Source organism: Anser brachyrhynchus (assembly GCF_964034855.1).
Source record: "Anser brachyrhynchus genome assembly, chromosome: 1".
NCBI lineage: Eukaryota > Metazoa > Chordata > Aves > Anseriformes > Anatidae > Anser > Anser brachyrhynchus.
Window position 1 is genome coordinate 54,849,705 of NC_137694.1, and position 60,948 is coordinate 54,910,652.

The window sequence follows — 60,948 nt, forward strand, 5'->3', positions numbered from 1 at the left end:
GGGGTGTTCCCAGGTAGGAGTCTGGGCTCATGCATATTCCACTATCATCAGAATGGTTCTCCTCCTCCTTCTCAGACTTAGTGATCACTACCACAAAGGTGGGGCCCCCCTCCACTTTTCTTTCTCCTTCCAGAACATCCACTTCACTACCTAGTTCTAAACTAAATGAATGGTCTGGAGTAGAAGTAAGAGACCCTGGGGAGAGGGGAAAAGTCCAGAGGGAAGCCAATGGGGCCATTGGATCTGCTCCAATTGGAGATTCAGGGAGATTGGTGATTAGGTCAGGGATCAGTGGAGGTTCTTTGCAGTGAAATTCCTGGGTGGTAGGGTTAAATAGGAGATCACACGTGTCTTCCAACGTGGCCATCAGCTCGTCTGGTGAGACGGTGGCGTCCAGATGTTCCATACCTAACAGGGCATCAAAATCAAATTCCTTCAGATCCATCTTCTCCACCATCCACTCCATGCCAGAGAAGGCATCCTCTGAAAAGGGAAAAAAAAAAACTTTTCATTAAAATGGCAACCAATATTTAAGTTTCTGTAACTTATCTAGGACACAAAAATAATTTTAACACTTCCCTTATTTCTTTTATTAGTATCAAAGAATTTTATTACCAACACTGGCTGCAGGGTACAACCTAAGCCCTAAGCTGTTCTGACATTCCATCCCTCTTACTCGAATACTCTAAGAATTCAAAGTCATTTGAAGCACACAAGCATGCTTGTTTCTTGTGACCTCTTCCAGGGAAGACTACTGTAACAGTTGGTATGTTATTAAAAAGGCAACAGAAGTGTCATTTTATCATACGCCAGTTCAGTAACTAGCAATTTTATGTTGTGTAAGCAGTGCTGTACGGATGGTTTCCCAACCAAGGTACGTATGTGAAGTTACCTTCTCATTTATGAGAAGACTTGCAACTTTATTTCTGGATAGGAGTGTTCCATAATTTATTATATGCAATCGTAACTGATGCACCCTGCGCAAACAAAGCATTATCTTACCCTGGCTGCTATCTATGGTGTTGCCTAAACTGTCCACAGCGAGCCAATTGGAGGAGACTGCCTTAGCCTTGTCGCTGGAGAACCCATGCGAACTGAGGGGCTCGGCCACCTCCAGGTAGTCATCTAGGAGTCCCAGACTTTCCTCAGCCACCGAACACGGCTGGCTGAAGGGGGACGACACCCCCAACAGCATCTCGTTGTTCAAGAGGCTCATCTTGGTCAGTTTTTAGTGCTTTGATGTCGAAGGATGCGGATAAGCTGAGGGTCTTTTCGTCGACTACAGCAGTGCTGCTGTGTGGTGCTTTGAAAAACCTGCAAGACAGACATTTTTTTTTTTTAAATGCATCAGTACTTGTTCTGACACGGTAGCTTTTACAGAAAAAACGTCACTGCAGGGGGCACGGCGGTACACACTTGTAGAACTGCAGTTTTTGGACATGGCCGGGGCCGGGCCGGCCCCGCCCCCGTGACTCACCCCCCCCCCCCCCCCGCCGCGGGCGGCCGCAGCCATTTCGCGATCGCGCCACTTCCCCCTCCCCGCCCGGCCGCCATTTTGTGCCTGCCACGTTTCCACCGGGGCTGGGGCACCGCGCGGCTCGGGCGGCTGCCAGCGGAGAACTTGGAAGGGGTTAACAACCCTTAAAAAAAAAATAAAATAATCCCACTTACCAACTAGGGGATGGGAAAACTAATCGAGTGCCTCACGCTGCCTTCTAGTTCCCAGATGGCACGGACCACCCCCACCCCCCGACGATCAGGACGGACTTAAAGTTGTAGTATTAAAGGATTATTGTACTGCTGCCGACTTATTAATAGCTCCATTTTATCTCCTCATAAGGCCAAGGATAGGGCTTATACTAAAACCCGATGCCTCATCTTCCTCACCTACAAAAGCATTCCCCCACGCTGAGTAAGAAATCCTTCCTGGGAAGGACTACTCTTACTCCCACGGAGACCCCCCAATAAATGAGGAATTCATAAGGTTTTAAAAAGCTTTCTTTCCTTGAACTACATGATTTTTTTTCCCCATTTTCTTCTTCAATTCTGCTGTTTTTCCCAACATCCCCGAAGGTTAAGCCTACAGAACGATGGAATCCACTTCCTCTCTCAAGCCTTAATCCCTACGTTTTTCCCCCCAAGGCGATATCGTTCATTATCATAGGGATGACAAACGCACCCCAGAACGTCACTTTAAGGAGGAAAAAAAAAGAGGTGGGGATCTAGCACTCAGGGGAGGGAACGGCCGCCCCTCACACCCGATACTCACGCCATGGTTGCAGATGCCAGGGATGTGCCGAGGCCGCCGCCGCTGCTGCTGCGCCTGGTGCACTGGCCGGTGCCGCCGCTGGCCCTGCCGCCCTTAGAGAGCCATGGCGGCCAGGGGAGGGGGGGCTGCTCCGCTCGGCGCCGCGCGGGGAGGCTCTGCGCGCACAGCCACCGCCACTACCTGTCACCTCGGGAGCACCCACACAATGAGGTGGCAGCTCCCGCCCGCCGCATTTATATAGGGCCGCGCTAAGCAGAACGAGTTCCGGACGTGAGGTGTCCTTCCGCCTAGCAGCGCTTGCTTCTCGCCAGCGCCCGCTAGCCCCTAGATTGACTTTTTGGGCTTCTACTCCGGCCGTCCTGCTATGAAATAGTCGCGGGAGCCACCGATGAGGGCTGGCCGCCCATCACGGAGTAGCTAAATGGAGGGGACTATATTGGTGTACATCCGCGCCGCCAAGCGATGCGAGATCACGTGACGGAGAGGCTGAGGGCGCTCCCCCCTCCCCTCGGGGACCGTCGGGGGGGGGCTCCCGCTCCCGGCCGCCAACAAAGACGGGGCGCTCGCCGAGCAGGCATCACGCGGGCACGGGGCGCGCTGATTGGCTGGCGGCGGCTGGTTCACGTGCGCTCTGAGCTGCCATTGGCTGGGGTCCGAAGGAGGCCAGATGGGGAGGCGAGGGGGGGAGGGGGGAGGAGAAGGAGCAGCTGGGCGACAAAATGGCGTCGTGAGGCGCTTGGGGGGGGGGGGGGGGGGGAGCTGATGGTTCCCCTGCCATTGTGCTTCTCGTTGGTTTCCTGCACCTACACTGACCTAGTTTCTCCAAGCACCGTCCCCTTCATTTCTAATGGCCCCTCTCGCCCTCCTCACAGCTCCCCTGAAGCGAAGAGGTGGCATGCTGCCGTGGCCTCCTGCTCTCTCTGATAAAGTGTGAGACAAGGGCAGCGCCGCCTCCCCTCCCGGCCTGCCCCCGCATGCTGCGCTGAGATTAAGATTATGGTTGTTTTGGGGCACAGGTTGTGTGTCTGCACGTGTGGCAGCGTGCGTGTCCCTGACCCGACACTGCTACCCTCACGGCTATGGCGTAGCATCGACCTGGGGTGGTTTGTGAAGAGAGCTGTGCTACCACAGAACCGAGAGCCTGAGCCTAATTAGTGCACTGAACCTACACAAGAACCAACACTGAATGCAGTTATTCCCCAACTGGGAAACAAGAACTTTCTCCCCTCCCATCTCACATTGACACAGTTGCTTCCCTCTTTTCTGTGCAACCATTACTCGGACCCATGTGAGCATTAATGGATCACCTACACAGCCTCACAGCTGTGAAAGGTAGCCTCAACTTGGAATGTTTTTAATGCACAGTTTCACGTTATGTTTTATCTGACCTAAATCAGCTAGGTGAGAAGGCAGCCCTGCACCCCTCTACCTCCAACCCTGCTTATACAATTCTTCCAGCTCAGCTAGCTAACCCAGTACAAAATTCAGGGGGACAATTTTCTGCTGGTTTCAGTCCCCGCATCGTTTCATTCACGATACACAACCAAGAGAAATACAGCTTCAAGTGAGAGTTTCCTTGTGTTCCCTCACTATGTCAGAGCCATCTAGCTTCAAATGGTTGCTTTTCCTTGTTGCCAGCCCCACAGCACGCCATCAGCTCTAAGAGTTAAGGTGGGTCCTTGCTTGCTCAAACATCACAGTCCTGTAGGTCAAACTCCTCCTGGCTACTTCTGCAAACGGCTCCACTGTTTTCCAGTTAGGGCTCGGTAGTATTTGTGTAAAGCCATGGCCTTCACTGAGTTTGTACAGGTGTAACTGTCTGGAACTTATTAAACAGCTTGACTAATAATTTGTGAAGACACATGACCCGGTTTCTACTTTTAGCAGTAAGATGTTACCATCACCACTACAAATCAGGGTATGTCACTTCACCTCTATAAACTGAACGCTGGCAGCTGAATGAAAAGGGCAATTTTTCCTCTATGTTGGGTTGTTGTATTTCTGTTTTGTTTTGTTTCTCTGGAATCAAGCACAGATTTTGAAAAGACTCATTAAAATGGAGGAGGCTGCAGAGGAAAATGCCTTCCGACATCAGAAAACACCACGATAGCAACTGAGTGATTTAAGATGACTGTTCTGACAAATGCACAAACAAGCAGGCAGATCTTGCTTCAAAGCACAATTCAGAGGATGCAGCAGCTTTCAGTGAAGCCCGGTGGGGGGTCGGATGGGTGGTTGGGTGGACAGCATCTCTCTGTCCTGACTAGCTAAAGGAGAGCTCTCACATCCCCCACCTTGCCTGCTTGCCTCTCCTTGTAGTGAAAAGGGTGATTGTACAACTGTAATTGTAGCTAAATAAACAGAAACGCTATACACATACACACCCTATCCTTCATCTTGAAAAGGTAATTACAGATTCCTGTGGAAAGGACTCTGGGTATGTGTGAGCAAGAATCACGCAAGCAAAAATGAAATATGCAATGAGGAACTTAACCCAGATCTGCCTGTTCCCTAGCTGCCTGGTTTCCATTTTGTGAGTAAATGCAGAAATTTGTCTGCGTTTTGAGTTCCAGACAGATTTTTTTTTTTTTTTACAGTCCCTAATCCTAGAAGTGAAATCAAGTAACCAAAGTCCAGCCATTTAGTGAACAGTGTATTTTTCCCCATTTTCTGAAGGACTGCACAATTAACTGTTCTTACATAATTTAATGAGATACATTTCTAATTCCTTTATAAATTGTGTCTCTGTGTTTGCAGATTTTACATCAGAGGTTTCCCCTTTGTAGCTAGAGTTTTTTGACTGAGCAAGAAGATAATTCTTTAAGCCCAATTAACAACTCCTTGGGAATTTTTGTACAAAGAAAATATTTTCTAAGCAGAGGGCTACTAGCTACCCACTAACTCATATGTCCCTTTCCAGTATAGCAGAGTATATTTATAGCTCAGACATTGTGGAGAGAAGTCTGATAGCTCTGAAGAAAATTGAATTTACAGCACAAAAACGGGGCCCCTGAATGAAGATTAATTTGTGTGTATGGTCAATAAACTCCTGATGACATGTTAACAGCTTTAGCACCGCTGATGTTATTTTCCTGCCCTGAGTACCATATCTCAGCAAAAACAGCTCCTGCAATAAGTCAGAACCATCCGTATCCAGAAGCAAGGGGACAGCCGCAGGCAAAAGGAGATGCTCACACAGAGCTCACAGCAGGGTAGAGGCCAAAGTGACCTTGCTGGGGAGTGATGAAATGCCCAGATAAATACAGCATTGCAGAAAGCATCAGGAGGTGGAAAACTGATACTCCTCCACTCATGCTGCTCCTTCTTTGAGATGGAAGGATAATATATGGGCTTTCTTTCTTTCTTTCTTTTTTCTTTCTTTCTTTTTCTTTCTTTCTTTCTTTCTTTCTTTCTTTCTTTCTTTCTTTCTTTCTTTCTTTCTTTCTTTCTTTCTTTCTTTCTTTCTTTTCTTTCTTTCTTTTCTTTCTTTTTTCTTTCTTTCTTTCTTTCTTTCTTTCTTTCTTTCTTTCTTTCTTTCTTTCTTTCTTTCTTTCTTTCTTTCTTTCTTTTTTCCTTTCTTTTCTTTTTCTTTTTTCTTTCTCTTTCCTCCTTCCTCCTTCCTCCCTTATTCCTTCCTTCCTTCATTTCTTTCTCTCTCTCTCTCTCTTTCTCTCTTTCTTTCTCTATCTCTTTCCCTCTTTCTCTCTTTCTTTCTAAGCTAACGTTGCAAAGGAAAAGAGGTTTTCTTCTATCAGAAAATATACAGGAGCTAAACATGCCGAACGCTCAGCTGTTAAGCATGCAGAAGACAGGGCAGACGTAAATGTTTCCATAGTGACATCTCCTCACACAGTCTCGCCCATCTGTATACGATGCTCAGGGACGCACTCCTGGCACAGCATCGCAGGGAAGCAAGGCGGGGGGGCACTGGGGACATGAATTACCAAGCCACAGAGGCAGCCAGCAAAAGTAATGGAGAAGGAGGCGTTTGCTCCTTCCTGGAGTGCTGGGACAGCCGGAAGGGCTTGCAGACACTGCATCAGGTGTACGACCCCATGGGGGCACAGGGCGGGCAACTTTGGGTCTCACACCCCAGGGAATGGGCAGATGAGCTTTTGGCTGGCCCTGGGCCCTGCTGGGGCGGCTGGGGAGGAGGGGGTGTTGCCTGCTTCCCAGGAGGATGAGTGTGAGGGCAAGTCCCGGAGGGGATTCTTGTGATAATTTCTGGCCTTTGAAGCGTCCATCAGATGGGCAGGACAACAGGAAGCAAAACCCAGGCTTACAACTTTACTCTGCACTTCAATGAGCAGAGAATTTCCAGAGACCAGCAGGAATTTTTACAGGAGACAAAGTGCTGAGGGAAACACAAAGGAGGAATGAGGCAAAGCGCCTAGAAATTCTGCGAGATTTCAAGGGAGAATTACCTACGATCTCTACAGCTCAGGCTAATTCACAGCACTTCGTTGCTTCCTTCCTCACATGGCACAAACAGATATCCGAAGGATCGTTTCTGCCAGATTCTCACTGTAAGCTCTTTAGGGATCGCTTTATAGATGTTTCACTTTAAAACTAGATTGAGAAGCAAATATATGTGATTAAAGATCAAGCTGGGAGGTATTAGTGTCCATCTTTTATTACATACAAACAAAAAATAAGTTAGCCATATGCCGTGCCTCGTTTGTTTTGGACTAGCGCACCAAATGGAACCTCTAATAAATCATTCATTGCTTACCCACCTCCTGGCTTTCCTTATGTTTCCATGCTGTTATGTAAATATCACTGACATTTGAAATGAGACTAATAAAAAAAAAAAAAGAAAAAAAAAGGATTAAATCTGCAAGTTACATTTGCAACTTACAGTTCAATTATTTTAGACAGATATGGAAACAATCCTGGTTGTCCACCTACAATTTTCTTACCGAGCAAACGTGGGCATGCCAAGCACATGCTGATAGCTCACAAAATATGGCTCTCCAGAGGCTGAGTTACTCGGAATCAGCCAGGCTGTGGCCAGCTGCCACAAGTAAAAACATTGTGCAAATCCTGCTAAGAGGGAGGTAAGTTTTAGCTTGTAACTTGCCTGAGCATGAATTTCCTGAGCAAAGCTACAACTGGTTGAAAATGATGTTTAGCAAAAAATATGTGTGACGGGGGGAGGGAGCTGACTTTTGTTCAGACCATCGGGGGATTTTTTGGTTTTCTCATCTTCCAGACGTGTTTTATTATGATGAAAGGATTCAGGGGTCAAGAATAATCCCTCGTGTGTATTAGCACATATGGGAGCAGTTTAGCACACAAACAAAAGCCTTCCAGTTGTCCAAACAATAAAAGAACAGAAACATATCTCCTGACAACCCTTGTTCTTCACAGGGCTGTAGTTCATGCAGACCCGGAGCAGATGTGTGCGCGCTCAGTGCCCCTCAAAGTGAAGGTGCCTGCTGCACATCAGTAGCGTCTGCTGAAGCCACATGCGTGCCAGGTGTCCTGTGCAAAAAGATAAAAAGGAGAGTGGCAATGCAAATTATTATTTATTTTTTCTTTCCCTAGCAGTGCAAAGTTAGCAGGAGCTGAGGCCTGAAAAGCAGGTACAGATTATGAGGCTGCAGCATCTCAGACAGCCACAGACGCCTGTGGGTGAGCTAACAGCCCATCACCACCTCAGTGGGTTCGACTTTCCCCGTCTCAGTGTCCCTCAGACTCGTCACAGTGAGGACTCCTTGCTGCATCAGTCCAACAGCAATTACCTGGCTCTCCTGAAGCCGGCACCTAAACTAGCAGCTTTCTGAAGCACATGGAAAAGCTATCTGAGGTTGAGTTATACCGGCCTCTGTACTCAGCAGGGAGGATGCATGATGAAAGGCTGGTAATGCCAGACTATGTTCTGTGTGCTCAGTCTGGGGATTTGTTTTTAACTTTGTGTAACTTCAGAGGGTCTTGAAAGGCCAGGAAGAGAGGCTGTAAATGGGTATACCTTATAAATGAAATAAAACAGGATCCTGGGGATACCTTGTGTGCGTGTGAGGTCTCTTTGTCGCTGAAGCTGTCAGGTAGCTTGAGGAGGAGCACCGACAAACCAGGTAGATCAGGTGAAGCTCTGAAACTCATCTGGGGATAAATCAGTGTTGAGGCTGTAGCTCCCCAGCTCCATAGGGAACACTTGCAGATGTTATTTAGTAATATTTTTCCATTGCTTGTAGGCAGCAGCTGCTTGGTGGCCGGAATTTAGCAGCGAACTTTAATCTGTTTCAATATATATATTTGTTTATAGGGAAGGAGAGAGAAAATATTGGCGGATGTCAGCATGGCCAGGATAGCATTGAGTTGATAACCTTTTCCTGAATGATTTTCATTTTCCCTCCCAAGGTCTCTGTGTTAGGAGACTTGTCAAAGGATGCTGCAAAGAAGATTCTTTGATCCAGCCTCTGCTGGGAGGTATCCATGGCCTGCTCTTTTGGCATTCAGAGAGTGAGACCTTGTCCTGGGATTGTGATGAAGGTAGACATCTCCTCTGGGTCTGAGGAGCAGGCGCTGTTCAGGAAGGTAATGCCTGAACATCTTGGTCAGGCCGTCTCAGCGAGACTGATCTGAGACTGACCAGAAACACCTGTCTGCCCAGAGCAGGGCCGGCTCTGTCTCACCACAAAAGGGCTGAGTCTGTCCCAAGCCACGAGGTTTGAGAGTCCAGTCTGCCCATGACACCACGCGTCTTCTTCTGCAGTGCAGAAATGATGGAGATGGATCTCTCTTCTTACTAATTTTCCCTTCTTGTGCAAGAAAGCAATGACAATTTGTAAAATAAAATTAAAAAAAGGGGTGGGTGGCGAGTTCTTAACCCAAATCACCAGTTCATTCTTCAGAAAAAAAAGGCACTGGACTAGACGCTTGCTACAGTCTCTCACGGCCACAGGCAGTAATTTGGGAATTAAGAGATTTGTGCCTTGGTCACGCGCTTGCCTCAGCAAAAACCGACCTCCGCTTGAATGCCAGGAGGCTGGGCCCCCTGCCAGCATGCTCCCTCACAAGCAACGTGGGAGCCGTGACTCTGTGGGATCCCTGCGTCCTCTGCTATCTTTGCTTTGGCATATCTCAGGCCCTCTGACAGCATATCGCCACTGCTATAAACCACCGGGAGCCTGAACATAACTCAGATGATGTTATCTAGGTAAGCGAAAGTAGTTATTATGTCCAAGGCCGTAACTACCCTCTGTGCTAAATAAATTCAAGAATTTGAAAGCGAAAACGTCTCTCTGCCATACTCCTTCTAAGAATGATTGCTTTTTGCTTTTCAAAGCGGGGAAGGAGCCTGCTAGAGCATTACGAGTTTTGAAGGAATGTCTGTCGCGGGACAGGTAAAGAGCCAACACACTCCATCATTTGCCATCTATGCCCTTCTGTCTGTTGCCTGTTATACCTCTGTCCTTTGCAATGCCAAGCAGAATGAGAAAAGAAAGTCTTATAGGACCAGGATTGTTAGAGTGGGATGTTTAATGGGGCAGTATATCACCGCTGCCTTTGCTTCTGTGGAACAGCAGCGATTCTACAACGAAGGGGTAGGCTTGTGTTGAAGCTGAGGGAACCATTGCCTTAAAAAAAGAAAAGCAAAAACAAACCCCAGAGAACTCGAGCAAGTGACTTTTTCCCATTATTTGTATAGAGAAGGCTTTTCATGGAGAATGTGGATAGATTTTATACATATATATATATATATTCTTCCCCTGAGAAGCTTAGCACTGAGTGTTAATAGACAGATCAAAGAGCTACTTAGCCACTGGAGCCAGGGAAATTGAACCAGGGCAGCAAAATAAAAATCAATCGTGGCTTTTAGTGTGCTAAAAGTGATCTTGTTCAGAACTGACTTCTGCGTGAGTACTTTGTAAAGCTTAAGATGATGAAAAGTTTGAGTTCCATATGCCAAACTCCATCTCCTGCTCTCCTGCTATCTGTAACATGACAAGAATGCTTTCTACATATGGAACGATTTCAGATCTTCCCGTCCTTACCCTTCGGCCTGACTACCCTCTTTAGTCTTACCATTTGCAAGGTTATTCCCCAGGATCACATACTATAAGGATATTATTAGCCTGCTCACCGCCACATTTCTGGCTCAGTGACTTGTGAATAATGCTGTCCTTCTCGGAGTACGCTAATAAAACTTCTACACCATGCAATCCCCAATGGTGTAGAGGGCATAGTTGTTACATGAGAGCTATTTTAAGATGGTTTTGAATCTTTAAAAAATAAAAATATAAAAGGGAAAAAAGAGGAAGGGTGGGGAGGATATTTCTTGAATCCCTCAGATCATAAAACTTGGCCTGACAAGGGTAAAGAAGAAAAAATCCAGATACCTCAAACAGTTTCCCAAGTGTCTAGACTGCAGCAGTCCTCTGAGGGATGGAAGCCAAAGCTAGATTTCACTGGTGGGAGGGAGACTCTCCCTTCTCTTGCTCGCTGCATCTGTGCGTAAGCTCCAGCATTTCTAGATCCAGTCCCAGACTGAGCGAGCCATGCTGGAGCCATTCAGTCATACCTAGTGTGGGTAGTGGGCCAGCATATTTCATCTGACTTGGAAGAGAAACTCCTGGTTTGGAAGAGGTTCCCCTTTTTTTTCCATGAAACTAATTCAAAAAAGCAGCAGCTGTTTGAAACTTTTCTGGAGTTTGGAATAATAAAATAAACCCTAGAAAAACCACAGAAGTGACTGGGGTGGGGAGAGGGGCTATGGGGAGGACAGTATTCATCACGCAGTTCAACACTTCAGCATGATAATCTCAGAGTTGGGGCACAGTCGCCCTCTCTACCCCCAGCTTAAGATTTGTTACAGAACACTCAGGCTGGAATTTATTCATTTTTTTTAAAATGAAGAGATTAAAAAAAAAAAAAGAAATGTAAATTTGGCTACATGCATTTCCAGGACAGGACTGTGGTTATATAAAAAAGCATGCAAAACATTTTGCTTTTTCCGAAATTCACTCTCCTGAACTGTTTGTTCCTTAGGCTAAGAACAAAAGAGAAGCGGAGTCTTTGCAGCCTGGAGAACCATTTATGCTGTTCTTTGCAGCAGCAGCCATTTGCATACATGAAATAATTATCATGACTCCTCTCAATTATTTCTTCTCCACGTTAAACAAACCCCTACCTTTTGATCTTTCCTCGCTCTTCATGCCAGGACAGCTTTTATGCAAAGGTGCAAACTGCTACATACATTAAGCGTGTATTGCAAGCTCCAAGCTTTACAGGGGCATTAGTGTGAGAGGTGTCATACCTGGCACAGCTTCCACAGAGCTGCTTGTTTTAGCTGTTGCCATAAGCGTCCTTACAATGTGAAATGTGCTCGATCTCACCTGTTTCTAGCACAGAACAGATTAAAGGGGAAAAAAAATAGAGAAGAGGCATCAGGAAAAATAATGTTAGAGATGGAGAGACTCCCTTTCTAACATAATATATTCTCCAAGCTAGTTAAATGTTAATTGCCGAGTCCTCATTAAAATGAGTCTCATGGGTTGTCTTTACTTTAGCAAGTCTTCTGAGAATTAAGGAGCTGGGATCCACCACTTCGTGCTTTTCTTTATGTCGAGCGCTTCCCCCCCTCCTCCCAAGCAGGCACATAAAACTGGGTTTTGCTGCGCAGAGAGCTTCAGCACGCCAGACCGTGGCACACCAGCTTCCTCACCGCCTCGAGGCTGATGCCTGGATAAGACAGGAACCCATTTGGCGGGGGAGAGGATCGGCGTGTAGAAACAAAGGTGCCACGGAGCGAGGGCGGGGGGAGTCTGCGCAGGAAAGTCGGTATCAAAAGATGCACGGAAGCTTGTGAAGTCCAGGGAACCGCATCAAGCGCGGGTGCCTGTCCGGGCGTGTGAGCTGTCAGGGAAAGGAGGGGAGGCAGAGCACCGTAATTATGCCTCATCTTGTGACTGGTGCGAACGCTGCCAGCAGCGAGCACGCCGCAGAACCAAGCTGGCTGCTTTCTCAAGGCAAGCTGCAGAGCGCTGAGCGCCCCGAGCCGCAAAGGGAAAGCAGTGAATCAACAAAGGGGCACGCCGGGCCCCTGAGCGCCCGTGTGGTGCAGGATTGTGTCAGCAGCAAGGTGCTGCCCCTCCCGTGCACCCAGGGAAAAGCAGAGAGGCACCCCGTTGTTTATAAACACCAGAGACGAGCAGGTTACCGTGGAAAGTCATTTTATTTCAGAATTTCACGCACTCTTGTCACAGACCATGCACTTGAGACTTTCCCCTTTACAGATCCACAGCCTCCAGGCCTGGGAGAGATGGGGCGTCATCTCTTCACACTGCAGGTACCCACATGCTAAGAGCGAGGGCCGTGAGGGCGGCCTGCCAGGAGGCAGAAAGCAGCCTCTTGGTGCCGTAACTGCTTTTGAACACTTGAAAAGAAATCAATCTGAGTCAAAGGATTAGCGGTGGAGCTCGGCAGTGGCAAAAACCCACTGCTGAGCGAGTTGGTCCTCGCCCTGCGGTTACAGGGAACAAGGTGACGGTCTAGTGGAAATCTCGTGTGAGTTAAGTTACACCAGAACACACCACAGCATTCTAGGAGCCCGGGCAGCGAGCACGCAACGCACGCCCTGGGCCTCTTACAATCAATTTGTCTCCGAGCTGCCCTGCCAGGAAGGTGGCCAGGAGCTGCCCTATTCACATTCGTCTTCAGGTCCTCCTGCTCCGTGCTACAGCTTCGACTAGACAGGAACCTACCTCTAAGACAGCCCTCGTGGCTGCATGTCAGCCTGCGTACTGCATTTAATACTGAAAGGTGCCAGTTCCAAAGGCTCCGCAGCGTCCCTTTGTCCACAAGCCGCGTGCAGCATTAGTGTAAATTTCTTGCATAGCTGCCCTGCTCCTTCCCTGCCTCTGCCGCCCCTTGTGCCTGCCCCTGCTCTGGCAACACTCCTGGTTGCAGTGTCCCTGCGACCCGTGACGTCTTTGGCCTTTGCTGAGACTGCCACAGCAGCGATTGCCCCCTGTGGTGGCTGCCTGTAGGAAGGGAGCGTTCACCTCCCGAGAACAACGGGCTTGTGGCTAGCTCAGAGGGGGGAAAAACCCAAAGGGAAGTAGTGATTCAAGTGAAATGGAGCAAAGTCTACAGAAAAGGCAAAAAGGCAGCTTCAGTCTCCATTTGATACACAAACTGAGCTCAATAGCAGCAAGAAATGGCCATAAAATATTAATTCATTAGGTTGCCAGGAAGAAGGAAAAGCATTCATGTAAAAAATTCTATAAACAGATATGTATGTGGCAACTGTGCTTAAGCCAGCTCAAGACAGTGGCTTCCTTCTGCTTATTTCTCTCCTTTTTTTTTGTATCTACAGTTTTGATCATTCCAAACCATGCTGCTACTCAACCCTGTATGAAGACCACAGCACTGGAGTCAGCACCAAGTGAGGGGTGAGATCACACTGAGGAAGTGAACCTAAGGGGAACTCCTGACAACCCCGAGATTTTAATATTTTCGTTGACCTTCAAGTAATTAGGAGAAAGGGGAATTTCCCCAAGTAGCCCGTGGGCTCCAAGTCTCATCCGTCTGCTTTTAGGGTAGGAAGGCTGACATCAGAAAGGCAGTGGAGGGCAGGGAAAGGAAGAGGGAAAAAAATACGGGAACCAGAGTGAAGAGCAATCAACAACTGACCAACAGTGACTGCTGCAAAACTTACAGAACACAAAATCATACAAACGGAATTCCTGTTAACCTTTTATACACTACAGACTTTATATACACACACACACACACTTTGAAGTATGCATCTGGCAGTCTAGAAAGTACCAGTACGCTAAGGATTAAATAATTTAAAATGTAACGTCGTGTTATCACTGTATCCGAAATACTATCTGACACGTCGGCTAAAATGGACGGATTGTCTGAGAAAGATGCTCCCACCCTCATCTCACCGGCACTGCCTCTGAAAAGAAAACAATGGCTAAAGACTCCCCTCTGTGGCTCCACTCCTGAAACTCACCTTGAAACTTCCCTGGCAAAGGGGACTGAGTCTTGAGAGGAATGGAAGAGAAAAGGATACTTGCTCCCTCCAAACTTGGCCTCTCTTGGCTAGGGAGGCTGGACAGCAAGAGGAAAAAGCTGCTGAAGCTGGGGAAAAGCAGGGATGTTTCTGTAACAATGGCTGAGGTTACCATTTGGGATGCCCACAGCCCCAGCCGGACACCCTCCCTCCCCCTTTTTGAAGGCAGGGGGCCAAGAGGCTGAAAGCAGCATCAAGAGTCCACGTGGCTAGTGCAGGAGATACCAAGAGTACCCCGAAATCCACACCATGGTCCAGCAGCAGGTGAGAGGACAGCCAAGGGAGAACGGCCTGGCAGCAGTGGTGGACAGGAGTGGGCAGAACTGCACGGCCGACAGGCACAGACAGACAGAATGGGAAGGTGTCACCAGCTTTCCAGCAGTAATTGCAAACTGGGAACACTGGAGAGTCAGCACATGGGAACGAGGAAGGGGGAAGGCGGCCTCAGTTCTGGGGTGACAGAGGAGGACTGAAACACAGGGAGAGCAGATTGCCAAGCCAGCTCCTCTCTAAATGCCAACTCTGCACACGTATGCTCACACCAGCACACGGAACAGAACCCTTCTGGTGACACCAGTTTAGTCCTATCTTTACCGACTTACAGAACCTGGCTTACACGTGCTCATTACAAAACCGTGTGAGGCACGTAGTCCTGCTTCCACCTCCTATAAACCAGAACAAGCTCCCAGGGAAAAGATGAGAAGTCCCTGTTCTCACGTGCATCTCCCAGCCCTCCCCCGTAAGGAGCCCCTCTTCCTTTAGGCCAGAGACACCTGAGGAGCTGCCCTTTTTCCATTCCCAGGGCCATTCCCACCAGCAACACCCAGCAGATCTGGCTGAGCAGGAATGGCAAGCCCTGCTCCTTTGGCTTCCTCGCACAGCCAGACCACAAAAGCTTCTCCCTCCCCTGCGACAGCATCAGTGAGAAGTGCCTGCACTGGAGGTTGTCGCAGCAGACCGGACAAGCCTCCTGCACCCAGATCACAAAGGATGAGAAGGTTTTGTAGGGGCAGGAGCCGCAGGCATTCCCCTCTTCCAAGGGCTACAGCACTAAATACTGTCAGTGTAATCATTATTTCAATCAGAAACACAACACGCAGCCCTAACTAGAACATCTCATTCAGTCTGCCCTGCATGACTGGGTCGAAGTGACCAAAAAACAAAAGAAAAAGAGGAGGAAAAGTGAGACAGCGTGGTAAAGCAGAGAAAAAGAAACGTGAGGACAAAATCAGGCTGGAGGAAAGGAAACCTCAGTGCAAGTCTGCTAAAGTTGTCACTGGATTCACCAGCCCACTTCCACCGTCTTCAGACCAGAATGGACTCGCTGCAGTAAGCACACTACAGGAGAAAGAAGTGCATAGTTATTGTGTTTGGTTTTTTGTTTGTTTTTGTAGATGCTTGAGCATCGGCAGAATTTATGCAAAGATCTCAGAGCTGCAGTTTTAGCCTCTTTTCCCTAGCCAATGGGTACCAGTTGGGGCAGAGATGGTGGAAATGGACTGGTAGCACCAAGAAATCCAGCGGGAGCACCAACTCCACAGCAGGAAATAATAATGAACCAAAAGGAGACAGAGAGAGAGAAGTGGAGGAGACATGTTTCGCAGTAATCCAAGTCCACCTTGGCTAAACCCTAGCAATGTTTCCCCAGGTAAGGCCCCGTTACGTCTGCAGCAAGACCTCTGGCTCTGAGAGGGAGCTGTAGAGGGTGTAGCCCAATTCATCCACTTCTTCCGGGGTGAGCTCCGAAAACAAGTTCACCTTGGGGTTCAGGGCGCTGGGGAGGACGCCCGCCTCCAAGTAGCGGATCAGCCCCTTCAGCGCCTGCAAGAAGCGATCGGCCAGCACGTCCTGGGACCAGTCGGACTCCTCCTGGGCCAGGTGCAGGATGACGTTGGTGAGCTGGCTGGCGGTGAGGTGACCCAGGGCTGGGTTCGACTTGCAGACCGCTTTGAAGATCTTCAGGCACAAGCAACGGCAGCCAGAATCGCACTGGTCCAGGGCCCGGAGGCGAGCTGTTTCTGCTGGCCGCAGGCTCAGTCGCCACAGATTGTCATTCTGGGCCAGCCGATGGGGTTTGGCCACGAGGACGATGTCACCCAGCGTCAGGGACGGCAGGAAGTCAATAAAAAGGTGCCGTTCGGGATCGTACTGGACTTCCAGCGTCAAATCTGACGGGGGAGCTGCCGGACGGATCACGTAATCCAAGAGAGTCCCGATTGCTGGCCAGTTGATAGAGCCAGCTACAACTTTCTCGAAAGTCTCTGCTACAGCTTTGGGGGAAAGGTAACCTCCCACCACACAGCGGTCCCAGTAGCTGCTCCCACGGGGAAAGTACTCCGGGTTTTCCCGACGCACCAAGTAGAAGCCAGGAATGTTCATGATAGTGTCCTCCCCGGGGATGCACGACCATAGGTTCTGCTCCAGCATGAGAGGGACAATGAGCTGGATGTGGTCGGCTGTCACTACCTTTCACAAAAGAGAAAAGTTGGTAAGAACAAGCCTTCTCTCGCTGCACTCAGCTTTATTCACCACCTTTTAAACAGCCTTCTGTTCAAAGGAACTTGGAGTATGGATTCAGCTGTCTCACTCTCCTCTCTGCATGGGATTCACAGCCTCCCGTTGCCAAAAGGCATTTTTGGAGGACTGTTTCCCATCAGCAGCGGGATAACGCCAAGGCATAACACAAGCTAATGCTTATATTGCTATTTTGAGATCTAAAGATTATTTAAAAATACTTCAGGACCTGACATGGACTGCACACAGAAGAATCATTTTGCCTCTTATCACTCTAAGTTATGAGATGGAGCTGGCCCAGGACACAGCAGCACCGTGTGATAATTTAAAACTGGAGGCAGAGTATGAGGTTTCCAGACAAGCTTAAGTTGCCACGGTTTAATTATCCCATGCTACAACCAGGTACTGCCCTCACCTGGTCTGCCACGCTGTTCAGAAAAAGGTCATTAAAGATCTCTTTTCACTAACGTGATTAAGACCCCAGATCTCAGTTTCACTTGACGCTCCACGCTCCATTCCAGAGCTCTGACTCAAAGCAAAAAAGCGTGCCTCTGAATCACTCGCTATAGCCATGGGCATCTTTCCATCAGGGAGATATGCAGCAGGGACTGCTGTCCAATCCAGGTCTGTCATGCATTAAAAAAAGAGTAGGGAAGACCTACATGAATACACAGGAGTTCTAAGGGAGTGTCACGTATTTGGAAGGAGACAGAAGGGACAGGCAGAAAACAGGTAGAAAAGTGGTAAGAGAAACACGGGTAAAGGAAGAGAAGAAGGAGAAGAAAAGAAGGGCGAAGATAACCCGGAGAAACGAAACAGCAAAAAGCAAATGCTTGGCAGACAAATCCAGAGGAGCCTGGTCAGGTCTGTTCAAACAGCATTGCAGAAATCAAGGCCTGGCTCCGCGGTGGGAAACGCCACACCGAGAGCCTTATTACAGAGGAATGCCGTGCTGAGGCAGCACCGCCGGCAGGGACGCCCGAAATGCCCCCGCCTCGTCAGCCTCCTGAATAACGCCCCGTCACGAGGCCCCAGGAATTACCTGCAGGTCGTCATACAGGCTGCCACTGAGGTACATGTCACGCAGCGGCATGTCCGGCAGCTTGGCACGGAGGAAGCTGCGCAGCTCGGCACAGATGTCCACGGCTGCTTGCTTGGCCCGGGCCTGCTCGTCTGCTGGGATAGCTACCTTCCTCCGGTAATAGGCGAAGAGCTTTTCTTGCAGAGACAGACGAAGGCGGGATTTTTTCAGCTCCACTTGACTCCTCTTGGCAGATGGCTTGGGCTTTGTGGGTCGGAAAAAGTCTGCAAGACAGAAGGAAAACTTGGATTGTCCGCAGTGTTTCACCGCGATCTGCAAAAAAAAAAAAAAAAAGTCTACAGCGCAGAAGCGCAGCCTCCTAGATCTCAAAAAGCTTTCAGCAGACATTTTGCAAGCTTTACGCAATTATCAGTCAAAGGGGGGACGTTGAAAATCGTTGAAAAAAGCTACTATGAGAATCAAGTGGGATGAAAACAAGTTATTAGATTTGGAATTTAGCCAGAATGAGACTAACGCTCACATTGTGTACAATGAAGTAATGTTAATGGCTATGTGGGCAGTTCCTCACTTCGATTTCATCAAGAATTCATCTGCTTTTAACACGATGCCAGACCAGTAGACCAGTAAAACACCCCTGAACAACCATCCCTACCTCATTAAGTTTTGCACAGTATGATGGATTTTTACAAATTATCAACAAAACCCAGTTCTAAGCAGGGTAAGAGACCTGAGTAGATCACGCCATCTGGAAATAAAATAGTTGTCAGGACCTTAATCACCATGTATCAGGATGGCAAGATGATGGATCTTGGGGCCAACAAGGCTCAGGCAATCATAGCCCTAATGAAAACCTTCCTCAAACCTTAACTGAACAAGCAGCAGAGAGCACATTTATGCGTATAACAGCAATACAGTGCTTTATGCTGCTGTTTGCATTATTAAGCTAACCTGCAGTATCCCCAATGCCCTCTTTTTCAGGCTGCTTTCCTACAGAAACGAGCCAGGGCTCCCCATCTATCCTTCAAGCTTCTCTTAACATGGACCTAGAATTTCAGAAGTTATTCACAAGAATTAAGGAAGAATTACAGATCTATGGGATCCTAAGTCTTCAGAAGGCCTGTGGAACTTGGTGGGTGTGGGAGACACCCCCAGAGCAGCGGCGCTGTTAAGGCAGCCAGCTGTCGCGCATTTGTTCGGCAACAGACACGCGGCCACCACGCAGCACGTGCAGAATGCCTGACTGAGCAGCACACAGATCCGTCTCACCCAGACGCCGCAGCTGCTGCCTCTCGTCCCACTGGGGTCTTTTGGACAGATTTCACGCTTCGTGTGTAAAGGAAACAGCCAAGAAAACTATAAGGAACCAGACTTTATTGCCTGTTCATGAAACAACTTATTTTCCTACCTTGAATTTTAATTTATTTTTAGGCCAAGAACGTGAGGCAGTATTATCAAAGGTTTTATGCCTCAATCCTCATCTTTGGGGAGTCCAATGAAATGATCGAGACCCCCTTTAATACAGCTGTCTAGTCATTTAATGTTTCCTCAGCAGAATATCCATCACCATCCTGAAGCTGCCTTTCTTGCAGAGAATCTGGAAGTCAAGTCAAAGCTTGACTGTCATTTTGCAGCTTCAAACACAGAGTCTAAGAAGGTCCCTGATCTTTGTTTTAATTCTCCAAGTGTAAATCTCCCAAAATGACCATGGCTTAGAATATAAAACCATTAAGAAAAAAAAAAAAACACAAACTCATACAAAAAACACTGATGGATTCTAAATTACTTATTATCACACTCCGAAAGACAACCGCAAGTCCCTCTCTTTAGCTTGATGAACACTTGGTGAGCAGTACTGCTTGATTAGCAGTCCTAAAACGGCAAAGTGTTACAAGAATTATTAGGAAAATGATAGAAATAAAATAGGCAATACTGTAATAAATTACTAGTTATTCACCATTTGAATACTCCCCTCTTTAAAAAGAAGCAAACACACTGGAACGGTCCAAAGAAAAGCAACAAAGAGCTTCAAGGAATGGCTTTTTATGAGGAAAGATTGCACAGATAAGTATTCAGCTTGAAGAAGAAAAGTCTGAGGGACAGTAAAATTTAAATCCATGAAGTCATGGAGAAATGAGGAGTGCCAACAGATGACTGTTATTCACTAGTTCCCAGACTGAATTTTAATAGTTGAAGCTATCGATAGACTGTCTTAAAAGAAAAACATGAAAATACTGAGCTAGACATTAAATTCTCTTCTCCTATGTTCTTTCGAATGAATAATGGGGTTTACGGGATGATTCTGCAAGGCGGGAGTGCCACACTGCTCCATACCTGCGTCAGCGGCCGAAGGATCGGTGGGAAGGGTCTGCAGGGAGCGGCTGAGGTTGGTCTTCATGTCCTGGGTCAGTAAGCGCGAGGAGGACCCCAGCCAGTTGGGCTCTTCCCAGCTCCTCTTCCCTGACTGGCTCAAGCGGGTGGGGCTGCTGGGAGCACTGATCGCCCGGTCGTACATCTAAAGCGACACCACCAGGCACAATTTCAGCTGCTAAGGGCCCGACGCTTGCGTTTCACCCCCATCTAGTGCCAACACCCCGTGCGTTTTGGTTTCCCTCTCCTCCTCCCCAGCACCCCCCTGCACGCTCACCCGTTTGACGGCCAGCGTGGCAATGCCCAGCATCGCCGCTCCACCCACGCCCAGCACGAGCCGGGCGTTGGACAGCACGAAGTCGATGGCCGTGCCGATGCCATTGTCGTCCTTCTTGCCTTTGCGCTGCCCAGCGCCTGCCATCTCACCTGGAAGACGTCAAACAAACAGGTCAGAACAGGGCGACCCAAAAAAACCCCACGTTCGTTAGTCTTAGGGTCTTTGTACGGAGCCAGAGGAAGCGACCCCTAACCCTGCATCCCCTCCAGCCATTATCTGCCCCCCAGAGCCGAGTATTCCCAGACACGCCACAACAGCGGCGCTGACCAGGCTCTGCAAGGGCAGCGTTTCACTGCTTCCAGCTCTGTTTATGACCCGAAGGGAAACAACCCAAATTTGATGTGGCCGCTAATCATTTAAGCGGATTTAATTATGCAATCACCTAATGCTTTTTTAAGAAAGTAACATTTACTTCAGTAACGCTTTGCAACGAAATCCCGTATATTTTGTCAAACTCTACAACCACTTACATCTTTTCCTTTCAATTGGCGCTTCTCAGCCAAAGCACGGCCTTTTTATGTCTGTTTATTTTCTCATTCTCTACCCTATGCTTTAACTTCGCTCACAGACATCGCAACATAGGGACTGTCAAGTGCTTGTCTCTGACAAACCGGGATCCTCCCAAGAGATCGTTTTTGGACAAAGGCTGCTCCCAGATATTTTAAAGCCACCCAAGAATCAGCATTAGGAACCACAGTGCACCACAACGGGAACAACTTCCTCACTTCCACCTGACATTTATCCCTGCCCTCAAGCCTGGCGGGGTTGATTTCCATGCAAGTTATGCATAACACGAACATTAACGTCTCCTTACGTACGCACGTTGGTTTCCTTCAGTTCCTATTTAACCTCTGACCTTGATTTTTAAATCCAGAGAGTTTCCGCGGTCGTCTACACGTGTAAAACACGCTTTCCTAGGTGGATATTCACTGAAATTGAGTGAAGATGCCAGAAAACTCTTCCAGCGTGACTCCAGATATAAACCACCTTCGTATTTGTCTAAAACCAGGCTACAGTATCAAAGAGATTGTTCCTGTCTCAACGGGCAAGGAGTACGATCATTCTTCACCCCAAGGCATAAAACTAGACGCTTGCACAAAGTTAAGTGTACTATCAATATAAAACCCAGGGCTAGAGGTGCGTAAGCGGCCTACCTGTGACCTAAAGCATTTGTACAGGGCACAGGAGTCCGGGTGGGACTGCGGAGGCACCGTCGGGGCTTCTTCAGGACGGCGGCGGGCAGGAAGCATTAACCGGCCGGGCACAATTTGGGAATTAGAGGGCGTGGGGGGGGGTGAGGGGGCAGAAGGAGCCTCCGGAAGGCCTAGAGCAGCCCCCCCAGCCCGCTCCGCAGGAAAGCCTGCCCCTTCTCCAGCTGCCGCTCCCTGTCCTCCGGCCGCTGCAGCCCGCGCTGGCGGCGGAACTCGCTGCGGACGGCGGCCCGGTAGAAGTCGCGGTCGGTGTAGCGCAGCGCCCGGCCCCGGCGCAGCAGAGCCCGGTACAGGCTGAGGACGGCCTCCCGCGACCACGCTGCCATGGGGAGCCGCGGGGGGAACCTGCGGGGGGCCGCGGGGGACGGGGCTCGGGGGCCAGGCTCCTCCCGGCGGGGGGGGCCCTCAGCGCAGGACCGACCCTCGGCAGGGCCCCGCCGCCTCCCTCCCGCCGCCGCCCCGGGGGTCCCCCGGCAACATGGCGGCCCCGCTTCCGGGGGCGGGCGCCATAGAGTGGCGGGGCCGCGCGGGGAAGGAGCGGCCCCGAGGGGGGGCGGCGCGGAGCTGCCGCCCCCTGGCGGCCCGGAGCCGGCGGACGGCGAGCGGGAAGGGCCACGCCGCGCCCAGCCAGCGCCGCCTGCTGGCGGGGAGGAGCACACGCACGCAGCCCACCGCCACCGCCCCCCGTCAGGGGATCCCAGTTTGGGCTGGGAGCGCTTTTTGCAGAATAAACTATCGAACTCGCGCTCTGTGGCTTTATTGTCATGAAACACCCGCGCGTGGCCTGGGAATGTTAATTCCTAAGGGCAGCAGGAGGGGAGCAGCACCTGGCAGGCTCCTGGGGAGGTGGAGGGAGAGTCCCCAAACAAGGACCACTGTCTGGGTGCAAATCCCCCTTTTCCAGAGGCAAATCCCCCTTTTCTAGCTGCAAATCCCCCTTTTCCGGGGCAAATCCCCCTTTTTCAGGCACAAATCCCCCTTTTCTGGGTGCAAATCCCCCTTTTCTGGGTGCAAATCCCCCTTTTCCAGGGGCAAATTCCCCTTTTCCGGGTGCAAATCCCCTTTTTCTGGGGCAAATCCCCCTTTTTTCAGGGGTAAATCCCCCTTTTCTGGGTGCTAATCCCCCTTCTCCAGGCACAAATCCCCCTCTTCTGGGTGCTAATCCCCCTTTTCTGGGTGCAAATCCCTCTGTTCCAGTGGCAAATACCCCTTTTTCTGCATGCTAATCCCCCTCTTCCAGGCACAAATCCCCCCTTTTCTGGGTGCAAATCCCCCCTTTTCAGGGGCAATTCCCCCTTTTCCAGGGGCGTATTCCCCTTTCCAGGCACAAATCCCCCTCGCCTGGGTGCTAATCCCCCTTTCCCATCCTTGCCGTCTCCACTCCAGACCTACTCTGGGGACTGATTCTTCCTCCTCAGCCACCTTCTCCCTGCAGCCTAACGAAACACGAGATGTAACTACATAACGCCTTGCCTCCCCTGGGGGAGAGGGGGAGAGAAAGAGCAAGCTGTGTGTGACAGAGGAGAGCCGCATCACCCCGCTCAGTTCCCAGTGGCACCAGATATGACAGTGATAGAATTCGACGGGAAGAATAGCAGAAGCCCCGGTCCGCCTTGCTCCGTGCCAATCTCCTCTTGTTCATTTCCTTCCCGAGATAAACAACCCCGAATCGCTTTCGATCTCTCTTTGCGAGCGAGTTCGCCATGCCCCTAATCAGCCCTTTCTGAGAAAGGCTTGCTCGAACTGCAGACGGTATTCCCAGAGAGGCCACACCGCTGATTTACATAACAGCATTATCATATTTTGAATGTTATTCTCCCCTTCTTCTTTCTCTGCATGCTAATATTTGTATTATTATTATTTTATTTTATTATTATTTTTTTTAACCCGTATCCACTCACAGAGCCAGGGTTTGTGTGATATTCAGACCCTTTCCCGAGTTGCTGGAGACAATCTGGAGCTTTATAAATTTTGTGTTGCAATCTTTTTGGTCTTTTCTTCCTTGGCATGCACCAAGGCAAACCTTGGCAAATGCATGTTGTTGCCCGTTTACCACATTTGCATTTTATTTACAGTCCTTTCTGATCTCCTCAAGAGTCTATAGCTTTGAGTCATCTCTTAAAGATTTTTAGCATATTGCTCATCTTTGTTTCCAGATTATCCGTTCGTACGCCAAGCTATCCAGGACCTCAGAGGCAGCGTCCATATTCCCTACCCTTAACCTTTTGCCAGAATGAAAATCGATCTTTGAACTCTTCCCTCGGCTTCCCGTCTCCTCCTTGGGTTGTTGATCCACAGAAAAGCTTTGCTTCTCACAACAGGGCTCAGTAGCCCCTGCACAGGTGCGCTGATAAATCCAGTCCTTGAAACTCCAAAGTCTGGATAAAAACATTCACAGCTGCGTGCAGCAGCCCCGGTATGTGTTACAAACGGGATCGGGCTGTGAGAAGGTGAGCAAGGGGGTGAGCTTTGGCGCTTGTGATGCTTTAAGTGCTGCCCCACGGCTGGTCCGAGCCCTGCTCCCCGATCCTTCACCCCGCCGGGCCCCACGCACCTCACGCTCCCCCGGGGCATCCCGACCCATGCCGGGGCCGTGCGTGGGACTGGGTGTGCTCAGGCCTTGTGCCAGCACACGGGGAGGATTCCCCAGGGAAGATTTCAAGCTGTGCTTCCTCTCGAGAGCCCCCTGCATTTGCTGTGAAGGATAAATGTGAAAGCAAAAGTGTGACCGTGGCACACGGGAGTAAGACCTCCTTCCCCCGAGGTGCCATCTCCTTGCTTTGAGTTGCTTGGGATGTGCGAAATGCTCTGGGTAAGGCTGATTTTGGGGGCTCCCCGTGCCTTCCCGACACGGGAGCTAAGGACTTCAGGCCTCCATAAGCGCCCCTCCCCAGCCTGGCCCCCTTCGGTTGCGCCTGTTTTAGTGTTTTGTTCATTTTTTTTTTTTTTTCCCCAGGCCGCTCGCCAGCTCCCGGGCTCCTCGCCAACAGCTGCGTGCGTGCATTGTGGACTCCTCCGGCCGCGCTGCTCAGCCTGCCTCCGACCTCCCCAGCACCCCGGGGCTCGCCGTGCCCGCCGGCGCCTCGCTGCAGCAGCACCCACGGCCTGCCGTGCGCTCGCCGTGCCCGTGCCACGTTCACCGTGCCCCTCCGGCCTTGCAAAGAGGAGAGGCAGAGCGACCCCCGGCCGTCGCTTTCCCTTCATCCGTGCGAGCGCTGGCCCGCTGACAAGGTGCCAGGGTTGTGAACTTGAACTCTGCCTGCAGACGGTGAAGCAACATCCCCCCGCGGCGCTTCCCGACCCGGCCGGCTCCTCTGCTGACCCCACCGCTCGCTCCCCCCGCAGCCCCACTGCGTGGGTGGACTTGTGCTGCCCTGATGGGACGTGCAGGCCCGTGTCTTCCCACTGCCTGCAAACCCACAGAGTGTCTGCCCAGGGTGCCCTTTCTGCCCTTCCCCTCCGCTCATGGAGCTGCCAGGAATGTGGGGTGCCCCGCGGCGGGCTGGGGGCCCCTCACCTCCGAGCCTGCATCCCTCTAATAAAGATCTACTCCCTGCAATGCAGGCGGAGAGGAGGGAGCACACCTTCGCTGTACGCCCAGAGAACAATAATGACCTTTGTTTTCCCAGATGACTAAGTGAGCTTGTGATATATCAAAGGCAGCATGGGCTACAGGGCACAATAACCCGTGTTGTTACCTAGGTGTAAAGCACAGATATCCCCCCCCCAGCCCACCGGGAGCCTCTTCTCATGCTTGCAACTGGTCCTGCTGCTCACGCTGTGACAGTGGCACCCATGGAGCAGCAAATAATGTCCTGGAGCGGGGCTGCAGCGTGGGTTTTTCTCCCCAGAAAGACTGCACTTGGAAACAGAAGGCTGGTCTTTTATATGAGCCAGAAAGCAATCCCTAAATACAAGCGGGAAGGTGGGTAGCGACTTGCCAAGGCCATCTGAGCTTGGGCGTAATATCCTTCATATCTGCTCGTAAAGGACCTTGGAACAGTTCAACGGTTCTCTCTTTTATTGTACCCCTAGTTCTTCACTCGAGCAATTGCACGCAATAAAAGCATTTGTGCCAGATCAGGCCCTAAATGGAAGCTTTGCATGGCTCTGCATTTTGAATGACTTTCTGCTGTTTGGTGGGGGGGAAAAAAAAGAAAAAGGGAACCTGTTGATAACAGAGCAGAAATAATATCTCACTCCTGCTCCTGTGGTATGCCAGGAGCGGAGGATGGCTGGGGCTGTCGCTGATAGCTTCTTTCCACCGAACCCAGCAGCTTTGATGTTGAACAAACACAGCCAAGAAGGAACCCAGGTGCTGAGGGAGGAGAGGCCGCCAGTACGCCGCGGTCACTTCTCAAGGGACGTTCCTGATGTACAGCCCAGACCCAGACCTTAGCCACAGCTTGGCAGAGCAACCGGCTGCTCCGGGGAGGAACGCTGGGGGTATGTTTTTGCCAGGAGGAAGGCAGGAAAAGTTCACAGCCCAGCTGCTTCCGAAGTGGAGCTTTTCAGGTTCTCAACCTCCAGCCCTGGAGCCCGAGGGGGGGCATGCAGGCGGCCACCGAGCTGCCACCGCTCCGAGGGTCTGCGCCAATGGTGGCTGAGGAGGCTCGACTTTAACCTAACAAGTTAAAAATGCTGCTGGAGTATTTTTCAATTGGTCTGTGCATACCTTTGTTCTAAGCTCAGCACGACTTGTGTTCCTTCAGCCGCGTTTCCCCGCGGCTGGGTTTGCTGGTGCCTTTTTTTTTAATTCCCTGGCTAGTAGGATTTCTCTCCCAATTATTTTGCCGTGCACCAGCTGTGTGCCGCAGCAGGTTTCCGGAGCTGTTCGGAGATCCTGCTCTTGTGAGCGCTGTAAGCTGTAAAATTTTGCATTATTCTGACAGCCTCGTGGGCTTTCTGCACTGGCAGCATCCGTGGCGACCTCACAGCTGCTGGCATTGACCCCCAAGCGGGGTTGCACACACTGACCCCAGCCTTTCTGCACCCTTCGACCTGATGCATGCTCTGGTGAGGTCCTCCCAGCACAACTGTGGGGTTTTGGCTCATCTAAGGGAAGCCTGGACTGCCCTGGATTGCCACATGTGTGTACACCCTGAGAAAGGCAACGCTGCTGTTCCACGCTGCTTCTCTCCTTTCTTTAAATTCAGGCACCTAATATACATTTTGTCCCATTAACTCCTGGGTCCTTAGTTAGATTTATTTCTGTCCCTTTTAGGGACATTTATCTGGTTTGGGTTTTGCAGTAGTTTGACGTCCAGTTCTGGGCAACGGTTTGAGCCAAATGCTTTAAAAACACTGACAGTCAAACAGAAGTGGGTGGATGTTTTCTACATTCCTTTATTTTTGCATGTGTGCCTGGTTCTTAGTAAGTGTCTGGGGAAAAAAAGATATGACTGATGATTTGTTGCTCTCTCTTTGGAAAAGGTCCAGACTGTAGAATAGGGCTAAAATGCCAGGAAAGAGCTTGCTGCATCGAGGCGGGCTTGTAATGTTTGATTTTATGCATTCTCTGAGCAACGTAGTTTCTTTAATTTGAGATCCTGCAGAATATTATTTTATATCTTTATTCGTCACAGCTTAGTTGCTCTTCTCAGTTTTCCTTATTTTTAGAAAGGTGAAGCGTGGCTCCCAAATTAAATCGTTACTGGAATGGATTTCAGCCAAGAGATTCATGGTTCAAGCCATAAGGCACAGGAAACATAAGCAGGAGTAAAACAATGGGTTTTTATTTTTTATTTCATTTGGCAGGGCGAGGAGTGATATGGCCTTGAAAGATTTGTGGTTTTTTTTACGTAACTATAATGTATTTCAAACAACAGTAAGGACAAATTTCTCTCTCTTCACTTTGCTTTAAAAAAAAAAAAAGTTCAAAATGTCAAGATTCCCAATTTTCCTCAATTCCAAGTAAACGTCTGTGTTTGGGGCTCTTAGAGATCCTTACAGTAATGGCCCAAACATTTGCTGGAAGGGGCTGATCCTTTTCCCCTTTCACTGCTGTGCTTCTCCCTGCAGATGCCACAAAGGCGAAGCCCGTGGCAGCCTGGCCTGCAGCCAGGCTCCTCTCCTCTCCTCTCCCCAGCGCCAGCGGCTTACAGCCCTCGTGTCAGCCCCTTGCTTCAGGGACCCAGTTTTGTTTAGCTCCTTGGAGGCTGTTTTGCAGGGACAGAGCAAAGCCCTGCAAAACTTGCTCCCAGCTGAAGGTTGGCTGATAAGACCCGGCTGTGGACCCAGCTCAGCTGCTAAAGCAGCGAGGCTTAGGAAAAAAAAAAAAAAAAAAAAAAAAAAGCAGACTAATAATTAAAAATTAACTGTCCCTGTTAAACAGCGTATTAAGCTTTGCCCTTACACAGGGAACAAATGTATCCAAGCAACAAAAACAAACAGCCAGCGAGCCAGGCATTGGTATCCCCTTTCCAGCTCTTTCAATGATGCTGTAAGTTTATATTGAAGTCATTTTGTTTCTAAGCACCCTGGTGTTTAGAAACAGCTTGTCTGTCCCCCCGATCAGCAAACCTCTGCTGCAGGCATCGATCGGGAGCCAGCCAGACGGAGGGGCTGCCGCAGCACGCCTCCCCGCCGAGCAGCTCTGCACGGTGCCCGCCGTAGGCGCTGGGCATCCCTGACACGTGGCGAGAATTTGGGGAGCAGCTCATTTCCAGGCAGGCTACATCAGAGCCCCTCCACGGTGCATCTCTCTCCCCGTACAACATCTGTCAGGACACTGAAATCCTGCAAAACACGCAGGGCTTGCTCAGCATCACGTGCGCTGCACATTCCTGGTTCGATACAGCACTTCAGGCTGCGTATCCATAACCAGGGTGCACGCTGCGTGTACCCAACCCCATTTCCACGTGTCCAGAGGGATGCAGGGGGATGACTCTGTAGGAGGGTGTGCAAGGCTTGTGGGGGAGCCACGTGCCCCCGCGCCCAGCCGATTGTCAGCACTGCTCCTGCAAAACAAGGGTCCCCATCGCAGACCGGTTCATGGAAGAGTTAATGCCTCGCTCACGGAGGCTCTTCCAGCTCACGCGGCAGAAACCGGTGCTTTCTGGAGAGAAAGGTCTTGATTTCTGTCAATGCCTTCTTTTAAAACCTTGTAGGAAACCGAAGAAATGTCATTTACATCGCTTCTTAAAATAATATAAATGTCAGTAAGAGATTTGGTACTGGAGGCAAGAAGAATACAAGTGAGAACCTTTGACCAAGTCAACCCTCATTTCTTAAACTGTCTTGCTACGTCGCCACTGGCCCAGGATTGCAGACTTATCTTCCCCTTTTGAAAAACTGCAAGTTCACAGACATTTCAGGGATCGTCTATTTTTAGATTGTGCCCTATTAGAGTGCACAAATAAGGCAATCAGTAAGAACGCTATAAATTCTTCATAGGAAATTTTAATTGTGAATTTTGAGTAGCACGTTCGTTTCAGGCTCTTTGCTGCAGAAAGGGGGGCAGAAGCAGCAGCAGAAAGGCATTGCTTGTGGACAGCAAAACTCTACTTTGATGGAAAGTCTCCCAGAAGGGGGACATTGAAAGCATCAGACTGCTGTGGAAGAGAAAAAGATAAGGGAATGGGCTCAGTCTAAGGATTATAAGGAAACTAACCTATAATGTTTATTGGTGCTGTTTCCAAATGGGACCAGGAACGAGTCTGAAGCACAAGGCACTTAAAAACACACAAAAATGAAGTAGCTGTAGACTGCACGTGAGCTTGTGAATGGCCCTCGCCAAAGATACTGCTGAGGCCAGGTGCTCAGGAGGATTCAGGGCAGGACTGGGCTTTGGTACAGAGTAATGGGAACAGCCAAAATTACATTAGGTGGGTTTAAAAATAAACTAAAACAAGGAGGTCATGCACACTGTGCAGAAAGTCAGCCACCAGAGAAACATTTCTGCAGGGGGGTAGGTTTTGGTTGGGGCACCAAGATTTCCACAGCTTCATTTGGAAGATGCGATGGGGAGGAGACGGCGGTGAGGGACCATTTGTGAGCGATGCTGGCTCCCACAGCCACCAGCTCTCGGGAAAGGCACTGGGCAGATGCTCTGCTCCCCCACTTGCATCCCTGTGTGTGCTCATACTCACCTGATGTGCAGAAGAATAGGTCTGATTTGGGCACACAAGTTGAGGAGGAGGAGCAACCTCCCTCACTCCGTTTTCCAGCATCTCCCCTCCTCTGCCATGCAATCAGAAATAAAATCTGCCACACATACACGCCTTGGTTTCCTTTCATACTTTGCTTTTTTTTTTTATTTTTATTTTGTCCTCCTTTTAAGCATCCCTTTAAGGGTGAAATGAAATCCAACCATTTACAGAGAAAATGATTTCAGAATGTACATTTGATTTATCCTTACAAAAAGTTCATTATTACTTGCTGTTTATAAATTACAGAGTGGAAAGGAGCTTTGCAGATGCTCTTTTTTTTCTCTTTTTTTTTTTTTTTTGGCAAGTCCACGCGTTCTTTTGCCAAAACAGGGCGTTCTGGGGCCACCCCAGTGGCAACACCACGAGTAGGTCCAGGTGGACCCCAGCCTCGGCAGTGCTGCTGGGCCACCTCCAGGATGATACTGCACCATCCTCCTCACAGGAAGGAAAAAAAAACAACAGTGGTTTGAATTCTCAGTTTCAGAGTATTTCAGTTCCCTTTTTAAACCATTATCTGTAGTCCCCAAAGCCTTAAATGTCAGTGTATTGCATCAGAAACAGCTCTCCTTTCTTGATGCTGGATTCGAGCCCCTCCTGAAACCCCCTTACCTCCAGCTCCCCCTCTCTTTCCGTAAAAAGAGCAAGTTTGTCCAATGCCTCAGAAATCAGAAGGGATATATATATAAATTTTATTTTTTTTTTTGGTGGGTGGGGTAAACACAACAAGGGAGGGATTCAGGATCCATTCTACCCCTCGAATCCCTCCTTTTTTTCCACCAAGACTTGAGGTCAGCCAGGACAAGCTATCCCTCCCCTCTTCACCACCAGTGTTCACTAACAGGACCAGGAGTGACTCCAGACACGGGGCTTCACAGTGCAGAGGCGTAGCAGCCACGGAGATTGCTGGCAGGAGCAGGGGGACAGGGACAGAGCCCGCGGGGGCATTTGGGAGGGGAGAAGACACCGCCATCCCACAAGGACACCAGAAAGAGTCGCTGGGGGGAACCGATACCCGTTCTGCACTAACACTTCCCCCAGCCTGACTCGTGCATTACCCGGAGGCCACGAGGTCCCCTTCATTTATCCGCCACAGAGGCGCGAAGAACAGGCCGCACAACAGCAAACACCTCAGCAGGACACAGGGATCAGAGAAAGCAACAGCGAGACCGGACCCGAGCGTGTCTGTCCTTCCTACCAACCACACAGGCACAAAACCACCTCGTTTCTTCCGCCCATCCCTTGCTGGCTACTGGCTACAACAACCAGCTCCGAGGAAGGCCGGGATTTTTTAGTCCTTCCCTTCTCAAACTTCAGTGCCTGGTTCAGGCTCAGTGGCTGCCCTGCACACCGGCCGTGGAGAGCCCATGCGATGCTCCGGGCAAAGCTGTGCAGAGGGCAAGCCACCACCTTGGGAAATCGCTGTGCAAAAGTCAGCTCGCTAGTCCCCATCCCTCAAGGGAGGCGACGGAGGATTTTTAATCCCAAGCACTTTAACTCCCTAAGGATAATAAACAGAGTTTGCAGAAACAACAGGAACATTAACTGGGTTGGCCTTAAATCAAAAAAATGTTTAAACAAGTCTTGAGAAAGAGAAAAAAAAGAATGCATCTCAGCTGTAAAGTCCCTTCCTCCCTCCACAACAGAAGCCTGTTTTAAATTTAATTTCCTAAGAATAAGGAAGTGAAGAAGTCTGGGGGGTGGACAGGGCCAGAGTCACACAGAAGAGCCTCAGCGCTGCTCTCACCCCGCTCCAGCAGGACCTTCTCTTCCCCCAGAAGGGGAATGATGGAGCAAATAGTGGAGGAGAGGGGAAGTAGGGGAACAGGCAGTACTTTGGGAACAGGAGATCCAGATATTGCAGCTGTGGGCTTGTCTGATGCTCCTAAGAGACAAAGGCCTTACCCCAGCGATGAAAATGTGCCTTACAATGCATTAAAAAGTCCCCAAGGAAGTCCATATACACAGGAAGGGCTGGTACTAAGGGAGAGGCTGCTCCTACTGTAGAAGACTGGGAGGTGCAGAAGATCAGACACTCGCCAGAAGTGAGAGCAGTTATATTAAAAACCCAGCAAACGAAAAGAGGGTCCCTCAGTTCTTCTGAAGAGGCATTACGGCACATGAGATGGGGAAGAAACTAAGATGAACTCTGCCTCAGTTTGATCAGAAAAAGATGCTCATCATCTTGCTGTTCCAATCTCAGTCTTCTTAGGGAATCAAGATATTTTTGTACTTGTTTTTCCCTTCTCTAGAGAAGGGAATAGGAGGGAGAGAGAGATGCAAAGATGGGATTTAAGCACACGGGACGGAACAGACTGGACAACAAGAAAATACAGCCCTGATGGAGTGAATTAATGGCAATGGAAACCCTCCTGCTTCAGCACAGCTGTCCTGATGTCAGGGTCATTCGTCCTTATGACAACATTCTCCTCCTCCACACGATCCTCACTTCTTTGCTTGGAAGATGAGCCAATATTTCCACTGTAAGGCTAACAGAGCACGTTCATGTTTTTCACCCTCTTCCCACCGCAGACCAGGCTCTGGGCACCAAGTCAAGCCATCTGCTAAGGAAGGGTGGTAAGGGTGGAAACGCCAATCTGCCTCCTCAATGAGCTGAATCAATCCAATACAGCGACAGGCCAGACCTTTCAGTGGCAAGCTCTGTGTGGACACGGGCCCACCAGCTGCAAGTAACATCATCCTACATCCCCTCTCGTCTGAATGGCCCAGCCTGGAAGTGCAGGCTGCACATGCTCTCTGGATTACGTGATCATCCCAGAACAGTTTTTTGGCCCCAGGGGGAGTTTTCCCATGGCCCCTTTCTCCATGAGCTCCCTCACAACTTAAGAGCAGGCAGATGGGTCCCATGCTTTGACATGCTTTGTGTTTCCCCACAACACCCATCGTTGACTCAGCTTTGCCCTTCTCCTCTCCTTTCCCCCACGGCAAGGAGGGATAGCCAGCATGTGTAAACAGCAGCCCTGCAACAGGCTACGGAGGCAGCTGAAGAGGCACACAACAATTCTGCGTATCACACTCTGCTATGCGGAGACGATGCTCTCCCTGAACCTCTCCTATGCATTCCCCAAAATGTCATCCATGCCAAGACAGATCACAGCTTATGGATCTCACCATTTCCTGAAAACATACACACCCGAGCCCAACCTATGCCCCCTTCCCTCCCAAAACTGGTAACAAACACCCACGTGCATACCAAAACCATGCATGTTAGCACTCATGCACATAGGAAACCATGCACTTGTAAACATACACTCCCACCATCTGATTTAATCCCCTGCAGCTTATCCCAGCCCCAAAAGAAGCACATACAGCAGGGAAGATGCTTCAGCTCCTGTGGGCCAAGCCAGTGCAGTGTTGAGTGGGCAGGGGTGAAAAAGGAGTTTAAAAAAAAAAAACAGGTCAGCTTTCTCCTCTGCTTCCCATCTGCTTGCTCCAGGACTGGTAAAGCATCAGGCCAAGACACAGCCCAGGACAGATGCATTAAGTTTGTGGGAGGAGGCTGTGTACTGGGGAGAACACCTTGGAAGCAAAGGTTTTACCTTCCCCCAAGTACTTTGAATATAGAGGTATATAAAAAAATAAATGCATATTGAGATGCTTTTGCACATTCACTCATCCAAAAAAATGCCTGTGACACACATCTACACACGTGACCACTCACATCAGTTTGTGCTGGCTGACTCACACGCTCACTGAATAGCCCAAACTCACATCTGTGCTTGCTCCGATCCACAGCAAACGAGGATGGATGGGAACAGCTGCCCTCTCTCCCCAGCAGACCTTCCCAGCCACCCCTGGAGGAAAACCCACCAGCTGGATGCAGAGTTTCTCCCCAGCCAGCAGGAAGGGTCCAGGAGATGCAGGGAAGCCTTTATGCTACCGTCAGGGTAGGTCCTGCACCTCTCCCTCCTCCTGCCCAGGCCTCCCTTCAGCTGACCAAGGAATTTGTGTCCCCAGGCATTACCCCAGGGAGAAGGGAGGAAGGGAGAGCAGACCATGGAGAAATGGCACGCCCCACCTGGAATCAAAAAAAAAGACAAAAACACCCGACTCTTTCCCTTTGTTGTAAAAGTTCTAATTTCCCACGAGTCCCAGTGGTCTCACCCAGCCCCCTCCGCTTTTCGGTATGGGTTCTCCAACAAGTAGTGGAATCGCTGGTAGTTCTTGAGCAGATACTTGGGAGCATACATATGTTCCTTGGGGTCAGCAGGGGGATACTCCTGCGTAGTACCATCAAACCACCCACCAGTCCGGATCAGCTTCCGGATATAATTGAGGTCTCGTTTATCCTCATAGTCACCCCAGCGGGGGAAGTCCCCATTCTGGGCTGACACCAGTTTGAAGTAGATCCCCTCTGGGGTGAAACACCAGGAGCAGTGCCAGCCAGCAAAGTGGAGGGGGCTGCCCAGCGACCACTGCACCAGGATGTGTCCTGTACTGTTCTCATACTGCCGAAAGCCAGGCATGGTGTAGTATTCGCGGCGCCGCAGACGGATGCCGTCAGTAGCGTAGACAGCCTGCAGCATCCCCATAGTGCAGCCTGAGACCACCTCCAAGGTGCCTGGTTGCTTCCAGAAGAAGCCGTAGAGCGACTTGCGCATGTGAAAGGCAAAGGGCTCCGTCCAGCCATCATAGAGCTTGAGGAAGAGGACGCCGTCACGGGCCGGGATCTCATCGGCATCATCGATGATGAAGACATCGTCCGGGCGCAGGTTGCGGAGGCGAGAGACGCCATCCCGGGTGAGAAAGGTGCGCAGGTAATCGTCAGCGATCCATCCGTCCTGGCGGCCGCCGGCGGGGAAGTGGTCCAGGAAGACGTAGAGCACCTTGTGGCGGATGTAGTCGTAGGAGCCATTGAGGAGCATCTCGCGGAACTTGAGGGGCCGCGGCTCTCCGTAGGCAGTGAAGTTCGACTCGCACACCACAAAGACGTCCACCACATCTCCCAGCTCGTGGAAGCGGACATCCAGCAGGTCAAACTCATGGTTGATGTTGATAGCGTTGATGACCCGCCGGGGGGTCTCCCGCGGCACCAGGCGGTCCTTGGTGGGCAGGTTGGAGTACTGGACCACGGTGGGAACGCCACAGCTGGGGCCGTGCCAGCCCGGCAAGCACATACACTCCACCCACTTGCGCCGCTTGGTCTGGGAGCTTAGCGGCTTGCGAGCGGGCCGCCCCGAGGCCGCGCCATCCGCTCGCTCCTCCGGCCGCCCTCCCGTGGGTGGCTTCTCCAACACCTTGGTGCCCGGTTTAAAGCAGACGCCGCCGGCTTTGGTGCGGACAAAATATTCTGTCGTGTCTTCTGGCAGCACAAAGTTGGCTTTGTGCAGCTCTTCGCTGGCTCTGCTGGGAGGCAGGGGCTGGAGCAAGGGCGAGTGGGAGTACAGGGGTGTGCGGAGGAGCTCTGCGCCCCCTGGCTCAGGGCTAACCTGCGGCGTGACAGGGGCATTGTTCCAGAAGAAGCTGGAGACAAGGTTGGGGCTAAGTGAAGCCAGGTCCCGGGGGAAGGTGACATAGGAAAGGGCCTTCAGGAAGTGCAAGAAGGAGATGAGGCAGAGACCAGCCATGCAGAGAGTCAGAAAGAGCTTATGGCGTCTCATCTTCATCCTGTGGAAAAGCCACGAAAAGGAAAGTCATGGTCAGTAATTACCAGGGTGCAAAAAGTTTATCATTACTAGGAAGACAGGTTGGGGATGCCAGAAAGCAAGTACAAACTCAGCATGCATCTTTCAAGACTTGAATCCAAAACAACTCCCCCCACCCTCTGCCAACTTCAGTGGGCCTCTTGCCTTGGCTGGGTTATGCCAAGCTGAGCCTCTTCTAGATCAGAGTCTTATAATCCCACAAAGACACGAAAGGTGGTGATGGGCTAGAGAGACAGGAAATTCAGAAAAGCAAGAATTCACAATCTAGTGAACTCACCACACTTTGCAGATTTTTCCCCATCCACTGATAGAAACAAACACAGGACTTCTCAGGCCTTGAATCACCAGAAGGTCAGGGGAAGATAAAGAGAGAGCAGAGAGCAAGAGGGATGAGAGGGAGTAGAGGGTAATGCAGTTGAAACTCAACCAGAATAAGAGAGGCAGTCTTAAGGGACTAAGATCATTAGCCAGGCTGCCAAGACCAGGAAAACACCTACACTCCCCAGATCTCTCCAATGTTTGCTCACAACACACACCCTAAAAAATCCTTGTTCCTAGGAAATGATAGCCGAGTCCGTACGGGGAACAGAGAGGGGGAAAAAAAAAATTATCGCTTTTACTCTCCTCCCCTCTTTCTCAAGTCCACTACGTCTCCAGATGTCTCCCTTTGCTTCTCATTTTCTATGGACCAGATGGTGAGTTTTTCTGCATCTGGATCAAGGCGGCTATAAAAAACCACCTCGCTGTCTCTGCTGGTAATACACTGCCATCAGGACTGATCCATGTCAAGCCAGCAAGAAGCCAGGGGTGTTCAGCCCTTTGAACAGCAAGAAATACAACCTTCATCCTCTCCCTATACCACCTCCCTTCCTCCAGCCCATGCCGGGAGTGTGGAGCTGCTGTCAGGCAGAAAAAGTGATTGAATACTACAATCCAGAAAAACGACAAAAAAGAAGAAAAACAACCTCACTCAATACTTCACCACAGAGAACAAGGAAAGGCATTTGCATTCTGCTGTTTAGGGAAGGCTGGGATGAAGACAGGCAGGGGAACAAGGTGACCTAAATGCCCTACGCAAAGCAGAGGCTGCCTCTCCCCTCAAAAGCACGAAACTCCCCGTGTGGAGGCACGCAGAGCTCCCTCCACACCCAAGAAACCCACCAGTTCTTCCTCAACATGACATGCTCCTCTATAGCAGTTCCCCACCACAGTCCTGCGCCCACACGTACATCTCAGCACCTCCTTCCCAGGCCAAAGGTCCACACGACGTGTACGCCACACTCGGTGCCATCACTTATAAACCCTGCGTGGCACCCAGAGGCAGACCAAGCACCCGGCCCTAAGCCAGGGCGCTCCCCTTGCCCCCTCTGGGACTCCCCACAGCCCACGTGTGTCCTGGGTGGGAATGGTGGGGAGAAGTGCCTGGCCCGCTCCTGCTGCGCGCGAGGGGAGCGAGTGAAATACAGCAAGGCGCGTTTACTGATTAACTTGGGGAGAATTTAATGCTGAAGTGAAAAGCCATAAATTAGACAGATGGCAACTGCCCAAAGGAAAACATATCTGGGCTCCCAACCGAGGGCTCCAACATGGACTTTGATAGAGGGGTTGTCCATATTGATGCCTTTCAGCTCAGCAGCAAGCATTTCTAGATACTTCACAGTTGCTTTTTTAGTGAGAAAAGGCCATTCACTGGCACTGCCCCCTGTGCTTAGGCAGTGGCATGTGGACTCCCATGTTAACAGGGTTGTTTCAGTGCGAAAAGGGGGACTGCAAGCCTGAAGCCAGTGCAGGAGTTACAGCTTTGCTATTTCGTAATGTTCGTAAAGGCTTCTGATAGATTTCGACACAGCACAGGGTGGCTGAAGGGCAGGATCCTGGCTTGGTGCACCCTGGGAAGCCATCTTGTCAGGCCTGGGGTAGGAGGAGAAAATGGTGCCTCTCCTCAAGGGTCCCACTGGGGCAAACCCTCACCTCCCACACCCACCTGCCACAGCCAACTCCTGGGCAGCCATCTGTGTGGTGACCCTACCGTGGAGGGCCTCGAGTTCCCTCGTTCAAAGCTGTAAAGGACAATCTTGTGCTCACTGTCAGCTACTCTTCATGAGGGTGAACTGAGGCTGCAGACACCCCCCAAGAGCATCTAATTGTGCCCACGGTATTTTTCTTTTCAAGGCTCAGTTAATGTCTTTCTGGAGCAGTGAGATCACTCAGAGTCAAGGAGTATCCAGCACCTCTTCCTTGCACGTCACCAGTTTTGCTGTCCCAAGGTGTGGGGAAGAAGCTGAAAAGACTAAGCGAGCAGAGGCTGCTAGGAGAAGACATCCCTTGCTGGTACATTAGTGCAGTTCTCTCCAATTGAGGTGTCCTACGCTTCCTCCGAGGCATTACCTCAAGACATCAGGTTGCTGAGGCTCAGGCAAGAAGAGCTGGCCTGTTCTATTAAGGCAATCCCAGTGGCTGCCAGGTAGTGCTGGCTTCACTCCAGTTCCTATGGGACACACAAATGCACGGCAACCAGCATCCTCTGGGCTGAACCAGCACAGAGGACGAGTGCAGAAGGAATCAAACACGGCAGGTCTCCATCTTCTTCCCAGATGGCTGTGACGCTCCGCATGCCACAGGAAGTCCCAGACAGAGGTTCTAACTCCTGGCATTTAACAAACTGCTTCATTTTCTGGGATCCGGTGTGCCATGTCAACATAGCAAGATGCACGGTTTTAGGAAGTAAAGCATGTTTTCCTCACTTGACATTTGCATACATCACTATCTGTCAGGCTCAGCACACGGCTCTGCAGCTCTTCACCCACCAGCAAAACTCAGCCCGTGCACGGCTGCGTTGTCTCCCTGCTATTGCAGTCTGCGTCTGGGAGAGCCGGGCTGGTGCGCACAGCCCTCCCCTGCAGCTCTGCCAAAACAAGCTGGCCCTGCAGTACCCTCTGCTGTTTTGCTGCCGACATTTCCCAGGAGGTAATTTGCACTGCTCAGTTGCCTTTGTTAGGGAGTGGGAACATGAACCCGCTTCCTATCCCCCTCCTAAAAGGAGGGAAGCAAAGCAGCTGTGTCCTCTTCAAAACCTTTTCCCTAGGACCCACTCCATTCTCACATGCCAGGGATTCCTCTGACAGGGAGTGGAGAGAGAGCTCATCCACCCTTGGGTGGGCTGAGATGCTAAAAATCAGTCACGTATCCCTTCCCATATCCTCTGATCAGCACTGCAGCAAAAGATGTGTCTTTGAGTGGTGGCTAATTGGAGACAAAGGCCAGCAGGGGAGGAAAACGTTATTACCCACCTTCCCCATCCAGAACATTTATATGTGGCTGAAATGAGAAAGGAGGTACCAGTCAGGGAGACATCTCAGCTTGTCATAAGAAACCCCAGCTGCTCTGTCACAAAGCAGCCATCAGTTACCAGGAACACAGAAAACAGCAAGAAGAGATTTCCCTTATGACAATTTTGAATGAGAAGAGAAAAAGAGTAAAGTTGATCTCAGGGAGAGAGATCAAGTTGCTGTCAGGTTTAAAGCTTTTTTTTCACCCCCCCGTTGGTTTTATGTCCAAGCAGAAGAAAAAGTCAGGAGGAGTGTGGACAGTTAGCTCCTTTAAGACAAAGCTCTTTAGGGAACATACAATTATAAACAACTTCAGCAATGTTCAGCGTCAGCAAGAGAAGCCAAAAGCTTCTTTTTGTAAAGGACCACCCTTGATATTTCCTTGCTTGAAGAAGATGTGTGTCTACCATGCAGGGGAATGGCTTTCAAAGAAGATAGCTAGAAGTAGTGCACGAGTTATTCCCCAGCACCTGTTACAGTTTTACTTTGCCATTATATCAAGTGACCTGTTAATTTATACCATCCTGAAATCATATCCTGACTTCAAGGAGCAGAAGAGATATACGCGATGAGATAATATGCGCAGCTAAGAGCTGGCAAGTCACCCACCCTAATGTTCTCTTCTGGAGGACACTTGCAAGAGGCCACTGGATGCACGATACCCCAGCCTCTGGCATGCTAGGGTACAGGACTCAAAACTCTCAGGACCTCTCCTGTAGTGACAGAGGAAAAAGCTGCTTATGAGGACAAGTCACAGCAGAAGCTTCTGGTGTCGTCCCCCCGCCCCCCTACAGAAATGTCCATCTCCTCTGCCTGGAGTTATCCCTTAAGACCCATTCAGTATCACCCATCACTCAGACACCTCAACACAATGCAATGGTTCAAATTAGAATCACTTCCACACTGCAGAATAAAATCCAGCATGACCTCCATCCTCTATCCCACACTGAGGGCCAAACCATCTCTCTGCTCTAGCTATAGACAAACATGAACAGATCCTTCACTTCTTTAGTGATAGCTCTACGTTCCATTCACGGGGCACAGGAATCACATCATACATCAAGGTCACAGCATCTCAAAACACACCAAAATCTCTAATTACTTCTGATCTGCAAACACCCACAGAAGTAAGAAAAAAATATTTAAACTACTATTTGTTTACAAATTAAATGTAATTAGCTCAAGGACAGCAGAACTTTATTTTGCTTAAGGATAAGAAGAGAGTTATCCTACAAAGCTGAACAGCAGGGAAAGTGGAGAGAAGCAGGATGTACCAGAACATAGGTAGTGCTCAGCATTTCTCTCACGTGAAGGATGTTCAGAGATTGCAAGCTATGAGGATGTTAGCAGGAAGCTCTGGGAGGGTCACGGTACAAAGGTGGTTTGAACACAGGCAGGTCCATATCGACTTCCAACCAAATTTCAGGAAGCTTCAGGAAGGGAACGCATTCTTTTTCCACCACCTTCATTATGAGTTACTGCCCGCAGCACCAATGCAAAACAGCAATACTTCATGCTATGCATTTCCTTTGCAGCTTTGAGGCAATCGACCACAAGGTGCCACTGACTCACTGCCAGCACAATCAGCTGGAGCAAGACATCCAGTACAATTACCCTTCAAGTAAGGTCAGGCAAAGGGAGAACCAGGCTCTGTCTTAAGCATCTTCTCTCCCTTTCAACAAGGGGAGAAGGGGAGACATAAGGTGACTGCTCTCAACCAGGTGTGGCCATAGCATCTAGATGACTTCCAGAGCTGCCATTCGCTCACCAATGGGTGTCATCAAGCCAGGAAGAAAGCTGGATGAAGAAAAAAAAAACAACTAAAGGGTGAATCTACACAAGGCCTTGCTGAGGCTGGCCAGAGCACAACCGAGAAACCAAAGCATTGCCTTCCCCTTCCCACTGAAGGGGGACACATGGCATACATCATGTCAACTCCAAGCATCAGGTTTGTGTCCAAGGCCTAGCAATGCCTCAGCTGACCAGCATCATCTGTGGTCAAAAAGGAAAAAAAAAAAAGTGTCTCCTTTCCTATGCACTTTTGTAGGAAACCAAAGTGCTCCACACCAGAAGCTATGATCCGCTATATACTGAAACTAAGATGGATGCAGTGCAGATGCCTCAACTTTGTCTTTTTTTTTTTTTTTTTTTTTAAGTACCATGGCTGCCCACCTCTTCACCTTGTAAAGGAACAATACCTTTGGATTCCACACCTTCCAGGAGCTTTCACTGTTTTGACTGTTCTCAAAAAGTGTCTTGGCCTGCTCTTCAGTGGACTAAGCCTTTGTTATTTTAGATGCCACATCCCCAACCACAGCAAGACAGGTACATGCTCTGTGATGATGCAGCTCTTAACCTTCAGTATAGAGCACATGGAGACCTGGAGATGAAGTGATCTTTGTTGACAGTGTTCTGTCTCAAGACTGATCTTCCAGAAGTCACCAGAATAAACCAACATCTGAAAACCTTCAGAGTCCATTATAAATCCCTTCACTTGAACAGATTGTTCTTACTTTAACTACCATAATACTAATAGCAGCATAATTATATAATTCTCCAGCCCCCGGTTTAAAAGAAGATCTGCTCAGAGAAGACTAGAAAACTCTACTGAAATCCAAGAAGGGCCTATGAGACACAATTTAATTTTATCCAAGTACTTGGACATCACAAGGGTATAGTACTGCATACTAAAGGAAACTTCAATCTGGATTTCTAACTCCACTGGAATCTAACAAATATTCTTCTTAGTGTCCTTCAGCTGTACCAGGCTCCCTTGTAACTAATCTTCTCTCCCCATCCAAGGCCAGTCCCAACCCAGGAATTCCCATGGTTCTAGGGATGCCTCAGTACACTCCGATCCTTCAGATGCTCTCAGAAGCCACAATTTGAATTTCTTAGCACCACTGTGCTAAGGACTCTATCCACTGAAGGAAAAACAGCACTTCCATCCTCTTTTCTCCTTCACTTACACCTGATATCCTGGAAGGACTCTTCCTCAACCGTGCTTACTGCCTCCTCAAAATACCCAGTTCCCTGAAGAGCGCTGCGATGGCTCTGGAGATTCCATCACCTCTTGGTCCCAAGACTGGGTCTCAGGACATCAGAGGGTGATCTGACGGGTTGCTCACTGCACTCTGTTATGTACACACAAACCCTCCAAAGATGGGAAACCCAGCCAAACGCAGTACTGCTGCTTCAAGTGTGCAGTGATTATAGCAACGCGAAACGGAGCTTACTGGTTCTGTTGCTTTTTGACTTGTCTTAGAAGGAAGGAATGCTCCATCATGAGACAAGGAATCCAAAAGGAAACTGGAATGAGACTACGCAACTGCAGCTTATGTCCTCAGACAGTCCACGGGATAATCAAAGAAGTATGCAAGAACTCCCAGCTAGTTTCGGTGTCCTGCAGAGCGGGGCAGGACACAACCATTTCGCCAGAGGATAAAGGAAAATCATGCTTTCAGAGACCAAGTGATGCGTGTGGAAACACAGGCTGTGGTTTCATAGGTTCTCTCCCCTCACTCACCACCACTCAGCTGTCAATACAATCATATCTAAGTTTGCATTGTAAGCCCAAATCAGCAGCCAATCTAAGTTAAAAATAAATTTCAAGAAGTGCTTGGGGATGGGAACAAGCAGTTGACCAGCAGAAACTTCCTAAATGATTTCAGAGGTTCGCTTCTCTCACAAAAATTGTCATATCATATAGTTACATCCTCGGATACTTAGAGAGCCAAGGCATTTTTTAAGCATGGTTCATCTAACCAAGTCTCCATTGAGGCTCCCATTCAACTGCCGTGAGCTTGATAACTTCTCCTGGCAGCATCAGGGAAGAAGAACATCTCAAGGAGGGATCTGGAAGAAGCAGCAGACAACTGCTTTCAAAGCAGACCCTGGCAGGCAGTCCGCATATGTCAAGCAAGCGGGATACAAGTCAAGAATCCTGAGAACAGCACCAAAATGAGCAGCCAAGATTAAACTCGGAGCTGAGGATGAGGGCACACAGCAGACGTGCACCAGATCATGCAAGTGAGCAAAGAAAAGCAGGAGAGCTCCTGGGGACCGGGTGACAGCCCGAGGATCTGGGAGGTGCAGGTTGAGCAGACCAGAGGAGGTCGATTTTGATCTCCTGCAGGCTGGAGAGAGGCAACTAAAGAAGGAATTAAGCAAGAAGCACTTGACGCCACAGTGATGGGCAGAGCACACAGACCCAGACAGAAACCACGTTGCCTCCAGCTATTTTGAAATGGGTGGCAGTTGTTTGTGCATCCCCGGGATAAAAGCTCTCCAAGTTCGGTCGAGGAGGGGAATAATTAAACCCCAGAAAGACAATAAATAAAGAGAGGCCATGGAGCAGCAGCGAGATCCTGGCGGCCACAGCGAAGAGCCGGCCCTCCATCCCCGCCCTCTTTCCTCCCCCATCCATCACCAACCACTTGGGGTTTGGCAGTGCTCTCATTTTCCCACAGTAGCCCATCTATTACTGTTTGGAAGAGCATTCCCAGACTCCTCCTTCCCCTCCTCCCCTTCTTTCAGGCCACAGGGGTCCTGCTTGGCAGCCCCCGGGTCCCCCTCTTCTCTGAATGCCTGGTGACCAGCCAACCCCATGCAAAAAGCATTAACCCCTCTTCACCGGGAACAGCCGGAGAAACCTGGCTCCATGCTGAGAGGTTTCCCTAAGGTGTCTCTCTCTCCTTCCCACCCCTGATCCCCCCCCTTTTTCCCTTTCGTTTTATTTCACAAAAACCAACCCCAGCCCTGGGAGCACTGCATCTTCCCGAGGACGTTACACCAACCCATGGGAATATTTCTTGGACCAAGAACAGACCCTTATTTATTTGTCTCTTCTGCCTTTGTTCTTCATTTCCTCTTTCAAGACTTAGGCAAGACCTCGACACAGTGCCGCCTGGATCTCCCGCTGCCGCTTCACTTGGTTATTATTTTCAGAAGGAAGGCGCTGATAGGCAGGGAGCTCTTCAACGCCTTCCCCCAAGGCAGAAGCGAACCAACCCGGACACCCACCTCTGGAGCGGGCAAAGGGCACGGGGCTCTGCAGAGCACCTCGGGCTCCGGCGTGCAGCCACAACCCCCTGCTTATGTAATCCTCCTGATTGCAGCATCGCAGCCCCTCGGATTAAACCCACACAAATCAAATCTTCGGTAGCGGCTCTGTGTCGGTAACAGGCATATGGCACCACGAAAAGGGGCAGTTTCCCAGAATGAAATCAAAAGCCTCCTAATGCACTTAACTCGGGGTCACATAAATCTCTCTTCTGCCTCCCACAGATGGCTGGATCTTGTTTACAGGCATTGCAGCAGGCCTGGGTCTCAACAATATGTTTACTTCTTCTGTGCAAACATCCCCTTTCACTAGGCAAAGCACTACCCTGATCTCCAGATCAAGCTGAGCGCCCAGGACTGAGAGCAGGTCATCCTGGGCATCGCACAGACCACGATACCACTTCTCTTCCAACTCTTCCCTAACACTGCCTTACTTCTCGGGGAAAGACGAGGAGGAATTTTTGCATTTAGCCAGCTGCCAGCTTCCCCGACAGGAGGTAAAGCCGTGTAATGAAAGAAAGGGGTTTGTTTCAGGCTGAGAACCAGGCCACGGTCAGGTGGGAGAGCACAGCTTGGCTGAGGGACCTCTGGTGATTATATGTCCAGCCTCTCCCAAATGTAGAAGCCACAAACCAACAGCATGAGGATGAAAACAGGGAAGCCAAGCATTTCTGTTCAACAGAAGGACAGACAGTGCGGTTTACTGCCACCACCTCTTGATTACAGGCCAAGTTCCCTTCCCTTTCCCTCCCTTTTCAGGTCCTCAATAACATAAACATTTATCTTGAACTCTGTTTCTGACAAATCAGCTGCCCGGCCACGCCAGAAATGAAGGAGAAGAGGAAGGCACTAACAGCTAGTGTATAAACCCCCCCCATCAGAGTCAGCGGTGAAGAGGAAGGACGTGCAATGCAGAGCAGACCGCAGCCATGTTCCAGTCACCAGGACCACCTAAGCAGGAGCAGGATTATCCCACCTGCATGGCACAGCAACCTGCCACCACAAGGCAGAGGGCCAAAGGGGATGAAGTGCATGCAGTACATGCAGCAATTCATCTTCGTGATGCTTCTCCGCTGCAAGAGCTTGTAAAAAAAAAAAAAGCCACCCCAATCCCCCTCTGCCTTCAACTGGTTGCTGTTTAGGGTTTAATAACTGAGAAATGATGGGAATTTCAGCTGTGCAGTTTGTACAGGTTGCTGCTCGATCACCTTGTCTTTCAAGTCCACAGGTCCTGATGTTCTCTTGTAAAATCCGATGTGCCGTGTCATGCCAAAGCTAAAAAAAAACACTTTGGCAGGACAACATGGGCCTTCAAAAACTAAAAGCTCTCAAGCCTCTGAATATTTCGGAGGGCAATGCTGATGATCCCTGCCCTAGATCCATTGCACAGCCCTGTAATTGAGTCAGGGACCAAATCCAAGGACTAGATTCACTGTCTCCAGCTTGACATCATCTCTTTGCTGCAAAGACAGCACTCTGAACGCAGGAAGCCCAAGCCACAGAGATGCTCAGCAGAACAACACACCTGAACGGTGCAGAAACCAAAACTGCATTTTTATTTTTTTTGTTGTTTTCAACAGAAACATCTACGAGGCGGTTCAGCTGCACAAAGGCAGACAAACATGGGCAGAAAGGAAACCCACAGCACTTCCTCAACACGAAGTGAGCGAACCTGGATGCCTGACAAACTCCCCTTCCCTCCCCCCCCCAGCGCTCACGGGAAGCAAGAAGACTCTGTTCCAGAGCACAACTGCACTATAAATAATTCAAGAGACTACTAAATTATGCAAAAGCAATCCCATCGTCCCCCCCGGCCAGGCTGAACACAGGTGTGGTCAACCCTTGCTCCAAAAGTTGCTGCTACGCAGGGATTTCAAGGCCACGGAGGCTCCGTGCCAACAGCACATCTACCAGAACACGATGGCCGCTCGCTTACGGTCAGGCCTGCACCAAACAGCACGACGGGAGGTATTTGGGGACACCGCGCCGACTGTGAAACAGCAATTCCTTTGAGCCACCTCTTCTCCAGAGACCTCGCATGGCCCCGGGGGAAAAGCAGCAGCTCGTGTCCCCTCCAGGGCAGGCTGCGCGGTGCCACTTGCCCGTGCAGCGTTGGCACAGCAAGGCAGAGAGGAGAGGGGGGCTGCCGTGGCAGGTGAAAAGGGAACTGAACATGCTCTGGAGGCAGCAAAGAGGAAACAGTTTTGCTAGCGCAAATAACACGTGGGGAAGGCTGAGCCGAAAGGCGGAATCCCCTCCCCGCTTTTCTGCCCCGCTCTTTTTGCCCGAGGGAGATGCTGCCTCCCTCAAAAATTGGGGCCAACGAGGTTTCCCCTTGGCAGTGGGGTCACTGATAACTGCGTGCTGATCACTCTGGGGTGCCGCTCTCCTGATTTACCCCGTGCAGCCAGCTCAGTGAGCTCAGGACCCCCTGGTACACAGCACCATCCACCTCCAGCCCCACCGCGGGCGAGCCCTTCCAAAGCCCCTACCTCTTCCAGCTCCCACAGGCTCCGAGATGCGTCCGTGCCCAACATGCTCGGTCTGCACGGGCCTCTGTCCTCCTCCTTTTCCCTGGCACCCAGCTAGAAGCCTTCCTTCTGGCAGAGCAGGAACCGAAAGCCCTGCCATAGCCCTCTCTTCAGCCTCAGCACAACCCGCTTAAAATCTCAGGGCTCCGGCTTACCTTCCCCTTCTCTCTTAAAGGGCTCAGCATCTAGGAGAGAGGCTCCCCTTCCTGCCTGTTTGCCACGCTGTCTTGCTTGCTTTCTGTGCGGTTCCAGTATCTGAATGTCGAAACAGGGGATCCTAACACAGATAAAGTCAGCACGGCAGATACCTGCGCTTAGATCACAGGTTTCACAGTTGCCGAAGACGTTATGCAGTGGGTTTCATTTGCATTAGGTCTCTCAACGTGCTTCAAACCCGCTTGCTGAGGCTTTGGTAGCATGCAAAACACACACAAGGCAACACCCCAAGACAAATATGACCCCAAAGCCTTACAGGGATGACAAAGTCTGATTATGCTCGCTGACCCTGGCCCAATCTGCAAGGATTTGCACACCAAGGAAAAATGACAGGGTGCTGGGATTATAGATTAGGGAGCAGATCAAGGAGGCGATAGCTGTGATGAGGACGGCAGGGTGCAAGCAGTGACTACAAGCTATCAATAACCCCTCAGGACCCGCAACCAGCCTGTGGGTATCCTTTAGGATTTCTGAGATGGCCGGCAGCAAAGCAAGGACAAGAAGTGCCACGCTTCGGTCATGGCTCTCGTGCTCAGCCCCTGCCTGTGCTGCTCTGGACATGTCCCAGCCTTGCTCCTTGCCTCAGTTTCCCTGGGTGGGAAACGGGAGCGACACTTTTCTACCTCCAACTAACGGGCTTGCTTAATTAAGAGAAGCTTAACAAGTTGCTTCGAGGCTCTTGGAGGGAAACCTTGTCATAAAAGGCAATGCACCAAGATGATCCTCAGCAAGAGGAGCTGCCCCCACTGCCTCTCCCCTACCCCGGACGGTCACATCCACCTCTCCCACTGCATGCAGGTTTTGCTTTAGAGACTTCTGGCAGAGCTCAGTTTGCTCAGACACCACAGTCACGGAGGATTTTTTGCAAAAAGCCTATTTAGACGCTGGCCCGGGCACTCCCTTAGCTGGGGAAACAGGAAATGTTAACCGAGCTCATCAAGCTGCCTATTCAACTGCAGGGGGGGATGTTATCTTGGTATGAAAGGCTGAGGCCCCCACAGCAAGCAGCTCAGGTGACTGTTGCTATCCTCAAGCCGAGAATAATCACTTCCTAAATCACGGCTCAAGAACAAGCCCTTGTTTTTCTGTAAGGCAGCCAGTTCCCTTCGTGCTTTTTCTTCCTGCAGCCCGCCTGGTGAGAGCTCGGAGCTGCACTCCCTTTCACCGGTCAGCTCTACCAGGCAAGTTTCTGAGCACAAGAACATACCCACCCTGGTCCAGGCATTTGGAGGTACCTGTTGTGCTCAGGAGCAGCTTGGGGAAAGTAAAGGGTTTGCACTGCAGGGAGCGCAAAGAAATCAGAAAAGGAAGGTGAAGAAATCGTGCTTCTCTCCTCCTGAGAGCTGCAAGCAGAGTCCATTTCAGAGGGATACAGGCACGGGGTGCTCTTGCGCAGCCTACACCACCGCTCTGACATGCGGCATCTCTTCCTGCCTCTTCCAGGAGAAGGGGGAGCTCAGCATCTCCGACTGCAGCTCTGCCCTGATCCCTGGGAGAAGCACCTGGTCCTGGCACCCCGTGCAGCACTGCTACTGCAGCACAGCCCAGTCCCAGCCGCACACTCCCCCTAACTGTCCAAGCGCCCCAAACCTGACCCAGAACCGCTCACAATCCAGGCTTAGCCCCGCCACGCAGCTCTGCTCAGGCTCCTCACGGCCAGCCTGCAGCACCAGCCTGACAGCGCGGCCCACATGTGTCACCACCTCCCCGAGAGCATCCATTGTGGAAACACTCGGCATTCCTAGGACGCACCCCGTGTCCCCTTGCATTGCACTGCCCCCTGAACGTGCCTTCCCTAGATTTCAGACCCCACTGTTAAGCTTCATTGGAGTACCACAAGATGCCATCCTGTCATCAGAACAAATAGTGTGGCCTGACTTTGTCACAAAACTGATAGGTGACAGTAGGGAAAAGCAGGTGGTGACAACTAGCCACACGTTCTTACCTCTCCAGTCAGGGCTGATAACTTGAACCAGCCCTTCCGAGCACCTTATATTGACCTAAAGATGTGAAGAAGCCTCTTGTGCCAGTCAGTACCCCCCCACCCCCCCGCCGCCCTCTCTGCCGGAGTTATTGTCAGCTGTACCAGCCTTCGTTAGCACCACCTCCTCCAGCTACGTCCCACTGATTGGGTCACGGATTCCAACAATGTACAAAGGGCTCATTTTAGAGCAAGCAACCCCACCTAAAACCTAAGCAGCCTTCAGAAATGAATGCTGGCCCAGCTCGCCCCATCTGTCCATCACCAAACTCCCTCGCTTCCTTCCTCCACCTTTACGATCCAGTGTACGAGGGGGGGGGGGGGGAACACAAACATCGATTTTTTTGATAGCAGGTGCACCTTAGAGATGCTGTTCTCAAGACAGGAGGAACCTCAGACACAACACACTGAAAACTCAGCTATAAACCCCGCCGTGAGAGAGAGCTTATCTCTGCTCGCTGACAGGTCAAAGCAAGGGAGGGACAGAGAGAGAACTTGTCTGAACTGAGGTGTCCTTCACGCAGTGAACGCGCACAATAACACCCAAGCCTGCTGTCCCGACCAACTCCCGACTCCCGCACCCGCAGCTGCTTATACATGCCAAATTTATTGCAGCCATAAACCCTACAAAAGGGCAGGTGTTCTCTTGTAAGCGCACCCAGCAGGACTCGTGTGCACCTAGCAAACACCCACCTAAGCCTGTCACACAACCGTCCCTTGAAGACATGCAATACGCATGTGACACCCATCTGGCAGGCCACGAAGTCACGCCGCATGCAACCACTTGTGCGTGGGAACAGGAGGGGAAGGATAAACACAAGGAGTACGGGAAACGCGCAAGCACACAAACTTCACACGGACGTTCCCCAAGCAAACTCGCCAAAGACAGCGGCCACGCTCCTGGGGTACGTTAAGCGGGCTCTGCAACAGCAGAGCAGCCCCCAGACCAGCTATTCCCGTCCCCTGTTGGGCACGAGGGCTCTAGATAAACGATCGCAGTCGTGGCCATCTCCTGAAGTGCAAATACACCCGCAATTTTCTACCTCCTCTCCTTGACCGCCTTGCTGAGGCGATCCTCACGCACCGCACAGCCAACTCGTTCTTTTCCCAAGAGTACCGACATCCGTGGGGAAGGACAGAGGGATGCTGCAAGCTCAGGCCCCAAACCCCATCTGCTTCGGGCTCCCCACGCTCTGGGCACCTCAGAGCAAAGGGGTGCAGGCAGGCAGGTGAGGCAGCAGCTGGGCAACTGCACTTGGAGCGAGGCAAGAAAGCACACCTGCAGCAAATCCAAACCCCTCCCCTCTCCTAGGGATATAATTGCTGTATCCAAGGCATTAATAAACACGCCGTGCAGGTATAACTGAGAGTCCTCACGGGGAGGGAATGTTATACCTCGCAGTGGATTGCTTACCACTGCTGCAAAATCACCTGAGGGCGTAGAAGGGCCATAAATCTACGAGGGACTTTTATGACAACGCAGTGGCGGACTCCCAGCTTCACTCCTGTTGGGCAGCTCGCGATGGCTTTCGTTCAAACCCTGCTTTATATCGCTACGGGGAGCCTGCAGGCTCCCCAGGAATAGCTCACAGGACTGCTTCTCACTCAGACGATGTTCCCAGCACTACTACTGAGGCTGAAAATACAGCACAGGTGCTACGGCTGTGCTCAGGGAGCTTTGAAAACCGGGAGGTGTGCTGGAGGGTGGGAAGCCCCTGGGTTGTCTATCTCCTCCAGGAGAGCTCTTTGCTGTCCAAGGGTCAAGCAATGGTAGGTCCTGTGCAATTTCAGCTCTTCTTGGAGGAGCTGGCAGCAACTGGGACTTGCAAGTGACTCACGACCCACGGGCTCCAGCTGGACCTGAACACCACTTCTGAGGGTGGGACCTGCAGGTCACGGTAGCTGCTCTTTGAGAAGGGGGCCCAAAAAGTCCCCGCTGACTCACATCCTGCTGGGATGGGGCAAGCAGGAACAAGAGTAGGTGGGAATTTGAAATTCAGTTTGCACAGGGCTGGGGGTTCCTGGTGACTCAAGTCGTACTTGTTAGCAGCCGTGCCACGGAGTGTTTTCACGGGCTTGAACTTCCCACTCGAAGGGAGGGATTTGGCATTAACTGGAGGGCCATTCTCTGGGAGGGGAGGTGCTCGGCACCCACACCGAGCTGCCTGTGCGGGCTTCTCTCGTGGCCCGAGCGCTGCCCTGGGGTGGAGAAGAAGTGCAAGACCCCAGCTTCGATGCTGGGAAGGAGCAGTGCTCCCAGGCGAGGCTCATGGAAACAGCCTGTGGAAACCCCCGGAGGAAAGCCCCAGGATGAGGCGCCGAGAGGTGCCTCTCTCCATCCCGCTCCCTCCCTTGCTGAGCTGTCTGAGCAAGTCCCGAGCCGCAGCAGATGCCGTGTTTCCCATCACCCTTGTCATGCTCGCCCAGGGAGCGAAACTCTCGCAAGGACAGAGCTGCGCCAGCCCGTGCCACTCCAGCGGGCACATGCAGCTCTTCCCAGCCCACAAACAACCCAACGCGAGCCGGGAGGAACCGGGTGCCCGCATCCTATCGCGGCCAGCTCTCATCCTGGGGGGCTCGTAGTGGGTCTGAGGCGGAGACGGAGCAGGGGGTAGACGGAGCAGGGCCGCTGGATGCTGACCGCACGCTGTATTTGTCTGTGTTTTCCCTCCCACACACGCACTCCTGTTACTCCTCGCTTGCTGCAGGCTTGGCACACAGCCCCAGCCCGTGTCGTGCCCCCCCGGCAGGCCGGGCCTGGGCTGCGGTGCCCCGGCCGGAGGCTGCCTCCATCCCCGGCAGCTGCGGGCAGGGGGCCGGCGGCATCGCCTCCCTCCTCCCCACCGCCGCTGCTCCCTAGCGGGGGATGCTGGGATTATGGGGAGGGAGATGAGAAAAGGGGGGGGATAAAAAAAAAATAAGCAAAAAAAACACGATAATATAAATAAATAAGGAGAAAGGAAGGGGGGGGGGGCTCGGCGCTGCCCGCAGGGGATGACGCCGCAGCCACAACTCGCAGGTGGCGGCTGCGGGGAAAGGGGAGCGCGGGGGGGGGGGGGGGGTCCCGCAGCCCCGGGGCAACTTCAGCGGGGAGGGTGCTCGCCCCCTGACCCCCCCCCCTTCCTCCCCGCTTCCCTTCCCTCCCTCGCCCCCCCCGGCCCCCCGCTCACTCACCCCCGCCCGGCGCAGCGGCGGTGCCCGCCGGGCCCCCGGCGGGGCGAGGCTGCCGCTCGCCCCCGGCCCCTCCGCCGCCCCCCGGCATGGCTCGGAGCCGGCCGCGGCGGAACGGGGCGAGGCGAGCCCGCAGCCCCCCGCCGCCTTCCTCCTCCTCCTCCTCCTCGTCGGAGGGAGCGGAGCGGCCCGGCACCACCTCCTCCTTCTACCTCCTCCTCCCTCCGGCCGCGGGGAACGGCTGGGGCCGGGGATGCCGAGCCGAGCCGGGCTGCAGCAGCCCCTTTTGTGCCGCCCTCCCCGCCTGTCTCCTCCCCCGGCGCGCCCGACCGCCCCCCCGCCCCCCCCGGGCTGCCGCCGCCCCCCGCTCCCCTCCCCCGGGGCAGCGGCCAGGCCGCCCCCCGCCTCCTTCCCCGCACAAAGGAGACCCCGAGGGGGGGCTTTCACCCCCGGGGGGGCTTCCCCAACCCACACCGAGATGCGGGGCAGCCCCGCACGCCGGTACCCCCCCCCCCTTCCCAGCCCGGCGGTGCGGCAGCATCCCTCCCCGTGCGAGCGGAGGGAAGGAGCGCTCCTTGTTGTTGGTGTTTTTTTTTTTTATTATTATTATTATTTTTTATTTTCATTTATTATTATTTTTATGCGGGAGGCAAGGAGAAGTGGGGATGTGCGAGCTGCTTTGCCCGGCGACATGCAGGAAGTTTGCAGCGGTGCCAGAAATAGAGCCTGCGCCTGCACCCGAACCGCAAAAAAAAAAAAAAAAAAAAAAAAAAGCTGCCTTTTCTTAATTCGACTTTTTTTTTTTTTTTCCCCTGCCTTCTTCCTCGTCGGGCCGATCCGTGGAAAGGGAAACAAAGGCAAGGAGAACCAAAACAAACCCGGCCGGGCAACACGGCTGCGAACGCGCCGAAAGGCAAGCGTGGGACCTCACCCCCTGCGACCGGGAGCTAACGAAAGGTCAAAAGGAAGCAGCGCCAGAGAACACCCTTCCTCGCGATTTGCTGGAAATTTAGAAAAACAGAGCCTCAAAAACAAAGCGGCGGTGCCAACGCCCCTCCAACCTGCCGGTTATCAGATGGGCGAGCTGCGGCTGCCTGGCGGGTGCAAGCGGCTCTCCAACCGCTGCCACCCGCTCCCATGGGATCCCGACGGGGATCCGCAAGAGATGGCTGAGGAAGAAGAGGCCCCACGGCCCCACCTTCTGCCTGTCCTCGCCATCTTCCCCAGCCAGCACCAAGAAGTGGCCATCCTAATTTTAAGGCCAAGGTTGAGACGGTCTCAGAGCTCGCACAAAGAGATTGCAGAAGTGAAGGGGAATTTTCCCCTCTGCAAACTCAGGTGGAAGGAGGGCTGCTGGCACCCGGAGGTGACCTGGCTTCAAAAGTGCCTCAGGAGCATTGCAGAAGGACTGAGGGAGAGGAGTGAGGATGGAGGAGGAAGACAATGGTACAACAAGTGAAGTTCTCACCGTATGAGAGAGATAATTTTGGGGCAGAACACCAATGCGAGTCCTTGAGGACCCTGAAAGGCTCCATCTCCGTGATGTCAGTGGGAACACACCTCAAAGACGACGACATCCCCATCTCTGGGACTGGGATGAGGTCTCTCATCTATGGGAGGATGCTCTCCAGGGCAGCCAGGGGTCCCTAGCAGAAAGCTGGGCTTGGAGGGAGCCCTCAGCTCCCGCAGCCCCAGGGGAATTTGGCAGCCACGATTCAATTTGCGTCGGGTCCATGACAGCTTTTTTTTGGGGGGGGAGGGCTGGCAAGCGATGGCATTAGCCTTGTTTGTGTGGGTGATTTCAGCTCTGGGAGCACAAATCCCGTTAGGGATGGGCAGCAATCTCCGATTCCTCTCCCCCAGCCAGCAAACGCCCATCACAGAAGGGGAGGTTGACACTGATGGGAAGAAAGCATTGCAGTTTCGGACCTCCTTAGCTTGCAGTACATTACCCCTTGCTTCAGATATTGTTCCCTGAGCAGTTTGAAGACAGCCACTACTTTTACATGTTAATCAGAAAGAAAACTAAAGGGTTAACCCAGCGACTGCAAATATTCAGGAGCATCAGACCACACATGGGAGCTAGAATAGCATCCCCGTGCAGAGAGGCAGCTGCAATACCACAGCTCCCCTGTCCTGTGACAAACAGTGTTTGCCACACCGAGCACTCCTCACTGCACAGCCAGGTCCCTCAGCCTCCCCGGGGCGTCTGCACCTCTCTTACACCCTTGCAAAGACTTGGGGGGGAGGAAATTTTACCCATTCCTTTCAGCCTTTGTGTGGGGAAAGACAAGGTTTTGCTACTCTTACCCTGGACCAGAGCGATGCAGAAGTGGTGCAGTGTGGGCTGAAATACCACCACCAGTGCACCCGGGTACCCTGCATATTCTTTCCAAACCCACGTGGGTCTGGGGTTGTGGACCCAGGCAGCAGAAGTTGTATTTTTTATTATATATATATTTTTTTATTTTAATGATCTTAGGTGCTTTGATGGCACCAGACCGAGGCTGTAGGCTTAGATACAGCATCCAAGCGCCTCAAAATTTTTAATTTATGTAGCCATCGTACCACCTCCAAAAGGTAAAAACCCCAAACCTTTGGCTCTGTTTTACATAAAAGGAACTGAGGATTAGAAAAGTTATATGATTTGCTGGAGACCAATCGGAGAGTCTGTGGTAGGGGAGAAATTTGACTGTGGGTCTCGAATTAGCAACCTAACCATTGCTGCCTCTGTAGTGTTTTCTCTCTGCTTTGCATACTTCAGACTGAGACATGCTGGACAAGCTCCCTCGGGATGAGGAGTCATTTTTAGCCCGATTTCTTACAGAAACGAAGCTCTCACGATCACGTTGTCTATCTGCCTGTCTATCAGCCGCCCACAATACGGTTTGAAACCACCGGCCAAGTCCAACCAAACCTGGCAGCGAGGAGGATATCTCTCAGCAAAGCGACTCGGATGAGCTCTCCAACAAGCGGGAAGAGGGCGAGAACGCAGAGCGTGCCCTGTGTGCTCGCTTCCTGCCCCTCTCCTGCTGGGGAGAGAGGGATTGAGCTCTGGGCACGATGTTTGGCGCCAGGAAGGGAGCTGCAGGGACATCCCGGGGGTTCAGCGAGCCCAGCCACGAAGGTGGCAGAAACCTCTCACCCCACACTCGCAGAGCAACTTCTGCTCTTCGCGTTCCCTAACCCCCGGCGGCTGCTCCTGGGGGAAGAAGCCGATTACCATATTGCAATGAGTTAACCTTAAATGGTCTAAAATCCAAACCTCTGCATGCAAATGAATTCCGATGGGTTAAGCAAGATAAAACACCGCCCAGCCACAGCTGAGCCTCAGCCCAGCTCATTTGCTGCCCAAGAAATTTGTGTGCTCGCGACTGAAGGCAGCGCGCACTCCTTGGCGATGCAGTCAGCCCCGCAAATATTTGTGCCTCCCCCAGCCCCGTGCTAGAGCCTAGCCAGGTGCAAGGCTTTGAAGGCAAAGCCTTTTCATGTGTGTTTTCAGATTTCGGTGGGCCTGTTTTCTTTCTTCTTGGGCAATGCTAAAGGTGGGAGGCGTGGGCGAGCTCCTCTGGGCAGGGTGTCGGGTGGGTGCTGGGCTTTAATCCCCAGCCCCTCTGCTAAACCCCCGCAGGGTCTACCCCTAGGACGTACCAGCTAGAGGCAGGAGGACAGGCGCTTCTCCATCACTTGTCGGGACGCCTGGTGCCCATCCGAGGGGCTGTTCCTTGCTGGTACAGGCGTGGGTGACTCCGCATGTCCCTTTGCGAAGGGGAACTAACTATAAACGCTTCCTGCTCCGCCGCCGTTATGCGACCTTTTTCCACCATGTGGCCGTTGCTGATAAGTGGTTCTTGGGCTCCCTGCGTGCAAGGAGTTTGACATTTGGTTAACTCCTTCGCACTGAGCTACAGAGCCCGGGTAATGGCCGCAGAGCCCAACTTTCGCTGATGCCCTTTCTGCAGAAAATCACCAAAAGGTCATCTTGGTTTCCCCCTTTGGGATCCCAGCCCTTTTAACGCCCTTTTGAGCCCGACTCCACAAACAAAGTCCCCCTTTGAGCCAAGCGCTCCTGAAATCTGATGCCCTTGTTCGTTTTGCACTGCTGGTGGCAGGGAGGAAAACAACAAAGTGACATTTCTGTCATTGGTCACCAAGCCAGCAGGGTAAGACAAGGATATTTATCTCTTCCTTGAGTGCTCTGAGGCCTCCGATCTAAAAAAATTACAGTTGCTGGCAATCACCATTCCTAGCAATCAGGCTACAGCAGAGACAAGGGGAAGATGAACAAACACCCTGATAGAAATACTCAGGGACCAACACTAATAACAGGATCCACCCAGAAATGATGCCTTGTGTGCAACAGAAACAACAACAACAAAAAAATGCCTTTAAACTTGCACTGCTATTAAGTAACATAAAACTTTGCCAGATAAGGATTGTTTGCTCTCACTTAGGGGTTTCTGGCAGCCCTGCTCCCTGGATTATTTCCTGAAATGCATTTGCTTTTTTGTTTGTTTGTTTCGTTTTTCTTTTTCAGCTGAGGATCTTAAAGGCAAAGCGATTTTCAGCATGGGCTCGTACCACCGGGTCACGCTGGGCAGCACAAACAATCCCATCTGTGGCGAGGGCCCCTTATCACAACATAGGGGGGGGAAACCCAAGTGTGTGTGCTTGGAGCAGCTCATCTGCTTCCATGTTGTCTTCTCGCTGGGATTTGCCCCATCTCCTTCTGTCTGAACTCCCCCAGCCACTCGCTGGGCGAGAAGCACCTCCTTCCCCCACAGGCCTGTCCAGCCTGGTGGCAGCTGCATGCTTGGGGACACCGAGATGTGGCTCAGAGCCCCCGCGCTGGCATGGGAGGGAAGGAGAAGGACAACTGGGCTCCTCTGGGGCCATCCAAGAGCTGCTGATGCTGGCCAGGTCCAACACCCACGGAGGAGGAGAAGCCCCGGGTCCGGTGCCCACCTCAGTGCTGCACCACAGCCTCCCCGGGAAGGCGTGAGGCCCCGGTCCCTGGGGCAGATCTCACACGTGGGCCCGCCACGGGGCCGTTCAGCTGCAAACCCAACGAAAGCAGCGCGCTCGGGCGGCTCTCAGAGGGTTGCAGCAAGCGGGTGAGAAACCGCTGAAGGGAGAAACGTCAGGAAGCTCGCGGTGGCCTCGGCGAGGCACAAGAAGATTTAACTCTTTGGTGGGCTTCAAGTGCTCGCCAGCACCATCAAAGCTTAGCTATCGAGGTTACCCCTGTGTAGGAAGCAGAGCAGGAGGGGGGATTTTCAGCCCGATGAGTTAAAATGCTGCCGATCGAATGCGCTTCCACTCGGGTCAGATCGATTTCCCCGGCCCCTGTGACTGATACAAGCATGTCCAGCTGAGGAATTGCAAAGAAAACAGGCTTGAAACCAATTTCATTGCAGCCGGCACCAGCTGCGTGTGTTGATAAGGCCTCTGATAACACTGCGGAGGGGAGTTATCGATGTCGGACAGGGTTTTCTCATAGCTACGGCTCTGGCTGGAGGCAGGTACAAGAGAGTGCTTCCAGTGCCCAAAAACCATCCCTTGCAACAGCGACCGGCTGGGGCAGCCTGGGGCTGGGGCAGTGTGCTGGCGAGCTGTTTGCCATCTTATTTTATTGCTCTGAAGTGCCTGTGAGATGCGGAGGCTTATCAGAGCCCCCCAGAGATAACACTTCAGACAGTGACAGGCACTTGCGGGATCACCATCAGCAGCACAGCCACGAGTCAGGTTTCCTGGGGACGTGTCTGGGACAGGCGTGAGAGCCATCAGCGTTCGGCCTCTTCTTTGGCAAAATTTGGCTATGTTAGCTTAACCGTGGTGCTTGCTCCAGCTGCACTGGCTGAACTGCCCAGGCTCGGTTCATCCAGGCTCATTAATCTAATGAAGCTATTAAACCCTGCTTGGAGTGACAGCTTATTGCAGGGCCAATGCAGTTACGCTGCGGCGAGCTGCTTGCCCTGCCCAGCGCCTGGGCACGCTCCTGGGGGGCTGCAGCTTGCCGGGGAGCTGCGGTGCTCACAGTGCCCTCGCCAAGATTTACCCATCTTTGGAGCTGGGAAGGATTCCCAGAAACACGAAATTAGGAAGCAAACAGAGAGCTGGAAAGGAAATGACACCTAAAGGTCTGATCGCATCTTCTCCGCCTGCAGCTGAGCAGATTTAAAAGGTAACCCAGCCCAGCTACCTGTCGCCACCACGCTCCCCGCCAGCAGCTTCAGCCTCCTGAGCACTTCCAAAATATCTGGCTCAGTGCTGTAGGCATCCTCTCCATCACCTGTTCTGCTCATGGGAACTGGCTTAACTTTGTCTGTTTCCTTCACCCAGCTCGTGCTGCCTGCAATGGTGACAAAATCCTGCAGGTCAGGGGAGCGGGAGGATGCGCCGACGTTGTGCTGGCAGCAGATAGCATCCTGCGGGGTCAATTAGCCTTGCAAAAAAGGTTTCAGCAGGTATGTGTGCCCCAAAATGCAAGGCAAGGGAGCAAAAAGGGGATGAGGCCTTCCTGGAAGTGCACGAGGAGGGCATGGAGGGAACATTGTCCCGACCGGTGCCAGAGCAGAAGAGGGGTCGGTGTTGTCTCCGGATGCGGCACAGTGAAACTTTAGCTCCAGGCCATTCCTATTTGTCTTTGCTCCTTGCATGTTGTGAATAGATATTAGCTCAAGCTCAATGGGCTCCACGCAGGTCTTGGAGCCAGATGATTCAAGCTGGGATTTGTTCCACATCTTGGTTTTCGCGTGTTTTCTTTAGCTGCATTTTAATTGTGGGGTTTTCCTTTTTGTTTGGTGAGCCATACAACGTGGGTACCATTCCTTGCAACCATAAATGTCCCAAATAAATGCTGTTCTCTGATTATGCGAGTGGAAAGAGGAAGTGCCCTACAACATAACAGGTTAGGTTTTTATCACAGCTCCTCGCCTGGAAAGCCATTGGGAACGTGTCCACACAAAATGCCTGGTGCTAGTCTGGAAAACAGTGTACAATGCCAGCAGAGCCCCAGAGAGAGGAGCGTAACACAGCTAAACAAAGCTGGGCTTGGGTTTAGATCACCTTCATTTCCACCTTGAGCCAACAAACCTCTACTCTGAATGCAGCTGAGCTCAAGCCCAGCTTGGGAAGGGAAACGAAATTCTCCTTGCTTACATAGCTGCCTGAATTTCTGCAGGTCGGTCCCAACAGGCTGCAGTAACCCACGGGCTGCTCTCTACATCCTGAGCCGCAGGAGGCCAGGAAGAGGCTGGTGGCTGAAAATGAGGTGGTCTGACTGTATGTGGACCCATCAAACCTCAGGCAATCGATCGCTGCTTCCTGCTTCTCCGTGCCCCATGTGTTCGACAGCTTTGTGCTGCAGTGCTCGCGTTTGGTCATGGAGCAGGAGAGGGCTGGTGGGGACCTCCAAGGGGGTATTTGGAGGAGAACCCCAAAAACAGCCCCGTAGGAATTCTAGGAGGGACAGCTTTGACCCCCCCACTCCCAGCTGCTGCTACCTCCCTCCCCCAGATTTATTTGGGGCAGGTGGCTGCAGGCAGCCCCATAGCACAGGCACCCTAGCCCTCCTGAGATGGGGCTCTGCCCCCCCTGCCTGCCATGCCCACGTCATTCTGCTGGATCTGGTGGATAGCTGCAGGCAGCAAATTTGAGCAGTGTCCCCATGCCAATTTAAATAAATAAGTGACTCCGAATGCTTTGCCTGGCATCTCATTCAGCCGCTCAAGCATCAAATACCTTGGGGATTCTTTGGGTCTTAATTTGCAGAGCTATTTCCCTTCTGAGCGCTCTTTTATTTTCCTTTTTGCTTATTTAAACCTGTTTTTCCTGTGGTGAACGATCTTTGTGGGTGAAAGGAGGCAGGGATGGTGGAAGGGCTTCCCTCCAGCTTTAAGAGAGACCGGAGGACTCTAGTGAAAAAAAGTCTTTGCTGGCTGCTGCTTCCCCAGCCGTGGCTGCTGGAGATGAGTGTGGGTCCGAAATACCACAGATGCCTCAAGGACAGAACAAGCTCAGGCCTGATGGAGTTGCCTTTAACATCAACATGAGCCGGGAAGGAGGGCGAGGGGGTGACATGCAGCCCCCCTGCTCTGCCCTTCCTGCTTCTCAGGGTGCTTCAGAGCATGGGGTCTGCAAAGAAACCCCTGGAGTGGCCACCGAGGTACCTCAGAGGCTGCAAGAGCCAAACACAAATGGAAAAGGAGCTGGTGTTATTTTCTTTTTATTTTAAGCCAAAGATGAGAATACTGAGGGATCTGATTCATGGTATTTGAACACCTGGGAGTGATACACAGCAGAGCCTTCTCAGAGGCACGAGATCTTTGCTGCATGTAATCTAAAACAAATGTCTCCCCAGCCAATCTCTAATCAAGGCCTTACGGAGCACTGAATAAATATAGGGGCTTAACTAAATTAGCGAGATTCATGGTGGTGCTGGATTTGTGGCTCCTCATTCCACCCACATACCCCTTACGCAGACCTTCCTCACTTCCCTCCAGGTATCTGCTTAACACAGTGGCCCGGTGTGGTGTTTTGCAGGTATTTGATAATAAGCAATGATGCTTTGGGGCAGGACACGTGCACAGGCTCAAGCTCTTGCAAGCTTGTCCCAGTCAACCTGCAAAATAGCCGAGAGCACTTCTTCAAGCACAGTTCCCTTTTTCTCATGCTAGCGCCCGTTGTGGTTTTGCACTGTGCTTTTGCATGCAGCAGCTCCGCTCCTGCAAGGCTGCAGCAGCCTTTGCACGGGTACAGGAGGGACGAGGCAAGCAGAGGCGCTGCACCAGCCTCCCTCCCGAGGGTGCCTGCTCTCTCTCTAGCAGCATTCACCATGGTCAACGTTTTGCACATCAGCCAGACCATAAATAAACGGTTTGGCCTCGTGCTTTAGATGTGCTCGGTAAAAGCAGCATGAGCTTTGCTGCATCCCTTCAGCTCCTCCGTATTCCTGCCAGCCCTGCAGCCTCCCCTGCCTGCGGGCAGCAGCGGTGGGAAGAGAGCACGGCCACCTCAGTGAAGAGATGGACTTGTGCATGGAGAGATCAGGGGCCAGGCTGTTTGCATAGCCCAGCT

At 51.4% G+C, this 60,948-nt stretch overlaps 4 protein-coding genes and 1 long non-coding RNA gene across 6 annotated transcripts in view; 1 reads left to right on the forward strand and 4 right to left on the reverse strand.

The window, feature by feature from the left end:
* ATF4 (activating transcription factor 4) overlaps positions 1–3,192 on the reverse strand; it is a 3,654-nt gene extending 462 nt beyond the window's left edge. The window contains exons 1-3 of the mRNA XM_080592229.1: positions 2,270–3,192; positions 1,003–1,314; positions 1–483 (exon numbers count right to left, since the gene is read on the reverse strand). The exon at positions 1–483 is cut by the window's left edge and continues 462 nt beyond it. Of these exons, the coding sequence (XP_080448355.1) occupies positions 1–483; positions 1,003–1,216 (697 nt within the window). The 5' untranslated portion in view covers positions 1,217–1,314; positions 2,270–3,192. The remainder of the gene's footprint in view (positions 484–1,002; positions 1,315–2,269) is intronic.
* A 9,238-nt stretch (positions 3,193–12,430) lies between these two features.
* Positions 12,431–20,641, reverse strand: MIEF1 (mitochondrial elongation factor 1; the record flags this gene model as incomplete). Its single annotated transcript, XM_080592223.1, has 4 exons — positions 12,431–16,763; positions 17,854–18,116; positions 20,185–20,365; positions 20,498–20,641. The coding sequence occupies 4 exons, from the start codon at positions 20,639–20,641 to the stop codon at positions 15,957–15,959; spliced, it is 1,395 nt and encodes a 464-aa protein (XP_080448349.1). The 3' UTR covers positions 12,431–15,956.
* Positions 20,642–21,832: 1,191 nt separating this feature from the next.
* On the reverse strand, positions 21,833–22,094 carry MIURF (mitochondrial elongation factor 1 upstream open reading frame; the record flags this gene model as incomplete). The annotated part of the gene is made up of 1 exon (XM_080592279.1): positions 21,833–22,094. One exon carries the CDS (start codon positions 22,092–22,094, stop codon positions 21,882–21,884), a length of 213 nt encoding a protein of 70 aa, XP_080448405.1. The 3' UTR covers positions 21,833–21,881.
* Positions 22,095–29,995: 7,901 nt separating this feature from the next.
* MGAT3 (beta-1,4-mannosyl-glycoprotein 4-beta-N-acetylglucosaminyltransferase) lies at positions 29,996–52,162 on the reverse strand. Of its 2 annotated transcripts, none has more exons than XM_080592204.1 (2): positions 51,874–52,162; positions 29,996–35,543 (listed from the first exon to the last, which is right to left on the reverse strand). In XM_080592204.1, the coding sequence occupies exon 2, from the start codon at positions 35,540–35,542 to the stop codon at positions 34,037–34,039; it is 1,506 nt and encodes a 501-aa protein (XP_080448330.1). In that variant the 5' UTR covers position 35,543; positions 51,874–52,162; the 3' UTR covers positions 29,996–34,036. The 2 variants fall into 2 exon arrangements, with proteins under 2 accessions (XP_080448330.1, XP_080448331.1); XM_080592205.1 differs by lacking the exon at positions 51,874–52,162 and adding an exon at positions 46,464–46,618.
* Positions 52,163–55,522: 3,360 nt separating this feature from the next.
* On the forward strand, positions 55,523–59,567 carry LOC308195246. The gene is made up of 2 exons (XR_013951371.1): positions 55,523–58,337; positions 59,054–59,567. It is a non-coding gene; the product is annotated as an uncharacterized lncRNA (long non-coding RNA).
* The last annotated feature ends 1,381 nt before the right edge of the window (positions 59,568–60,948 follow it).

What these genes read in the sequence shown, in the direction of transcription:
- MGAT3 (XM_080592204.1), bottom strand. Translation starts at nt 35,542, where the DNA reads ATGAAGATGAGACGCCATAAGCTCTTTCTGACTCTCTGCATGGCTGGT.